Below are 72089 nucleotides of genomic sequence, written 5' to 3'. Positions count from 1 at the left end.
CAGACTGACAACCCCCACCATGGATGAGGATGTAGGCAGCCACATGCTGGAGTCCAGTTATTCCACCACTTCTGCACTCAGACAACACACCAGCTGCAGAGTGTGGAATCTGGCTTTTTGAGTGACTGCTGGAGGAATTGGATGGTAAAGCCAGAAATGTGAAGGTTTTTATTCTTTTTGAGACAAATTTCTACGAATGGAGACTTAGAAGACTGAGGTTGCCAGGCACTTAAATTCCTCTCCTCCCTCCCTTGAATGGATGACTCTGGAGCACTGTTTCTCCACACAGCCTGTCCTGAAATATCCAGTGTGGCGGAGTAATGTAACTGCAGAGTGACCTGCTTGGTTCCTGGGACTTTGTGACAAACGATGGCCAGTGTAGTTATGCGTCACCTTGCGTAGCTTCCCATCCTTCCCTGTTTAATTTCTTTTTTTCCTCACTCTTGCTGCCTTGCTTTTGCATCTCCCAAATACTCCCAAATACATAATCACTTAATCCTTGCCTCAGGCTCTATTTTTGAGGGAACCTAGGCTAGAATCTTGACATACTTGCCAACTGGGAAATGAAACCTAAAAACAAACAAAAAAATCCCCTGTTAATTAGAGGCAAACATTGATAAGGAATCTTGGAGCTGATTCTGAGCTTAATATCATCTAATCAATAGCATGATCTGACATTACATATGTTGAGTTTAGAGGACTCATCATCACTCTTTATTTATGAAATCTAAGATTAGAAAGTGTATCTGTCAATTTCTTCTTTTCAGTCTGTGTTATAACCCTCTAAGAAATAGTGTGTAATACTTAGAACTGTCCCACTGAGGGGTGAGGAAGCTGGAATTTTATCCACCAATTCCCATTCCCACTGAAGGTTACTGCTGGCATTACCTCCCAGGCACTTTTGGCCTGCCATTCAGGAGGGCCAAGTCCACTGTCTCAGACAGAGAATACTCTTAGTGAGTTGTAGGAATCAAGTGTTTATAGATGCTGTGTGAAGGTGACTCCAGGGTAGACTGAGGAATATGATCAAGCATTGACAGTATCTGCTGCTGATATATAGCCAAGAAAGATCTGGAAATCAGTGCTCTAGACCAGTGTTTTCCAAGCTTTTCTGACCATTATCCACAATTAGAAATACAGTTTTACATTGTGACTCAGTACACGTGTGTGTATGCTGTATACATACATACATATAACTTAAAAAAGTATCATAAAATAATACTCTTTCTAAGTAGTGCGCACTCTAATATTATTCTATATCATTATACTTTTTTAAAGCAAATGTTGCAATTCCCAAAATTGATTTCATGACTCTCTATTAGTTTCTCAAAGTATGGGCTGCTGCAGTGACATGTTAAGGAACCAGAGCCAGAAAGTGAATGAACTATGTCACTGTGTACTAAAGTCATCAAGCACTGAATTCAGCTGACTTTTTTTCATAGCAAGACATTCTCAATGAAGGAAGCAGTACGTTGACTGATATTTTGGCACAGGCTCCTTTTCTAGCCAGAGACCAGTAACAACTCATGGATCCACACTTTGAATACAACTGCCCTAGACCATACTTGAATGGGGTTTTTTTTAATGGCTTTTTTTAAGTGTGAAAAAGTTTTTCTAGCACTTGCCCTTCTCTGTTAGGAGATCCCTAGTCCTCCAAAGCCATTTTCAGTGATTTCTTGGGGCCCCTAAGGGACATCTCTGATGATGTCATCAAACCACATTTACAGAGGGTCCCTACCCTCTCTTTAGTGCTGAAAGCTAGAAGCAAGGGTGAGCACCACTGCTCACCCACTCTGCTTACCCCTGCAAGAAGAACCACTTGACTCATACACCCAGATTCCCCACTCCTGCTATCACACAGCCTATTGGGAAATGAGATTCAAGTTCAACTTCTGGGGACTAGGAAAAGAAGGAAAACTGAGTCCCTCTTTCCAGGTTGCAGATGAGTTCTGTGAAACTAGTATCTCCCAGGGCAGCAGTCTTCAAACTGGAACACCCTAGGGAAGTGGCTCTCATCCAGAGGCAATTTTGCCCCCAAGGAACGTTTGGCAATGTCTGGAGACATTTTTGGTTGTCACAACTGGGGTGTGGGGGTTGTTACCAGCGTTTAGTAAGCAGAGATCAAGGATGTTGCTAAATATCCTACAGGGCACTGGACAGCCCCCACAACAAAGAATTAAATGACCCAAATGTCAATAGTGCTGAGATGGAGAAAACCTGCCCTAAGGGTGCAGGTTGTCTTCCCAGGGTGGAGCAGACGCAGGCTCTTTAAGCTGATTGGTTCCATATCTTCAGTTTCCATTTGTACTCTTTCCTAAATTTGGTCTGCCACAGGCTTCCAATTCTTTCCCACCCCCCTTTCACAATTATCCATCTCCCAGATCCCAAATATACATCCCTGGCTTTTAAAAATGTAAAGGCACCTAACAAGGGACAATTTGAAAAAGTGTGGCTCTCTCCTGTGGGGAGGAACTGTAAGGCAGCTCCCTGAGTGCAAAGTAAAGGAGCTGCATGAAAATATTAAAGCAGCCGCGCCTTGTTTCCTGCAGGTGACAAACTCTTGCAAGTCTCTAAGCCCTGTGAACCCATCTATAGGTCTCAACATTAGAATCTTCAAGTAAGGTAAATTGACCACAGGGAGACATATGAATGCTTTTATATGAATTGATAAAAGAAGGCAGACTTCTTCAGACTGAAACTTCTATCTGGCTCATTGGTTTGACAATGGGACTGGTTTTGCCATTTAGATTACATAGGCAGATATTTCCATAAACTAATTGGTTAAATCTGCAGGCCAGCATACAATATATAATATGTCAGAAATGACATCCTTTCTGAGCCTTTAGATTTATAATAGAAAAACCTACATGTTAATTTAGCAATATGAGATGATCATGAAAGAAGTCAGAATAGTGGCTACCTATGGGTAGGTATCAGCAGGGAGACACACGGGAGCCTGTTAAGGTACTGGAAATGTTCTACACCTTGATCTTGGTGGCAGTAATGTGAGTGTATAAATATGGAAAGTTTACTGAGAAGTACACTTAACATTTGTATACCTTATAAAATTTATATTTTAATAAAAGCAAAAAATAGTAAAAGGGTTTTTCAACATTCTTTTGTGAAAGTATTCAAGTAAAAAATCTGAAGAGCACTGCTTCAGGAGACTGGGGGAAAAAGTCTTCCTGGCCTTGAGTCTTCGCTTTCCTGAAGCCATGGCCCAAAACCTAAGTCTCTCTCATCTTCTGTCCTCATGACCTCTTCTTAACATGTCTCACTGTCCTCTCAAACCCTTCCACCAAGCCCCCCAAATCATACAGGTCCTCTGTGATCAGTACACTGCCTACATCCTGAACCACCTCCTCAAGCATTTCCCTCCACCTTTAACTAAAACCTGCCTCCTTTCCCCGATTCCCCCAGGACACCATTCTTTCAAACTGCACAAACTTCAGGGTCAAGAGGTGAGGCCCATGTCCCTGCTCCTCTGAAGGGAAGCCAGAGTTTTCCACTCTCTGAGAACCCCAGCACTCACTCACGCTACATTCACTAACGCGCACTCTCATTTGCTGACTACCTGGCCACTACCTTTTACACCCCATCTTCTCCAGCCTGATCCCTGGTATTTTCTTGGTTACATTTATGCTTGAAGAACAGAAGATTTAAATTTTGATGAAGTCCAATGTATCCATTTTTTTCTTTTGTGGTTGTATGTAATTTTTTGTAGCCTACGAAATTTTTGCCTATGTTTTCAAAGATTTTCTCCAATATCTTTTTTTCAAGCTATGTTATAGCTTTAACATTTAGTTCTATGATCTATTTTGAGTTAATTTTTATGTATGGTGGGAGTTAGGGGTCGAAGTTCATTTTTTTTACATTAAGATACATGGTTGCCCCAGCACCATTTGTTGAAAAGCTTTCTCCATTGAAATAATTTGGCCCCTTTGTCAAAAATCATCTGAACCAAGTAATATATATATTTATATTTATGTATATTACATTATATATACACTGCCTATTTTGGGCTCCATATTTTGTTTCATTATTCTATATATCCTTAAGAAAATTCCACACTATCTTGATGACTTAGTAGATTTATAATAAATCTTGCTATCAGATAGCATAGTCCCTTCACCTTTGTCCCTTTTGAAAATTATTTTGGCTATTCAACATCCTTTGTTATTTCCATATGAATTTTAGAATGAGTTCATCAATTTCTTAAAAAATGTCTGCCAGTATTTTGATTGAGTCTGTGTTGAATCTATAGGTCAATTTGGCATCTAAACAACAGTGAGACTTCCATTCCTCAAACATGACATATCTATTTTTTTAGGTTTTATTTACTTTCTATCAGCAGTGTTTTATAGTTTTCAGTGTACAGGTTTTACACACCTTTTCTTAAGCTTGTCTCTAAGTATTTTCTGTATTTTAAGTGACATTTAAAAAATTTCATTTTACTCTTGCTAGTATATAGAAATTTAATTAAATTTTGTATACTGATCTTGTATCCCATAACTTTGCTAACTTACTTGTTTTTTTAGTAGCTTTTCTGGAGACTCCTTGGGATTTCCTATGTTCACAAACATGTCACCTGCAAATACAGTTTTACTTCTGCCTTTCTGATCCATATATCTTGTTCTTTTTCTTGCTCTATTGCAATGTTTAGGACTTTCAGGAAAATGTTGAATAAAAGTGTTGAACAAGGAACATACCCTTCCTTGTTCCTGATATTCCTGGGGGAAAGCATCTCATCTCTTACCGTAGTGTTGGTTTTGAAATATATTCACAATTTCTCTGATAATCTTCCTTTCAAAGAGTGGAGCCAAATTCTCCTCCCTTTGAATGTGGACCATAGCTAGTAACTTCTAATGAATAGATTCTAGTGGAAATTACTATATATGACTTCCAAAAGACCAGGTCAACAATGGCATTGTGTCTTTCTTCCTTGGGTGTTGGATTTTCTCAAATACCTTTTCTCCACAGATTGAACGATCATATGGTTTTTCACCTTTATCCTAGCAATATGGTAATTTCAGTGTTTACCCAACCTTTGATTCCTAGAATAAACTTGATTATTGTGGTACAATTATACAAGGAATATTGTCAAACAGTCAAAGGCATGAACAACTGATACATATAATAACATGGATGAATCTCAAAAAACCATTTGGTTCCATTTAGCATTAAATTTACAAAATGGCAAAACTAATGTAACGATGGAAAAAAATTAGTGTTCCCCTGAGGCCAGAAAGTGGGTGGGGATTGACAACAAAGGGCAGGAGGAAAGGGTAATGTAAGTGCTCTATATCTTCATTATGGTAGTAATTACACAGGTGTATAACTCATTGATTAGTACCCTTAAAGTGGGCGTATTTAAGTGTAAGTGAATTTCACCTCAACAGAGTTGATGTTTTAAAGTTTATACTTGAATTCTGCAAAGCTAAATAGGTTGAGAATGTATTTCCTAGTCATGCCCATCAAAAGAAAAATGATAAACAGTATGTCTAGGTTATCTTTAAACATGGTTATCTGTGTTAACAATAAAAACTAGAAATTTGGTTAATGACCATATAAAGGGAGAAAACACTGGCCTAGTTAATTGATTTAATTTATTCCTGGGTCTAAACGGTTGTTAAGTAAAGGCTTCTGCTGTGGATGGAACTATTACTGAAAGAAAATGTACTCACTGAACCTGCTTCCCTAAGATGAAATTGAAATATGCTTGAGAAATCCAAATCCAAGTCAATTTTCCAAGTCAGAAACTGTCTATTTAAGTGATCCTAAGAATAGAGGGTTAAACAGAAACATAATCCATGACTTTTATGGCTGTTTTTCCTCTTTTTTTTTTGGATAATCTTGAAATCTGTTTCACCCTGAACTAGGACTCTTCACCCTGGAACACACAGAAATGGTACAAATGTCAACAGTTGTTTCTAAATAAGCTAGCCGTGAAAGATAAGTCATTGATAAGAAGAACAATTAACATTATCAATTGTAAGTTACTGTCAGTGAAAACAGTTGCTTATTAGTTACTGCCATTCTTAATACTGACCTCCCCCCTCCCTTGTCTTTGCATTTGCAGAAAATGAAAATAATAGCGGAAATGGGACTCTGCATCTAAACTGGTGGTTGCACTGGCCATGCTGTCATCCTTGTCTCTCTCAGGTTGGAATTCCAGAATGGCTGCTGTCCCCAGATCAGCCCCTTTTGGACCCCTCAACTTGTCAGTCCAGAAACTAGAGCAAAAAAAAAAAGAAAAGGGCTACAGTTGCTGTCAGTCACATTCAATTTTCCTCTTTCTCTACTCTTATTTTGGGAGTAGAATCTGAGAACCCCACTATCTGCTACCTCTGCCCCTTAGTGGGGGAGGCCAAAGTCCAATTCTACCAGTGGGATGGAAAATGCCTTTTACAGGAAACCCAGAAGGTCCCTGAAATCAAGAAAGTGCAGGACATCTAAGGTCAGTGAGCCCAGGGGGAGCCAGGAGCCAACAACAAGAACTAGGGGACATAATGAAAAAGACAGATGATAACAAGCATTAATGAGGATGTGGAAAAATAGGAATCCTCATACACTGCTAGTGGGAGTATAAAATGATGCAGCTGCTTTGAAAAACAATGTGCAGCAACTCAATAGGTAAGCATAGAGTTACCACATGACCCAGCAATTCTACTCCTAGGTGTATACCCAAGAGAAATGAAATCATGTCTACAAAACAACTTATAAACAAATGTCATTGCAGGATGACTCATAACCACCAAAAAGTGGAAACAACCCAGGTGTTCACCAACTAAAGAAAGAATAAGCAAAAAGATAGTATATTCATGCAATGGAATATTATTTAGCAATAAAAAGGGATAAAGCTCTGATGCATGCTATAACATGGATGAGCCTCGAAAACACTATGTTGCATGAAAGAACCAGACACAGAGGACCATATATTGTACAATTCCATTTATAGAAAATGTCCAGAGTAGTCAAATCCATCAAGACAGAAAGCTTTAGTTGCCTAGAGCTGGTGAGAAGAGATAGGGGAGGAGGTGACACATGAAAGGATTGGGGAATGATAGCTAAGCAGTGTAGAGTTTCTTTTTAAGGTGATGAAAATGTTCTAAAATTGACTGTGGTAATGGTTGCCTAACTCTGTGACTATGCTAAAAGCCATTGAATTGGACACTTTAAATTGGTAAATTGTATGGTCTGTGAATTAAATTTCAATACAGCTATTACAAGAAAAGAAAGGAATCAGGGAACCAGAGCAGGAATGGAAAACCTTGAAGTCAGCAGAAGGGAGGTGTTGAGAGAGAATAAGTAGGCAGGTGGTCCGAGGCAGTTCCTCAGTTCCTGGGCTATCTTGTGCGCAGCCCTTGCTTGTGGACTGTTTGCTGCAACATGAGGCAATGACAGGATGAGCCGAATTTAAAGGGCCAGGGATGGGCTAGACCTCTACCGTACAGGAAGCTACTGCTGTCATGACAAAAGACTTCTATAGTTGCTATTCAAGAACTCCAAAGAGGCTGCTTCTGCATTCAGGTTTATTTAGGGGGCAGGTGATACCACCATGTAGATTTGTTTATTTAGGTCCTAAGGGTTGGAAAGTTGAGTCTTATAGTCAGTTCAAGACTCTTTATACTCATTGATCCCATGTAAGGCCTTTTTGTATTCTTTTTTACCCCCATATCCAACCCAAGCAAATGTTCTAATGGGCTAATGAACATCTTTTAGTTTGTATGTATACACGGTATATTGACTGTTACTGCTTTGTTTTGTCTGCATGTATTCTTAGATTAAATATTATCATATTGTATATCTCATTTTGTTTCCTCTTTCTCACTCTGCACATTGATTTTTTTAGACCCACCCATGTTGTTAGGTGTATATCCACTTTGTTTCTGACTGCTCACTGTTGTGTGTCCACTACATATTACCTGTTTATTCTCCCCATGATTGACACACAGGCTGCCTTCCTCTCCTTGCACCCCCAGTAAAGTGTGGTATCCTCACAGACCTCCAGCCAGACAGAATGTAATTGACCCAAGGCCCCAGCCGCTGTTCTTAGAAATCTATCTCTGTATTTCACCCAAGGTCATGCTTCCTATGGGCTACTCACAGCAGGTGATTAAATGCAACAGGGACACTAAGGCAGGCCCTTACCTGTGAGATGCACTTCCTCTCACAGCTGATTTTGGCTTGAGGACTTCCAGGTGGACTTGAGGAATCTTCCTTAGGCTACATGGCAGTCTAAGACACTTTCAGCAATCTCCCTTCTCTCTCTCTCTCCTTCACTTGAGATCAGACTTGCATCAGGGTGTGATAGTCCCCCCAGTCCTCCCAGTTTTCTCCCCTAATAAAATCTTTTTACATTTAATCAGTTTAATCCATGTCTTGGCAACTGTTTCTTGGAAGACCCAGGCTAACCCATGATGCTATATGGAACATCCTAGAACGTGTCCCCTAATAAAATTGTGTAAAGATTTCTTGGGGATATACATCTAGGAGGGAAATTGTTGGGTCATTGGGTGGGGCCAGATTGCTCCCTGGAGAGGCTGCTCCTATCTCGGTTCTTCCTAGCCACACATGGGGTTTCCATATCTTCCCATCCTGCCTCCTTGTGGCATTACCCAGCTAATGCCCACTCATCTAACAGGCATAGAGTGGTATCTCTTTGTGGTTTCACATTTCTTTTCTCTGATCACTAAAATTATTGATCATTTCTTCAAATGCTTATTAGTCTTTGGGGATTCCTCTTCTGCAACTGCCTGCTATATACTTTGCCCATTTTTATGTTGAGGTTGATTTCTTTTCCTTTTTGGTTACAGGAATTACTTGTATATTCTAGAGATTGAATCTTTTGTTGGTTTTAGTCATTGTAAACATCTCCTAATTTATTACCTAGTAACCTTGTCCACGAGTCCTTGATTGAACAGAAATCTTCATTTGGCTGTATTCAAGAGCAACTTTGGTGGGGAAGGTGATTTATATATAACATTATGGGTAAAAGCTTGAACTACGGCCAGACACCCCTAAACTTTATTCCTGGTTCACCATCTCCTACATGTGTACATCTAGACAAGTACCTCTCCAATTTTCAACTTTCCATCTCTAAAATTGGGGTAATACGTGAGAATCCCACTTATCTGAAGCAAGGTGATCTGTGACAATTGATTTAAAATGGAGAAACATAAAATGCCATATATATGTCAAACATTTTCTTTTAACTTAAAACATACATTTAAGTAAATATGCATTTATTTGTACATCTTCATGTAGAACATAGACCTTTTCTTTAGCTAACTATAGTTTATATCTTTTTTCTTGCCTAATCCAGAGCCAATATGCATTGACAACAATTTTCAGTTTGGCATTCTTTAAGGTATAGCAAGAACTAATATCTTCTAGATCTTTATACTTTTTTCTACCTCATTACAATTATTCTTATCCATATCTAATTGAACAGAGAGGGTTTTTTAAAATTATATCTTTCCAAAGCATTCCACTTAATTTTCTTAGGAAGAATTCTTCGCACTCATATTTAATCAGTGTATGTATTATTTAATCAAATTACACAATTATAACAAGAACAATAGGCACAAACAGGTTTGAGAACAAAGACAATTTGTTTTCGTAAGCATATGACTCAACATGTGGGAGCAGAAACACACAGGCAAACCAGAGTCCTTGGTAAATATTCACGTGCCCTTGGGATTGTCCTTGTGGGTCATGGACAAAACAGAGAGCCTTGGAGAATCTGAAGAACTGTTTTTGTAGGGTCTGCTTAGGAGTTTCCCTTATACCTACCTTTTGGCTGGTTGTGCCAAACAGTGCACCTGGCACGTTGTAAGTGTCTAGTAATTGTTAAGCATTATTAATGCTAGACCAGAGGTTCTGAGCCCTGGGCAGTCTGTCCCTTCCTACCCCCTACTTCTACCCTGAGAATATTTGGCAGTATCTGGAGGCACTTTTGGTTGTCTCAACTGGAGGGGTGGTACTAGTATCTTGTGGGCAAAGGCCAGATATGACACTAAACATGCTACCCCTACAACAAAATCCAAAGTGCCCCAGGGTGGATCTCTGCACTAGCCTGTGTATTTCAAGAGAATAGGAGCCACATAGGTGCTTATTCACAGTTGTGTCTCTAGCACATAGCACATCTCATGGTTCATAGTAAACATTCAGTAAGTATGTGTTGACACATGCACACAAACCGATTAAATGAGTGAAGGGCCTTTGAGATGAGTAAGGGCAGATTCTGAATCAGGCCCCAAGGCTTCAAAGCGGCATAAACAGGCCCCTTCCCAGAAATTTAATCCAGACCACTGTGCCTGATCCAATCCCCGTATATTATAGCTGACCCACTGCAATGGGTTTGATCCTGATCTGCTTATACTGTTTTTGCCTGTCATACTTACACACTAAGAATTTTTAAAAATTCTTTTGGTAGTTGATTTCTGGCCTGATACCTGAACTATGCTCCAACCCTGCAATTCAACTTTGGTCCACTTCTCTGGAGAGCCCAGCCCTCCATCCAGCCCCTAATGCTCAGCTACTCACCCTTCTTTCTGCCTGGCACTTGAGCACTCACTTGACCTGACCAGAAGAGATTAGACAAAGGGAGGACATGGTTGTTAGAGCTGATTAGAGAAAGGCCCTGAGTGGCGAGAACAGAAGAGGCCCACCCAGGGAAGCAGGAGAGCTAGGTCCTCACCCTGACTCTACCACTTATCAGCAATATCTTGGGTAAAAGGTTGTGTTTACTTTGTTCTTAACCTCAGTTTTATTATCCATAGAATGAAAATGATAATGCTTTTCAACCTATTTCACAACATGGTTTGTAATAAAATTATAATATAAAGGCAATTTTCAGAAAAGTTTATAAATAACCTGCAGTAAATGTCTTTGGTAACAACGTCAAAGAAACAAACTTCTTTATATGTGTGTGTGTGAAAAGGCAGCCTGATGAATAAGGAGAACATATTTGCAAATCATAAATCTGGTAAGGGACTAATATCCAAAATACATAAAGAACTTATACAACTTAATATCAAAAAATCAAACAATCCAGTTAAAAAATGGGCAGAGGGCTAGAATGGACATTTTTCCAAAGAAGATATACAGATGGCCAACAGGCACATGAAAAGATGCTCAACATCACTGATCATCAGGAAAATGCAAATCAAAACTGCAGTGAGATACCATCTCACACATATCAGACTGACTAGTAACAAAAAGATAAAAAATTTCAAGGGTTGGCGAGGATGTGGAGAAAAGGAAGCCTTCATACACTGTTAGAGGGAATGTAAATTGGTGCAGCCACTATGGGAAACAGTATGGAGTTTTCTCAAAAAATTAAAAATAGAACTACCAAGAATATATTCATAAACAACATATCTGACAAGGGGTTAACATCCAAAATATATAAAGAACTGACATGCCTCAACACCCAAAAAAGCAAATAACCCTATTCAGAAATAGGCGGAGGATATGAACAGACACTTCTCCAAAGAAGAAATTCAGATGGCCAACAGGCACATAAAAAGATGCTCCACATCACTAATTATCAGGGAAATGTAAATTAAAACCACAATGAGATATCACCTTACACCAGTTAGGATGGCCAACATTGAAAAGACTAGGAACAACAAATGCTGGCAAGGATGTGGAGAAAGGGGAACTATCCTACACTGCTGTTGGGAATGTAAACTAGTTCAACCATTGTGGAAAGCAGTATGGAAGTTCCTCAAAAAACTAAAAATAGAAATACCATTTGACCCAGAAATTCCACTCCTAGGAATTTACCCAAAGAAAACAAGATCCCAGATTCAAAAACACATATGCACCCCTATGTTTATCACAGCACTATTTACAATAGTCAAGATATGAAAGCAACCTAAGTATCCATCAGTAGATGAATGGATAAAGAAGAGGTGGTACATATATACAATGGAATACTATTTAGCCATGAGAAGAAAACAAAACCTACCATTTGCAACAACATGGATGGAGCTAGAGGGTATTATGCTCAGTGAAATAAGACAGGCGAAGACAAATACCAAATGATTTCCCTCATTTGTGGAGTATAACAACAAAACAAAACTGAAGGAACAAAACAACAGCAGACTCACAGACTCCAAGAAGGGACTAGCAGTTACCAAAGGGGAGGGGTGGGGGAGGTTGGTAGGGAGGGAGGGAGGGAGAAGGAATTGATGGGTATTATGATTGGCACACATGGTGTGTGCAGGATCACAAGGAAGACAGTGTAGCACACAGAAGACAAGTAGCAGCTCTGTGGCATCTTATTACGCTGATGGACAGTGACTGCAATGGGGTGTGGGGGGGACTTGATAATATGGGTAAATGTAGTAACCACAATGTTTTTCATGCAAAACCTTAATAAAAAATTTAAAAATATAAAACTACCACAGGATCCCACAGTTCCACTTCTGGGTATTTATCCGAAGAAAATGAAAACACCAATCTAAAGAGATATATGCACCTCTATGTTCATTGCAGCATTATTTATAATAACCAAGATATGGAGGCAACCTAAGTGCTCACTGATAGATGAATGGTTAAAGAAGATATGATATATCTGTGTGTGTGTATATATACATTAAATTAAATATATATAAAATGTAATATTACTTAGTCATTAAAAATGAAATCTTGCCATTTGGGACAACATGGATGAACATAGAGGATATTACGCTATGTGAAATAAGTCAGACAAAGACAAACGCCATATGATTTCACCTATATGTGAAATCTAAAAACAAAAAAACAAAAAAACAAAACAGAAACAGACTCATAGATACAGGAAACTTGGTTACCAGAGTGGGGAGTGGAAGGGGGTGGGCAAAATTGGTGAAGGGTCTTAAGAGGTACAAACTTTCAGTTATAAAAGAAATGAATCACAGGGATGTAATGTCAGCATAGGAAATATAGACTTATCATGGGGGTCCTTTCATAGCATATAAAAATATCAAATCACTATGATATACACCTAAAATGAAGAGGATATTTTATGATAATTATACTTCAATTAAAAAACAAACAGATAACTAGTACATTCCACAGACTGGACCAGGACACAGCCCAATACTCTTTCCACTAGGGTACCCTACTAGTAAGCAGGTCCTTTGAAGACAATTGAAAATGATTTTGAAAAAAATACAAAATAATCATAAAGGGGTTTAGCATAAAATGAAACTGCACAGCATATACCCTAAGGACACTTTCATGGTCATGTTCCACAATGTAAATTTGGAAATAGTAAAAACTACACAGCTAGTTGTCTTCGCTTTGAAATATTTCACTTAGAGAGGATGGCACGTGACCTTGAAATTTCTCTGATCGTTCAAGTTTGGCTATTCTTTTTGTGGCATGGATCCACTGAACAGCAAATGCCATGACTTTTAATTCACGCGTGACTGTCGCCTGTGTCACTCCGTGGGATTCAGCCAGGGCCAGCAATAGTCACGGATGGATGCAAGGGGAGGAGGTAGCAGGCCTGGGCCATATCTCTCTGTCCCGAGGGGTCAAACTCAAGGAAGAGAGGGGGGACCAAGCAGCTGCAGTTACAGGGAATTCCGGTTTTGTGAGGCACAACCTGAGAGCATGGGAGACACCTGAGCAGCCCAGCAGGTGTGTGAGGCCCAGGGGTGGCCATTCATGGTGGATCACATCCAGGACACCAAGCCGGGAGCCTGTCAGCCCTGGGGATATTTGCAGTTCTGATCCCTGGGAGCTGAACTGGCAAGGCCAAAGGAGGCACCTTTCCTGCGGAGACAGGCACACCTGCCTGGTTACTGAAAAGAGGCTCAAAGACAGAAGCCCAGATTCAAGAAATGAGGCCTGGGAGAGAAGAGAATTGAGGAACAAGGTAGGTGCTGCTCGAGAACCTCTCTGTGGCTGGGTCATAGCTCAGTATACCAGAAAGGCTGCTCTGTGGGGAGAGAAAAGTGAAGAAAACAGGCTCCAGACTGGGCGAAAGGGTGATGGGCTAACACCTGTCAGGAGGTTGGGGATCCCTGATTGTTCCTGTTGCCCATTTGAGCACAGTGGCAGACAGTGGGGTCTGGGCTCCAGAACATTTCCTTCCCATGTGCTGCTCTCCCAAGTCATACCACAGAGCTATTACTGAAAAGATAAAGGAAGACTTTGGAAACTTTCTGGGTTGAGATCTTAAGTATTTACAGTATTCTCTGCAATTGATTGTTAGTTGACTTCTCTTGCTACCTGGTGCCACCTTGCACCTGCCACCAGTCCACAGAGTTCTTCCTATGTGGCCAGCCCCAGCCTCCTAAACCTGCGAGCAACCTCCTTAAACAAAGGCCATCAGAGGTGTCTAAATGGGAGAGGTGATGTGGCAAAAGAAATGAGGGAAAGAAGGGGACCAGTTCTAATTAAGGTCTGAGTTGGAGGGACACGGAAAAGGAAATGGTGTAAAGAGAAAATGCAGGTGGCCCTCTGAAACGTTTTGTCCTAGGATTGAATCACCCCTGAGTATGAACCTTTTCAATGCTAATACCCAAAGACATAAATAAATGAATGAACGGCTACAAAGGAATAAATAAATGAGTGAATGGCCAAGCAAACAAACCAGTGAATGAATTAGAGAATCAGTGGACTAGTAAATGAATGAATCGTGAGCATAGAAAAATGAGGTGCAGCCATCATTCTACAGATATGTGCATGAATGTGTGTGTGTGTGTGTGTGTGTGCGCATGTGTGTGTATGAAGAGGGAAGAGTTCAAAGTGTTGATGGGTGTAATAGGTACACAAAGGACTACTCTGGGGACTAGTGACAAACTAAGGAGAGTGGCAAGCCCCAAAGTACCTCAGAAGCTCTCATCTCTAGGCTGGTGACAGACCTGTGTGGCAGCTGCACCCTCGGAGCTACAGCTGTCATGTTTGACTTTCCCTTCCCCCATTCAACCATGGGGTGCCGAGGGGCCCACTTCAAGATGCTCCATTCAACCAACCCTTTCTCTGTTTACTCCCCAACACTAGAGAAGAAACAGGATTACTCACAAAGTATATAACTAATGCTTTAATGCAAATGAAATCCTCTGCCTCTGAAAGACCAGCTACCAGCATTAGCTAAAATAATACTTTACCCATGCACTGTGAGCAAAGTGGTGAAACTATGGCTACACAGAGTGGGGTGACCTCCAGCCTGATTTTCTCTAGCCAATCTATAGATAGTGTGTCCTAAGGACCTATTGTGGCTGACTTTTTCAGAGTGAATATCAAGTTCTCAACCGATAGAGGCAGTAAGTAACAGGATCACATAGGGACCTTTGTCAAACATCTCATGCCGCAGGCATCCCAGCCCTGATTCTGGCATTCCCTGCCTGCAACAGAAGCTACCAGAGAGGAAGGAACTAGGTCTCATGTTGTATGCACCCAACACAATTGCCTATCTTGCAGTGTGGTCTTAATATATATTTCTTGAATAAATGGATGAATAAATGCATTTAGATGTTTTTATAATCTTAGAATTTGGAGATTCCAGGACCTTAGAGATCAACCAATCATCTTGTTTAATGGCAGAAATTAGGTTCAGAGTGGTGAAGTGACTTGTCCAATATCACACATCTAACTAATGGCTGACACATCACAGATCTAACTAATGGCTACTAAAATTGAAGGAAAATTCAGAGTGTTTAGTATAAAAATGTAAATTAACCAATAAACATAATTGTTTTCTGCAAAGAACAAAGCACCAGCTTTAGGGAAAAGATCAGATTGTCTACTTGAAAGAAAAAACATGCTAGGATCATACATCAAATGTGGGGTGAATGGGCCATGGGTTTGTCCTACCTTTCGGCTCCTGTCCCCCATTCTGAAAAGCTCTACTGCCAGTGAACCCTAAGCCTACAAAGTGCAGTAGATGGACATCATTTATCAGGGAAATATCCTTCTTTAACAGGAGAAAAGGGATGCCAGTGTCAAAGCCAATTCAGTGCTTCAAAGGAAATTCTGAGAGAGATGTTCATTAATAAGGAATGATTTGGAATCAGGAGATTCCATTTCAAGACATAAGATCTCCTCCCCACATTAAAACTTTTTCCTGAAGCAACACCAAGAGACAGGAACACGGCTACTAATTTCAGAGGAAAGGCTACTCTCTTCCACTGCCAAGAGCCAAGAGATCATTCAACACTGAAAGAGTGACTTTCTTTTCCTTGGGCCAAGGCCAAAATAAAACCACAGCCTCTGTTTGCAGGCTAAGTCTTTTCCATATATTACATTCCAAGGATCTGTACCTGAGTCTACTTGGCTTTGAGTTGCTAGGTTAAACAGATACACCACCAAGAGCAACACCTTCTATATGGCCACTCAGACACCACCTAGGGAAGATATTGATGAGGCACAATCATCTTTTTGGACTGTGCTTTTGTGGTGGAGCAGCTAGAAGGGAACACTCTGTGGGGATAGGAGGTGCGACTCTATCAGGCAAATGGCCTGGTCCGTTTGGTACCCTTTTGATAACGAGGGCACCTGATGAAACAGGGCTCAGTAAAGCACTTATGTCATCTGTCTTCAGGTTCTATCCTTCCATCCAAATGGCTTAAAACAAAATCAAGAGTTGCCATATGAAATATTTTCAAACTATGTGTGCAATCCCAATTAAAAATGTTTAGAGCAGTTGAAACACCTATACCCTGAAAACTACACAACACTTTTAAGAGAAATTAAAGAGGACACTAACGAATGGAATGCTCCTGGGTAGGAAGAATTAATATTGTCAAAATGGCCATCCTACCTAAAGCAATCTACAGATTCAATGCAATCCCTACCAAAATACCAATAGCATTCTTCAACGAACTGGAACAAATAGTTCTAAAATTCATATGGAACCATAAAAGACCCCAAATAGCCAAAGCAATCCTGAGAAGGAAGAATAAAGCAGTGGAGATCTCACTTCCCAACTTCAAGCTCTACTACAAAGCCACAGTAATCGAGACAATTTGGTACTGGCACAAGAACAGACCCACAGACCAGTGGAACAGAATAGAGAGTCCAGATATTAACCCAAACATATATGGTCAATTAATATACTATAAAGGAGCCATGGTTATACAATGGGGAATGACAGCCTCTTCAACAGCTGATGTTAACAAAACTGGACAGCTACCTATAAGAGAATGAAACTGGATCATTGTCTAACCCCATACACAAAAGTAAATTGAAAATGGATCAAAGACCTGAATGTAAGTCATGAAACTATAAAACTCTTAGAAAAAAACATAGGCAAAAATCTCTTCGATGTAAACATGAGAAACTTCTTCATGAGCATATCTCCACAGGCAAGGGAAACAAAAGCAAAAAATGAACAAGTGAGACTATATCAAGCTGAAAAGCTTCTATACAGCAAAAGACACCATCAGTAGAACAAAAAGGCATCCTACAGTATGGGAGAATATATTCATAAATGACATATCCAATAAAGGGTTGATATCCAAAATATACAAAGAGCTCACACACCTCAACAAACAAAAAGCAAATAATCCAATTAAAAAATGGGCACAGGATCTGAACAGACACTTCTCCAAAGAAGAAATTCAGATGGCCAACAGGCAAATGAAAAGATGCTCCACATCACTAATCATCAGAGAAATGCAAATTAAAACCACAATGAGATATCACCTCACACCAGTAAGTATTGCCACCATCCAAAAGACTAACAACAGCAAATATTGGTGAGGATGTGGAAAAAGGGGAACCCTCCTACACTGCTGGTGGGAATGTAAATTAGTTCAACCATTGTGGAAAGCAGTATGGAGGTTCCTCAAAAAACTCAAAATAGAAATACCATTTGACCCAGGAATTCCACTCCTAAGAATTTACCCTAGAATGCAAGAGCCCAGTTTGAAAAAGACAGATGTACCCCTGTGTTTATCACAGCACTATTTACAAAAGCCAAGATATGGAAGCAACCTAAGTGTCCAACAGTAGATGAATGGATAAAGAAGAGGTGGTACGTATACACAATGGAATATTATTCAGCCATAAGAAGAAAACAAATCCTACCATTGCAACAACATGGATGGAGCTAGAGGGTATTATGCTCAGTGAAATAAGCCAGGTGGGAAAACACAAGTATCAGATGATTTCACTCATCTATAGAGTATAAGAACAAAGAAAAAACTGAAGGAACAGAACAGCAGCAGACTCACAGAACCCAAGAATGGACTAACAGTTACCAAAGGGAAAGGGACTGGGGAGAATGGGTGGGAAGGGAGGGATAAGGGTGAAAAGGGGGCATTATGATTAGCAGACATAAAGTACGAAGGGCACAGGGAAGGCTGTACAACACAGAGAAGACAAGTAGTGATTCTATAGCATCTTACTACACTGGTGGACAGTGACTGTAATGGGGTATCTGGTGGGGACTTGATAATGGGGGGAGTATAGTAACCATACATAATATTACTCATGTACTTGTAGATTAATGATACCAAAAAATAAATGTTTAGGGCAGGGTATTTATAGCCACCATATTTCCAAAAATATCTCTTGCATATGCCAACAACCAAGCACAAAGCCTATGCTGTCTGTGACTTCAACCACTTGCACTGTTCATCTTCAAAGCCAGCTGTTGCAGGGCATTAGTCGAGAGGTCACTCAGCCTCCAAAGAGGATCATTTGACAATGGTACACAAAGTCATTCACAGATGGAATATAAGAGTCTTTGCAACTGTGTGTGGCCCACATTGTTGCATAATACCAGTGAGACCACAGAAGTGTTACCAGCAGAGCAGGACTCCTTTCTAAAATTAAAAATGCACACTACTGCCCTTTTTTGCTCTGAGATAACTGATCTGTGAAATCCACCAAGTAAGATTTAAAGACCTTCAGATGGAAAATTTGCAATATATACATTCTATGAGATTATTCTAAGATAAATAAAATCATACCTGATCCCTCATCTTTTCATCTAACCCTGGTGTTAACAGTTAAAATAATCAAATTTTAAGGAAGTTTTTTTTAACCAAGGAATTACTGATGCAAATCTAAAAACAGAAAGCTTCTTTACCACAAAAATTTCTACAGAATGTTAAGTGCAACACTTAGGTTAATATGTATCTTAGCATTTGATGGCATCTTTCCAGGCAGGCTTCAGACATAGGAAAGTGTGGAAAAACAGCATAGGGCCTATCAACCCCAGGATAGGCTTACATTTCATTTTCCAAGGAAGTTCAGTTGTAATAAACTTTCTCAAAAATTATTTAATGGTAAGGGATTTTAATTCTAAGTAATGAAACAACATTTCCTTCTTCTATTGCCGATGATACAATGATTAGAGTGGGCAAGCCCTCCCTTGATCATGCCCTCTATGAAATTAAAATATGGCTGCAGTTTTGGTCAAGACCAATGAAATCAAGCAACCCTACACTTTAAGAATGAAATGTTAAATTAGCAATTTTACTTCAATGAACTTATCTTAATAAAATTAAAATGTGAACCAAGATTAATATACAAGGATGTTCATAGTAGGATTTCATAGGAAAAAATTGAGAACAATTTTAATGTTCAATAACAGAACACTACATAATGATGGTACAGTCATTCTAAGTGATAACTGAAATGTAACAAAGTTTACATTAAATTTTAAATACTGGAAAAATTTATTTAAAAAACTAAAAAAATGATGAACTAATTCTTATGGGAAAATGTATCTTTATATACATAGAACATAGGCCAAAGAATATGTGGTATAATTATGGGTTATTTTAACTTTCTTCTTTCTTTCTATATTTCTAGAATAAATATACAGAGACTTGTATAATTTTATTTTTTAAAACATATTTGTTAAAAAAAGAATAAAAATGTCAGTGGCCCAAAGTGCTATTGGTCGGATATTTGTCATAGATACATGTAGTCCCTCTTTCCTACTTGAAAAGTCAGGACAGGCTAATGGATGAAACTGATATACCCTACATCTCAGCGACAAAACTCCGTGAGAGGTTAGTTTTCACAACTGCAGTGGTCCTATGCAGCTCTCTTGGGCAGCTCTGCTCTGAGCTGTGCCTCTGGAACCAAGACTCTGTCAATCTACTGGTTTCATTAGATCCTTTGCACTAGGTCAGTAGGTGAGGAAAAAGAGAATTTGTAAGGTTGCACAGGAGGTTTTCTTAGACAAGCCCAAATATAACTCACACTATCACCCAATTTCATAGGCTAGAACTCAGTAATACTACCAATGTCTAGCTGCAAGGAAGACTGAGAAACATTTACTCATGTGACTAGGAGGAAAAAGGAAATAATTTGGTAAGCAACTAGCCAGTTGCAGCCACACCAGCATAACTGACATGGGACAATTTCCACAGGGTAACTCTACTTTTTACAGGGAGGCACCCTTCCAAGGACTAGAAAATGAAGAAATGAAAATTAACTAACTAAAGCTAACCAAATCATGAAATATAATGAATTCTACTTATCTGAACAATGAACAAGGGAGAATTTCAAAAGAGGGCATTTTCACCTATGCCCTATGTTTCAGGATTTATTTTTTTCAACCACTGATCCAAGATCATGTTGCCAGAATGGAATGGCTTCAGGGTATCCATGACTGCAACCCAACAGATTGGTTAGATGCAGATGACTGAAGATCTGATAGCACTGAGAATGAATTGGGTTGACCTGGGTCCAATCTTCAGATACATGATTGTACTGGTACATCTGAAACTGTGTCACAATCAAACAATAATGCAGTCAAATATTTTCACCTGAATCCTAATATAAAGCACTCTCTCTAAAGAAATAGTGTATTCATAGAAAAAGATGATCTTCAGAGAATTTAGTAGAAGAAAAAGCTAAGAGTAAGAATTGAGCAGTTTATTCATCACCGTTCAGGGAGAGACATTAAATCATAATTTTGGCTAATATTCATTGAACTATGTGCCTCTTATCTTACATGTATCATCTAATTCTACAACAACTCTATGAAATAGCTTCTATTGTTACATCCTTTCAACAGATGAGGAAACAGATGGACGGGGAGTATAAGTGACCTGCTTAAGTTTCCAGTTTCTAAGTGTCAGAGTCAGGAGTAAACCAAGGTTTCTGATACCAGAAGCTGAGAGTGAGTTCACTGCATCATGTAGGATGTGGAAATCATGGTCACCCAAGAGGTGTACCCCACGGCAGGACAGGAATAATTCATCATGTTCAACCGTGGCCTGGATAAAATATTTCGCCAATGAATTGTTCAACTTTGTTGGTGTCATCTGGGAGCTTATATAAATATAGTTCCCAGGCTCCAGCCCAGCACCTACTAAATGAGAACCTCTAGGAGAAGGGCTCAAGGTTCCATATTATTACAAAGCTCCTATGGTGATTCTGATATTCAAATGCATTTGAGTATTAATACTCAGGAGTTTCCCTCCCTTGGCTCTGATTCACACCATTTAGAGATTCTATGTAAAAATTCATCCTTCTTGATGATGGGACCGGGTATCCTAGATGGGGCACATAAAATTCCACTCACAGAAAAACTTCTACTCTTTTGTAAAGTAATGGGTTTGCTTTCAGTTGTATAGATAAGTCTTTTAGAAACATGACCTATATGAGCAGATTCTCCCCAGATCTGTTCATTTCATTTTGTGGTTTGGGTAGGGTGAGCAACAGTCCTGGTTTTCCCAGAACTTTCCTGGTTTTAACACTGGAAGTCCCACATCCCAGGGGATTCCACTAGTCAAACTGCTATGATTGGTAGGGTGACCAACTCATCCTGGTTTGCCCAAGACTGACCCATGTTTTCAAATCAAGGTCCTATGTCCAAAGAACCCCTTGAGTCCCAGGCAAACTCAGTTTGTCACCCTAATTGGTCACAAATCACTCCGTCCCTATGAGGCTCCCTCTGCATTGCCTCTGGTTACTCCAGACAAATTCTCTTTTATCTTTTGCTGAAATATATCATCCCAAGACTTAATGATATCCAGAGTTTTCAGGAAATAAGGACTTCATTCCTGAATGAGGTCTCATAAATATTCAAATATACAGCATATAGGACACTGTGGAGACTGACTTGGAGAAAAGGAAATCATCACTTAGGATTTCTCAGATATGGTATGCTCTGTAATTTCCTTTCATCTTTCATAAATAGGACTGAAAAAGCAAACCAAAGGTGTGTTGCTATGAAGTTCCAAATGTTGAGAAGAAAAGATCTAAGGGCCACACCAGAAATGTGGTCACAGAAACTCCATGGTGCCTGGAGCCAGCAAAGAAACCTTAGACGTCACCAAGTGCTCTCAGTCAAGGAATGTGTCTCTGACTTGTGGTTCAGGCTTCATCCCCCATCCCTCACCCTGGCTATATTTCAAGTGAGTGACCCAAGACATTGAGTTTGCCTAATAGATTTCCATTTTGTTTCTGAAACTTTTTGTTCGTACAAGAATTGGTGAATGCTGGGTGGGTCATTCATACATTAACACATCTGAATATTCATAAACAGGGCCTGCTTAGCAAGCAGGTTCCCAAACTCTGCTTCATGAATAATTCACATGTTTGACAGCAACCTATGTTATTCAATTTATTTAAAGACTACAATCAATAAAGCATGCTGCTCCAAAACACAGCAACCAATCTTTTAACTGTAGTGTCCTTTAAAATTTCTTTCCAGATATTTCTCCATCGCATTGAACCACAAATGTAGGGTAATTACTAATAATTCTATCTTCGTTTTGCATGTCACCACAATCAACATATTGATTGCTTTTTGATTATAATAAATGGTTGGTTAAATTGAAGGTTTGCAATGAAGAATGTTAAGCTCTGATATTTATTTAATTCAGCTGCACCAATTTAGGTTCTACATGGTAATTTCATAAGAAGCTATTGAGAATCAGAGCAGTTATTTGAATCAAGTTATAAAGAGAGCGCAGTTTCCCCAGGAGGATCTGGCATTAGAGTAAATTACACCAAGTAGGGATTTGGTTTTGCCTCTTAGAACATACAAATCACTCCAGTGTTATGTTCATTTTGATATGTAAATAGAGAGGAAGAAAACTTAGGAAATTTCTTAGGTTAATTTCTTATTTTAGGATTTAAAGAAGCAAGTTTCAGAGAAAGATTAATGAAGACTTATTTACAAAAAACTTTGCCCTAGGTACATGCAAATGCTTAAACTGGCTGGAAAAAGACAAAAACAAGAATTATGGAGAAATATAACAGAATAGTCACTTTGGTGAAGTATTTGACAGATTATTAAGCTTTAGCTTATAGGCAGGAAACCCAATCAAAAGAATGAAATCTACTATGTTTCAGAGTCAGAGGAGACACCAAGTTTTTAAATAAACCCAGTTTTGTGATGAACAAAGATCAACCCAAACTAGAATGATTGGTGTTAGGAAATTCTTACTAATATTACGCAGACTGCACTTTTGTTTCCTCTTACTCTCTTTGAATGACCATCTCTCAACACCTTCCTCATTTATTTATTTAAGAAATACAGTTTGTTCTGATATAGGCCTGTGTCTCCACTTCTACCAACCAAGAGCATGATGAAGTTATACAGAGCCAGCTTCCATATTTTCTTGACTCTACAGGCATACATGTTTCCTATTGTAATGTGTCTGAAATCAAGATGTATGCTTAATATACTCTTTCCTTCTCTTCCAAACTAAAAACTGTTATTAATTGCAGGGCCTCACAACTCATATTGCCTTAGAATGAAACTATGGTACTGTCGTTGCTCATGGGCTCATCTCAACTAGAGTTCCCTTGAAAATATATTCAACCTTAGCCATGCCTGACTTCTTACAGAAACCCAACTCCCTCCTAGTCAGAAAGCCACTGTGGGGACTAAGTATTCCAGATACCCTACTTTTAGTGCAAAATGATTTACTTTCATGTCAGCATTGGACACCACTCATGAAACTTCCCCGTCATCTCATCTCTTCTCTTCTCAACTCTCTTTCTCAGCTTATTTTGTCCTCCCTTTCTCCTGCCTCAACCACTGCTTTTCCTCTCTCTCCCAGATCTGCCCATTTTGCCCTCAGAGAAACCTGTTTTCTCTATACAAAATCCACTGGATTTTCATCATAATGTGTTCCCTACATCAAATTGCCCAAAACAAAACCCAGACTTTCCCAAAGGAAACTGTTTGCCCAGCTACCCTCTGAACAGTTGCTTCTCACTCTTCTGCTCCTGTTGTATCCTGAGGTCAAGAGATAAGCTTGAAAGAAACTTCCTTAAACAAGGATGCATTCAGGCTATTATTCTTCCATTCTTGAGAAAAATCCTTTTTCCTTTAAGGCCTGTAACCTGGCTTTACTGTCCTCCTTTCCTCATCTTTCTTATTTGTTGACCTCCTTCATTATGTTCCATGATTCATTATGAACCCTGGCTTCTCATCTACCATCTGCCTTTTTCCCAACCTATCATCAATAGTTGCTTCAATGTCCACATGAGAGACCCACATATAACTCTGATAAATATTTGTGTATAAATGAATGAGTGATGTTTTTTACTAGACACTGAAGCTGTGAGCTATGTATGTACCTTGATGGCTTTGAGCAGTAGAAAGAGCACAGACTTTGAGTGGCATCTTTCTGGGAAACCTTGAGCAAGTTTTGACTTTTTGGATAACCTTGGGCAACTTTGACCTTTGGTTTTCTCATCTGTAAACTGAGAAATAGCCCCCTGAATTACTATAACTTTTTAATGAATCATTATTTAAAACACAGTGACTGTCATTTGGAAGGCACACCCTAAAACTCTAGTTTCTTAATTCTCTTCACTTGTGCAATATCTCAATTTAACTCTTCACCTAATCAACTCAGATATGCCTTCTTCATTCTCTCTCCCTTATAGCTGTTTCCTTCCTGTATATTAGAGCATCTTCCCACAACTCATCTACATAGCCACCTTCCTCTTTCTTTGATTTCTTCCAAGAGCCGATTCCTGTACCTCATTGCTGAGGCAGACACCACTAATGGTTTTTGCAGAAACTGTGGCGTCAGACACAGCATCAGATCCATAAGTTACTGCACATCTATGTGAACAAAAGATAGGGCTTGAATTCCCAGATGGGAAATGATAAATATAATTGCTGAAGTGGATACCATTAATGGTTTTTGCAGAAATTGTACAGTAAGATCCTTCATCATATGGACACATGAACTCCCAAGAGCAACCAGGATAATAAATTCTGGTGTATCAGAAGTTCTTAGCCATATCTCAGACATTAAAACACAATCTCATATAAGCATTTGATGGGGACAAAGCAAAAGCTAGGTAACAAATCCTTCTTACCCAGATGTTCTAAAAAACTGACTTAAGAGTCCTGTCCTACATGGATTGATTAAATAGCTAACTAATAAAACCTTGGAATATTTACTGGGTGCAGTCTATGTGTCGGGCACCATGAATGGTCTAGGGGTAAGCACAGTTTGGAACGGGAAGCAGCTTAGCACAGTAGTTAACAGCACGGGCTCCAGCTCCTGTCTGCCAGAGCTCAGAAGTAGGCCCCATCACTTCCAGCTTGTGTGACCTTGATCAGTTAATTGCTCTGTGCCTCAGTTTTCTTGTCTATAAACTGGGGATAATGGTAGTGCCTTCCTAATAAGGTTGGAAGGAATAAATGGATTAACACATGTTAGGGCTTACTTAGAACAGCATCTGCCACAATCTGCACTAGAATATGTTAACCACAATTATTGTAGGAACACAGAGGGGCATCCAGCCCAGGCTTGAGGACCAAAGAGGGCTTTCTGGAGGAAATGATTTCTAAACTGAGACTGGAAGGCTGAGTGCAGGTAAAATAAGGGGTGTTTTAGACAGTAGTAAACTGCACAACACAATGACTATGATCCTAGGTGGAAAACTTGTAGTTGAAAGTTGCTGGGTTATAGTGTGTGTGTATGTATTGGAAATAGGAGGGATATGGAGAGAAATAATAAAGGTGAGCAGTGTGCCACGTGTCTTCCACTCACCCTTCCTAGTTATATTCTCCTGCACCCTGCTCTTCGTCCTGAGGCTGACTTCTATGGACTCTGTCTGCGCCTCCTTTGCTTACCAGCTTCCAGCTGTTGTTTGGTCAGTGAAAAGCCCTCAAAGGCCATCAGAAGGAGGGAGGAGAGTGAGGGTGGAATGCTGCTCTTGGTTTCCTTCCTGTAGGCTCCCAATTAACCACAGCTCCTTTTAATCACCCCTCCTCTCCCACCAGTCCTCCCTGGGAATGGGGAAGAGCCCGGGGAAGGAGGTCACCGAGCCTGATACTTCCTGGATCCCTGGGTATTTCTAACACCCACTGGATGTTTGTAGCCCTATGCCAGTGTCAGCTCTGAGGAGCAATGGGAAGAAAGATCTCTATCTTTCTCTCTGAGTACTCTTTTTCCCTCAAAATATCCCAAGATAAACAGGTGTGGCTTTCCACTTTTCCCTTTCTCTAGGTTATATCCTCCTTGTTTATTGGGGCAGATGGCTTCCTGGCCTAACCATCTGATGAAAGCAGTATCTACTTAGTGCTATGACATAAACATCTATGTTCTGAATGCTCTGGAAATGGATCCATAAGGTGATTTAGCTCCAGGGATTACCTAGAACAAAATATGTTGGTAATATGCTCATGATATTTGACCTATTACATGAAGATCAGTGATAATGTGTATAGAATGCACTACATAATTCCTGGTATGTAGTAAACTCTCACCATATAATACCTATTATCACTTTGTAAGTTAGAGATGATGCAGTGATATGATCATTACTAATTCTTCAGCAGTGATTCCAAAAGGCTCTTTTCACTGCACCAGATGGCTACAGATGCACTGGGATACACTTTCTTCTTTTCCTTTTATAGTTTTTTACTGGGCATCTGGATTCTTCTGTGCAGAACTATGGTAGAAAAGAGTTCTCTCAATCCTGTTATCACCTGCCAGGCTAATCTGTTGGCTTCTCTGACTGCCAACACTCTTTTGCTCTGTCTTTGAGAGACACATCTCCAAGTAGGAACAAGTCACACACCACAGCTGTCCCTGATTCCAGCCCCGTAAAGCTCCCACCCGGGTAACTTCCACAGGGTCACGGACACCCTGAATGTTTGCCAGGAATGACAGCTGCTGACACTACCAGGCCTGGCCTCTGGGGGCACTCGGGGGTCTCTATTCACTGGAGCTGAAGTAGGTGGAGATCACAGGGATGGGCTCTTCCACACAAAACAAGTTATTGATCCTAATGTGACTAGAAAAGCCTCAGATTGCCTTCTTTGCACAACTCTCAGGGTTCGTAGGAACCTGACCCTTCTCTGTGGTGTTATCTCACTTGGATGGTAGACCAGGGTACATGAACTCTGAGCTTAAGACAGTTGGAGAATGTTACTGGGGTGAGACAGGGTAGCAAAATCTTTTCCAGAATCCTCCAGTCTTCTCTCTCTCTGTGGGCCCCCAGCACATCTTCTCTGGCCCTGGGAGGCACCAGGCACCTGCTATGCAGCAGCACTGTTCTCTGAAGAAAGAGTGTGCTCTTCTTGGTCTCTTGACTTTTCCCTTCCCTCTCCTGAACATTATGAGGGCTTCTGGACATTGAAAATCTTACCTACATTCATAATCTGTTTCTCCTCATTCTGTTAATTTTGCCTGATCTAAATCATTAGCTGGTTGGAACTGGTTCTATCTCTAATTCAGTTCAGCATCTCTCCAAATCTAGTCTGATGAGCCACTTGGGGTGTTTGTTAATAATGACCATGTCCCTCACCCCAACATACACACACATATATACACACCCTTAGATATTAGGTATAAGGTCTTTGTAAATGTTTTAGCAAATCCAACTATGTATTAAAAGGATAATGCCAAGACCAAGTGAGATTTGTTCCAGGTATGCAAGGTAGTTTCAACATTCAAAAATCAAAGAATATAATCCACCGTATCAACATGCTCAAGAAAGCAAGCATATGGTCATATCAACTGACAGAAAAAAGGGTTTGATGAAATCCAACACTTGTTCATGATAAAAACTCTTAATTTATCAGGAACAAAGGAGAACTTCCTCAACCTCATAAAAACATCTACAAAAAAACCTATAGTTAACATTACACTTTATGGTGAAAGACTAGTGCATTCCCACTAAAACTGGGAACAAAGTAAAGATGTCTGCTCTCAGCCCTCTCATTCAACATAGTACTGGAAGTTCTAGCCAGTGCAATATAGCAAGACAAGGAAATAAAAGGCATTTATGTTGGAAAGAAAGTAACTGTCCCTATTTGCATGATTGCCTACATAGAAAATTCTAAAGAATTAAAAAGAAAAATACCTCCTATAATTAATAAGCGAGCTTAGCAAGGTCTCAGGATTCAAGAACAATGACAAACATCGATAGTATTTCTTCATATTAGCAATAAACACATGGACGCTGAACTTAAAAATATAATACCATTAACAATTTTCAAAAAACCAATTAAATTTTTAGATATAAATCTTTAAAAACATGTACAGGGCATGTATACAGAAAACTATAAAATGCCGGTGAAAAATTCAAAGAAGATGTAAATAAATGGAGAGGCATACTATTTTATGGATTGGAAGATGCAACATAATAAATACGTCAGCTGTCCCCAAATTGATATACATGTTTCATGCAGTTACACTCAAAATTCCAGTAATGTATTTGTAGATATAGACAAGATTATTCTAAAATTCTGGAAAGGCAAGGCAACTAAAATAGCTGAAAAGTTTTTGAAAAGATTAAGTGGGAGGACTCAATCCACCTAATTTCACGACTCACATAGCTACAGTAGGTTATAGTGTGAGGTTATAGAGGGAGAATAGACACACAGATCAATGGAACAGAATTGAGAGTCCAGACACAGACCCACAGACCCACACAAGTATGCCAACTGATTTTTTGACAAAGTTGCGAGAGAAATTCAATGGAGGAAAAATAGCCTTTTCAGGAAATAGTGCTGGAGCAATCAACATCCAAAGACAAAAAAAAAAAAATCAACCTCAATCTCAACCTCACACCTGATATAAAAATTAACTCAAACTGGGTCACAGACTTCAATGTAAAATATAAAATTTTCAGGGAAAATAAACAAGGAAAGCTTCAGAATTCAGCACTGAGCAGAGAATTCTTAGGCTTAACACCAAAACCATGATCCATCAGAGGAAAAATTGGTGAATTAAACCTCACCAAAAATAAAACAAAATAAAAAAACTTTTGCTCTGTGCAATATCCTGTTAAAATGATGAAAAGATAAGCTACACACGAGGAGAAAATATTTGCAAAGCTGACAAATGACTAGTACCTAGAATATATAAAGAACTCTCAAAACTCAATAGTAAAAAAACAAACAATCCAATTAGAAAATGGGCAGAAGACATAGAGTCATTTCACTAAGGAAGATATACAGATGGCAAACAAGCACATGAAAAGTGTCCAGCATCATTAACCAGCAGAGAAATGCCAATCAAAATCACAGTGAGATATCACATTGCACACATCAGTTTGGCTAAAATCCAAAACACTGACAATACCAAATGTAGTCAAGGATGTGGACCCAATCACTCACACATTGCTGGTGGGAATGTAAAATGGTACAATAAAACAACCTTTTTGTTTCACCTGGAGGAAAAAACATGACATTCAGTCTTAGGGTCAAAATAAGGATTTTTTGCAAAGTACAAATGAGCGATTTTAAATGAAAACTCATACACTTATAGTTTCTGATTCTGCAAATAGTAAAGAATGAGAAAAAAGTCCCCTATCAAAACAAAAGCTCTGGACTCCATGTAATCACACACTCTTGTCTTGGCGTGAAGGTTCACAGCTAAGCTAAGGGATACCATTTCTTTATAAAATCTATTTAAGGCCAACAGGGATTTTAAAAATACACACAAGTTACCTCTGATACCAAATAGAAAGAATTAAAACCTGTAGCAGCAGCTGCTTGCTTCCCAAAATATCTTGGCAGCCTCACAGCTACAACTTTTCTGAAATCTGAGGAATTAAATTCAAGAATGGGAGCTGGGACCTAAAGAATCAAGACTTTAGAAAATCAAAGCATTAGAAAGTTGGAATCAGAAAGGAATTTTGATTGACTAGGCAAGCGATCTATGCCAAATGAATCTATGCCAAGCAAGGGGAGTAACACAGTGGAGTTGGGGAAGGGGGTGGATATGCTTGGTGTAAATGTCACTTTTAGATCCTAGCACTGAATAGCTTTTCCAGCATATTTCACGTTCAGGAGCAGATTCTGCTATCAAGCAGTTAGGCTTTCTCCCAGAGGACAAAGGGATAATGTGTATGTTTTCTTCTGTCTGTTAGAGGCAGATAGGGGCGAATGAGCAGGGACTGAACATTCCTGAATCGCCATCTGAAACATCTGAAATTGCCACTGGGCTTTTGTACTGGCCAGAGGACTCAGTCACAAACAGCAGACAAATATCTTGGGTAATTAAGCAGAATAGGAATTTACCATCAGAAAACTTGAAGAGCCTGGCTCACAAAAGGAGCAGGAAGCCAGGTGTCCAAGCAGCTGGGCCCATTGCCAAGGTCACCCCGCTTGGTTGAGGGCCATTTCTCTGCTGCCATCACTGCTATAAAATGAACATGGCCAGTGGCTCTGCTACCACTGGACCCTGTGAGTCACCACTGTTGTCACTGTCACTAGGGGAGCTGCTTCCCCCGAGAAAAGGATGCATCAGGATGAAAAGCCAGCATATCTGGGAGATCCTAACAAATTAAGACCTCCAAGTGTAGCCTATCAATTTGTGTTTTAAAATAAACACTTCCCTAGGTGACTTTAAATATCCACCTGATTTGGGAAACAATGACTTAAGTGTAGAACGTTAATCATGTAATTGCCCTGCTCAAAGACTTGTTTGTTACTACCTATGGAAAATTAAGTTCAAATTCCTTAGAGTAGCATTCAATACCCTACATTTTCTGGCCTTATATCATTTTTCCAGTTGTATGTCCCCTTGTCTCCCATGTATCCAACACACCAGTCCCACTGAACTGCCTGGATCCTTCATCTGCCCATGGCTGTACTGATGAGCCTCTTGGCTCCACTCCCATTGCTTTCTGCTGAAATACTTCATTTTTAAGGTCACTCCCACTACAAACTTCCCTTAATTATGTCTCAGCTTTCTCTGATCTCTCTTGATCATTCTCACTCTCTTTTGACACATGTTATGACTTTGATATAGATTTTGTGCAATGTTATTTATAGTAATAGATGAGAATCTTTGTGTCACATATAGCATATAGAAAAGTACCGACTCAGAGTAGATATTCAGTAAATATATAAACAAAAGCCATTTGGGGGATTTTTCCAAGTAGATTTACAAAGTACCTTAACATCGATAAACCATATTAGCGGCACGGCTGGTCTGTTTTTCAAGTGTGTAGATTATGATTCTTTAAAAGGAATGATCACACTAAGAACCCTCAACTACAGATGTTACTTAACCTATCCCTGAATTGAATACCAATAAAACTACTTCACATAGTTAGATCTCACCTTTGCCCTCAAAAGTTAAAATTAAGAATTCCTATTAGCTTACAGCAAATATTACTTAGACAAAGATCATTTTTGTCAATGGTGGCCAGGAGGTAAATACTTCATTGTCAATATATAGCAGGGAATTTTAGGCAGAAAATTCCCAACACCTGATAACTATTTTCTTAAGAGGTTAACCACAAAGAAAAGTGCTCATTTACTACATAGGTCAAAGTTTGAAGGTCTGGAGTGACTGACTGGCACAGTGCTGTACGGTTAGAAAGCAAGAAGGACTAAGTTTTGGATTTCTTTTCTGTGACCTTGTGTCAGAGGGTTACTACTGTCAAGTTATAAATGCAGTAGTGTTTGCCTTCATTTTTCTCTGTATTTTGAATATTTCCTCTACCTTTTGTTTGGAAGTTACAAAACCAAGCCAAACGAAAATGAAAATAGAAAGCAAAATAAAGCACAGAGCTTAACTCCTTTGCTTTGACCTGGTCAGCTGATCAGAGCTGCATAAATGGAGAGGTGAAGTAAGTGTGGGCTAGAACTTTATTAATGGAACTGTGGGGTGGTCAGTGAGTTTGGAGGTTCCATACAGAATTCAATCCAGATTCAGGAGGGACTCATGAAAAAAGACCCAACATAGGGTGATTTCATGACTCCATCCATTTATTTAACAAATTTTTCCTGTGTGTCTCGTATTGTAAGTCTTGATGAGTAATACATAGTCTATCTCCTCATGGAATGTAATTGCTAAGTGAAGGAGGTAGTTAGTAAATGATTGTACAAATGTATTCTGCTGTGGTGATGGCAATTACTACAAAGGAGATGTAAACAATGAAGTCAGAGATTGTGTAATGGGGGCCCAGCCCCGACTCACCTCTTGGCCTCCAGGCTTTTAGTATTTATCTCTCCTATTGTCCACACTTTGTTTAGCTCTTCCCTTTACTCACTATGTCAGTCTTGTCTATTCTAGCCCACTCTCTTCTTCAGAGCTGTGGCAAATCATTAGACCTGTGTCACTTTCATGCATCCAGAATTTGGAAAACCTAGTAGTCCTTTTCTGCATAGGAACTTACCTTAGACAGAGTCAATTAGAAGAATTATGGTCATGGATGATCCCCGATAAGATTCTTTTGATCCCTTTCATTCTGAAACTGAACCTGCATTGTCCACAGAATGTACTTTGAGAGGTTTCCATTAAATAACAGTAATCTGTGGCCCTGCTCCTCCAAGAGCCCTCTCTCTTCCCTTCAGTGGCAGTGGGAGTGTCACTACAGTCCCTCTGACAGGATACTTCCAGGGAAATGCAAATGGCCAGATTTCACTTCTGCTACACTCGCTGAGCTGGGAGCATTGCCATCGCTCAGCATATATACTCAGATCAGTATCTATAATCTTGACTAGGTATGACAATGCCCACAAACTGGAAAAGTTCTTGGTGTTTCTATTAGTTTTTCTCATTTTGTCTTAGGTTATGAACAAAGAGACCTGCTATGACCAAAAATTTTATGGTTGTGGACATCAGTCTACAGAGAAGCAAAACTGGAAGTTAAGGGATCAACGAAGTTGTACACAACCCATTTATTCATATATTCAACATGTGTTCACCCCTTCTACATACCTTGTCTGGGTTCTATGCTAAAGAGGACTCAAGGTGAGAAAGACATAGTTCCAATTTCTAGGCAATAGGTCAGATTGAGCTGACACAGAAGAATCACCCTCAAGTAATAATATTCCTGGTTAAAAAAAAAACTAACAAAAATGTTTAACACAAAGCTAAGCTTGAAAGCAAGTAAAGGAAATCCCCAGGTGCCAGAGACACAAAACAGGAGTCAGAGCCAGACCTCTCAAGAGAATAATGAAAAATCAATATAAGCCTCAGAGGCCAAGGACTGGGGTATTAGTGGTTTCATGGGGATAAGAGGTGAGAATCCAAGCTTCCCTTAAAGCCAGGGCTCACAAGGCTGCTCTGCCGATGAAATAGAAAGACACTGACTACTGCCTTGGGAAGTGTCAAAAAAACTCTTTATCTACCAAGCGAAAGTGGCGTCCATCCAAAATCAGAACCTCAAGTCTGTGCCACAAATGTGGGAGGCTCCAAATTCATGCTACCCTGTGGGAACACCAAACCAAAGATTAATCTAGAAACTTTTCCAGAACAATGCAACCTTTAGGATTCTAAAAGATGCATCACAAAATTATCTTGAAGAGATAGTCCCTCACACCACACTGAGTTAACGATTTGCTAGGAGGACTCACAGGACTTAGAATATAATCATACATGGCTAGGGCTTATTACCCTGAAAGGATACCAAGCATAATCAGCAAAGAGAAAAGGCACAAGGGTGAAGTTCAGTGAAAACCAGTTCAAATTTTCCAGGAATCCCCTCCCAGTGGAGTCACACACAGGACAACTTAATCCCCCAAGGATTTCTTACAACACATGTGAAATGTTCTCTACCAGGGAAGCTCATGAGAGACTCAGAGCCTAGGATAATAACTGAGGACTGGTTATGTAGGCATCCTCTGCCTAGCTCATACCCAAATCCCAGACTCCCAGAAAGAAAGTATAAGTCCATCATAAACTGAATTGTTTGCACAGTTTGTAAACAGAGTGAGCCACTCTGATCAGTTCTGAGAATAGTGAGCCCACTCTTGAAATCTAAGTAAGTGGTATGGAACCACAAAAGGACCTTAGGAATTCCCACTACCCACACAAAAAAGGTAACTACGTGATGTGATGGATGCGTTAAACAAGTTGATTGTGGGATTCATTTCACAATGTATACTTTTATCAAAGCATCGCATTGTACACTTTAAATATATTACAATATTTTTTGTCAACTACACCTACCTAAAGCTGGGCAGAAAGCAAAGACAAAGAAACAAACAACACAAAAATCTGTTTCTGTCACTTACAACCAAAAATCTTGACTTATATAAGAACTCTGTAACATCAATATTTTGGCTTCTCAGCTTCCAAAACTGAGAAATGAATTTCTCTTAAGCCACCCAGTCTGTAGCATTTTGTTATGGGAGCCAGAGTAGAGAAAGACAAATTGTGACAAATGTGTTACACTAATATAATATATTAATAATAGGGAAACTGGGGTGGTGGAGTGATAGAATGTATGGAAACCCTCTCTGCACTTTCCACTCAGTTTTTCTGTAAGCCCAAAACTGCTTAAGAAACAAATTCCATATTTTTTTTTAACGCAGAAAATGTCCAGCTGGCTATAAAAGCAAGATTCACTATTTAGGGCTGTCTTGCCTGAGGGTTTCAGCCCCAGGCAAGTTCACTATGATTAAGTGAGGCTGAGAAATACAATGGAATTGTTCTTCAGGTAAAAGGGTTTACATCCATCTTTGTGCTTATGGTGGTAGGATGAACACTAGAATCACATCTGCATCCAGCTGTCTGCAGGTCCATAATCCACCTCTTCTCTGCCTCCACCCAGAGCACTGGGCAGAGCTCTTTTTATAGTGACTCAGTCAATAATAGCTTATTGCCTTCCAGTATGGAAGCAGTAGCCTAGCAGTAGGCCAATTACATCAACTAGTTTAGGGTGGGATGAGGATCCTGGCCATAGGAACTTCCATTTTCCCAAGTGCCTACAAGAAATGCATATTAAATATAAAGACACAAAAGGTTAAAAGTTAAAGGACAGAAAAGATATGCCAGGCTAATGGTAATCAAATTAAAGCTGGAGAACCTATACTAATATCAGACAAAGAAGGTTTCAAAGCAAAAAATCTTGCCAAGGACATAGAAAGTCTGTTCATAATGATAAAGAGTCCGTCTACCACAAGAACATAACACTCTTAAACATTTAGGCATGTAATAGCAGAGCTTCATATAAATATGAAGCAAAGACTGATAGAACTGTAAGGAATAATAATAAACCCATAATCATAGTCAGAGGTTTCAACAGCCTTCTCTCAATAATTAATAGAAGAAATAAAAGTCAGTAAGGCTATCTAAGACTTGAACAATGCTATCAACTACCATGACCCAAATGATGTTTATAGAACATGCCACCCAAAAACAGCAGAAAACATATTCTTTCCAAATGCATATACAATATTTACCAAGATACATCATATTGTGGAGCAGAAAACAAGTCTTGATAAATTTTAAATATTCATGTCATAAAAAGTATGTTCTCTGGCCATTGTGGATTAAATGAAAAATCAACAACAGAAAGATCTTTGGGAAATCTCCATATAATTGGAAACTAAAAAACACATTTTTAAATAAATAATGGGACAAAAAAATAATCAACTTGGAAACTAGAGAGTATTTTGAAATGCATGCAAATGAAAACACAGCATATCAAGTTGTATAAGATGCCTCAGTGGTAGGGTGGAAATGGCCCACAAATAGGTCCATGTTGTAATCTCTAGAGCCTGTGAATGTACCTTAAATGGCAGAAGGGACTCTGCAGATGTGTTTAAATTAAGAATTTTGAGATAGGGAGATTATCTTGAATTATTGGGGTGGGGGGCATTGTAATCACAGTAATCCTTGTAAGAGGAACTGAGGAGGAGCCAGAAGAAGAGAAGAGGGCAATGTGAGAGCAGAAGCAGAGACTGGAGTGATGCACTTTGAAGATGCAGGGAAGGGGTCACAAGCCAAGTAACAGAGGCAGCACTAGAAGCTGAAAAAAGCAAAGGAAATCAAGTCTCACCTCAGAGATTCCAGAAGGAACCAGCCCTATCAACATCTTGACTTCAGCTCAGTTCATCTGAATTTAGACTTGTAACCTCCAATCTTTTAAGAGAACAATTCTGTGTTGTTTTAAGCCATTAAGTGTGTGGTTATTTGTTACAAAGGTAACAGGAATCTGATAAAGCCCTTAAGACAATACTTAGAAAGTTATGGCACTAAATGTTGCAGTTTTTGCCCTATGAAACTAGAAAAAAGAAGCAAATTGAATCCAAAGTAGCAGAAGAAATGAAGTGATAAAAATCAGAGTAGAAATCAATGAAATAGAAAACAGAAAAACAATAGAGAAAAATCAGTGAAACTAAAAGCTAGAAATTCTTTAAGTCAATAAAATTGATAAACCTTTAGCTAGACTGATCAGAAGCAGAAAAAAAAGACAGGAATTACCAAATCAGGAATGAAAGAAGGGCTATCTCTATAGATTCAACAGGTATTAAAAGAATAATAAGGAAATATTATGAATAACTTTGTGCCAATAAATTCAAATTTATGAATTTGATGATAAAATGAACAGATTTCACCAACTATCAAATAACTCAAATCATCCTATATCTATTAAAGAAATTGAATTTGTAATTAAATACACTTATCCAAAGAAAACTACAAGGCCAATGTCTACCAAGTTGTACCTAATTTTTTAGGGAAGAAATAATGCCAATTCTAGACAAACTCTTCCAGAAAACCAAAGAGGATGGAATACTTCCAAACTCATTCTATGAATTCATTCTGTGAGTCTAGCATAACCCTGATACCAAAATCAGATGGATACAAGAAATCTACTGACCAATATCCCTTATAAACATAGGTGCAAAATTTCCTAACAAAATTTTTAGTGTGAATTGTATCCAACAACATACAGAAATGATAATACATTGTAGTTACACGGGCTTATCCCAAGAATATGAGATTGGCTTACCATTTAAATATTAATCAACATAATTAAACAGAGGAATTTTTAGCTTAAAAAATAAAACAATCTGGGATGAGAAAAAATATTGCTGACCCATGTGAAGAATTTTGAAGAAGTTGAAAAATGCTCATTTTCTCCTCATTTAGTCAACATAGAAGGCCTCAGTGTCACAAGATATTGGATTCAGGAGGGATCTTAGAGAAATGAAATACAGTCCAGTTTCTTTATTTTATAGATGAGGAAATGAATCCAAGTAAAGGGACTTGCCTTAGGTTACACAGCTCGCAGAGCTAAGAATAAAATGTGAGTCCTCTGAAAGTTCCTAAAGCTTTTTTTCCTCTATCTAGCTCTCCTAAACCCTTGGATAATTGCTCACCTAAATCAGCCTATGAAAATATGGAATAAGGTAATACCTATGAGACTCTGAATTCCTTCATGGCCATGTGGATAGTCCAGAACTAGAAGGGAACACCATTACCTCTACCTTCATATTTTCAGTCCCCAAACCCTGCTAAACAGACAATACTTGAAGGGCAGTAATGCGCTGCTGGCTATCCTGAGTCTAGGCAACTTGAAACTATTGCTTCTGATGTGAATTCCTTACAGGTACAGTCAGTTCTACTGTAATGCTTATCTTGAAAACACAAATTTGTTCCAATGTGATTAACATATTTGGAAACAATATGAGCATGATGCGAATTTGTCTTTGCCTGTGTGAGATCTTATGAGTGAGAAATACTAGATGAAAGCCTACAACTGCACCCAGTTGAACAAAGCTACCTGGAAATACACAAAATGTTTGTATACGCACACACTCATGCACATACACACCTCAAATATCATATCTACCAGCTACTTCAGTTCACTGTGTGTTATGAATCATATGCATCCACATCTGGTGTTACAATTTTTCCTCTGATTTGAGATAACTTACCTTCTTGCCACTTTGCAATGTATCACAAGCTGCAACCCTTCAAACACCCACTTCCTCAGACAAATTTCAGATCTTTTTAAGGTAAAGAGCCATATTTACTGTATTGTTTAAAATTTTCCTTTTTTAAAAAAGTTGAACATAGTCATGGTTTATTAACTGACCTTATTATAAAAATAATCATGGGATGCACCTTAGTACAGCCTTCAAACAAGCCTGTTGCTCTGGTATTCCCTGTTCCAACATCTCCACCTTGTACAAAATGTGTAGTTTCTTTAATTCATTCCACCTCATGGAGAAGATAATTTGAAGGACTACAGGAAGCTGTTTGCTTCTTTGAAGCATTTTCCAACAGTATAGATCTCATAAATGAGATCCTCCACATAGATGATGCTCCACTGACCAAGACATTGAGCGATCAAACTGTTACCTGTCAGGACAATTAGCTACTTATTGATAAGTTTTGCCATTACCATGCTTGTAGATCAACTCACTGATTTCAGGTTCAGGTACCCCCATATGGTATATGGCTCCACAATCTTCAGCATGTGAACTGAAGCCTTGTTGAGCTTAACAAAGGTGCCATCGAAAAGTTGACAAAGGAGATGAAGTTGCCACACCTTTTGGGGAGCGCTTCAGCTCACACAATGGATGCTGAAGACAAATGCCCATTTGGGTCTACAGTTACATAGACATTGCCCACTTTTCTTATCATCCCCACCAGTTGAATCTTATTTCTGTACATCTGCCTATTTTCCTTATGATGCTGCTTAACTTCTTCATAGATTAGCTTCTCCCTTGCCTTTTGAAGTATTTTGGGGGAGCAAACTTCTTTCTCAGGTGCTTTAGTCTGCAATAGTTTATTGCAGTATTGTGCAGGACATGGAGATCTTTATGACGGCATATGTCACATCACAGTTGAACTATATAAGAATTGTGGGATAGACCCTTGAAAGATTAATCTTGGTCCAATGTACATCTGTGCATGTGTATGCACACACACACACACACACACACACACACACAGCCTTATTTGAATACTACTAGGCAGGTGTCTGTATATAAGTTTGTTTCAGGATTGAAGGGGAAGAAAGTATCTTTTTCAGAGTCAGCCCACACAGTTGTTCTTAGTTGCAGGATATGAGCTCCTTGTTCCTTCTTGGATGGGATGGAGACCATTAGCACTGGTCAACCAGCAAGGAAAAGCATTAAATCAGCTCACACATAATGAATCAGGCTTAGCAATGACACACGTTCTTGTCATCTTAGGTGTTGGAAACATTATAAGCTAAGGCATGTTCCATCATGGCTTGAATCAGAATCAAGTGGGGAACTAAATAGAATGAAGATTCCTTAGCCCCACTCCAGATCTGCCAAATCAAAACCTCTAGGATCAGGACCAAGGAATCAGCGTTTTGACAGGCACTTAGTTATCCTCAGGCACCTAATCTTTGAGAACCGCTTGACTAGACTGTCTACCTGAATTGCAGCAAAACACACAAGGTAGAGTTGTGTTCCTGAGTGCTTGCTATGCAGCTGTACTACTTTTACTTAAAATAACTGGTTCTCACTGTGTTTTATATATCATTATAGTCCAATGATAGTGGCTTCTGTCCAATTTTAGAACATTATTGTTAAGGATTTGTCATGGCAGCCACATGTTCACCTGTCATGAGGAACAAACAGTTGATAGAAAGGAAAGTGCCAGAGAGGGGATTGATGTATTAGAGAGTGTTGTTCTGTAGCTGGTTCATTATGTTCATATCCCATCTATATGTCAAGATTTTTTCAGAACAATTTTTTTTTTGGAACTTTGAATTAAATTCCCTGGTGTGTTCTGAAACAAAAACAGGACATTTGTAGCTTCCTAACGAATACTTTATTTCTTCTATAATCTAATCACTGATCGACTGGCACTAAGTTCTGTATTTGTATACAAGATGGACTGGGAACAAAACAGCAGTTAAAAACTGCAGAGATATTCTTCCAAGTGGTAAAGATACCTCAAGACAAATGCTGGGCATAGAAGCCACAGGGCATAAATATGCAAAGAAGTAAAAAGCTAACCTTTTCAAGCAATAAGGCTTCCCTCTCACTTACCAACTTCACATTTCCCTGTATGGCTCCGGAAGATGACTGGTTAGCCAGAGACGGGTAAGATTCCTCAAGGGAGGAACAACCTAAGACAGGCACAGTCGCAGGGGGGCCATCAGGTGAGAAATTGGGGATCAACAGAGGTGAGGCTTAGAACCTCACCCCCCCTGTTCTGAGAGAAATCTTCTGCATACGTGGATGTTTTATTGCCCTGGTCTAGCTTGGATTAACACATAGTCTACAGGCACACACCTGATCATCTACATTTGCTCTCTTACAACACTAAACTATGTTTTCTACCTTTATCTTGTATCTACCTACCACTTCAGCATTTTATTAAAAATAATAATAATAAAGAGAGAAATGTGGTATCCACATATAAATCAAGTATAAAAACCAAATGAGTATTCATATTTGAACTGACTGTTTATAGTTCATAATGCATGAGCAAAACCGAAGGTTTCTTTGATGGCTGCCCTTGTACTGTTCACTATGTAACTTATTCACTATGTAAGAATTTATTCTCCATGTAAGAACTTGTTTGTTATGCCTCAGAAGATTGGAGACTGACGAAAATTAGGCTTGGGGTGGATTAATGATTGTGCACTGAGCATTGACTCCCCTATACAGAATTTTATTGTCGTTAACAACCATTTGATCAATAAATATGAGAGATGCCCTCACAAAAAAAAAAAAAAAAGGACAGACTTCCAATGGTAAAATAAATAAGTAACCGGGATGTAATGTATAGCATAAGGAATATAGTCAAGATATTGTAACAGCTTGGTAGGGTGATAGCTGGAACCTAGAATTATGTATATAAATGTTCTACCACTGTGTTGTACACTTGAAACTAATGTAATGTAATACTGTGCGTCAACTACCCTTCAATAAAAAATAATTATTTAAAAAAAAAAAACTGCAGAGATAGGGAGAGAAGCCAAGATGGCAGTGTGAGTAGGGCAGCGGAAATCTCCTCCCAAAAACCATATATATTTTTGAAAATACAACAAATACAACTTTTCCTAAAAGAGAGGCCAGAAGATACAGTACAACAGCCAGGCTACATCTACATCTGCGAGAACTCAGCACCTCACAAAGGGGGTAAAATACAAGCCGCGGCCCAGTGGGACCCAAGCGCTCCCCCCATCCCAGCCCACCGACAGGAGGAGAGGAGTCAGAGCAGGAAGGGAGAGTGAGCCCAGGACTGCTAAATACCCAGCCCTAGTCATCCGCATGGGGAGCACAGACACACAGTGCATGGTGTGCTGGATATTAAGGAAACAGAACAGTGAAACATGGAAGTGGGTCCCCCACAGCTGGCGCCCCTGGGATAAAAGAAAAGTGAGTGCTTTTTGAAAGTCTTAAAGGGACAGGGGCTTCACAGCTGGATGGAACCATCCTGGCATACTCAGCCCAGCAGCTGGGAATTATGGAGAACTCCAGGCACCCTAACTCCCTGGGAGGCAACGCAGCTCTGAAGCCCCTCATGGTGATAAACAGCCTCCATCCATTCCCCCTCCAGCATGGCCCCGCCACAGCAAGAGAGCAGCCTGAGAGCAGCCACGCCCACAGCAGCCACCAAGAGCCTCCTGTGCAGCCACCCAGGCCAGACTCAGAGGCCCCACTAGAGCACAGCTGCCCGGCACAGACAGAGGAAGCTGTGACAGGGCATGAAGTGTTGCCGTACTCACAGGAGAGCACACCCAGCATGCCTGCCACTCCCCACAGGGCTCCAGGCTGCCCCAAAGGATGCCCCACCCATGGTGGCTCAGGAAATAAAACCAGAAGCTGCTCCCCATGTGTGGGTAACAGGCACAGGCAGCGGAGAAGGGCAAGGTGCAGGAAGGGACGTTGTTCTCCCAGCTGACACATGCGCCAACTACCTACGACTACCTCTATCACCATGAAAAGGCAGAAGAATTTGATCCAGTCCAGAATTACCCAGTCAACCCCCGAGAGGGAGCCTGGGGAGATAGATTTAACCAATATTCCTGAAAAAGAATTCACAATAAAGGTCATAACCATGCTGATGGACCTGAAGAGTAATATGCAAGAGCTAAAGGATCAAGTTAGGAGGGAGAATACAAAAATAAAACAATCTCTGGAAGGACTTAAGAGCAGACTGGATGAGGTGCAAGAGGCCGTTAATGGAATAGAAATCAGAGAACAGGAATACAGAGAAGCTGACACAGAGAGAGAAAAAAGGATCTCCAGGAATGAAAGAATATTAAGAGAACTGTGTGACCAATCCAAATGGAACAATATTCACATTATAGGGGTATGAGAAGAAGAAGAGAGAGGAAAAGGGATAGAAAGTGTCTTTGAAGAAATAATTGCTGAAAACTTCCTCAAACTGGGGGAGGAAATAGTCTCTCAGACCATGGAAGCCTACAGATCTCTCAACACAAGGGACCCAAGGAGTACAACACCAAGACACATAATAATTAGAATGGCAAAGATCAAGGACAAGGACAGAGTATTAAAGGCAGCCAGAGAGAGAAAAAAGGTCACCTACAGAGGAAAACCCATCAGGCTTTCATCAGACTTCTCAACAGAAACCTTACAGGCCAAAAGAGAATGGCGTGATATATTTAATGCAATGAAACAGAAAGGCCTTGAACCAAGAATACTGTATCCAGCACGATTATCATTTAAATATGAAGGAGGGATTAAACAAATCCCAGACAAGCAAAAGTTGAGGGAATTTGCCGCCCACAAACCACCTCTACAGGATATTTTAAAGGGACTGCTCTAGATGGAAGCACTTCTAAGGCTAAATAGATGTCACCAGAGAAAATAAAATCACAGAAAAGAAAGCAGACCAACCAAATACTAACTAAAGGCAAAAAATAAAACCAACTACTCACAAAAGCAGTCAAAGGAAGCACAAAAGAGTACAGAATAAAACACCTAACAAATAAAGAATGGAGGAGGAGGAATAAGAAGGAAGAGAAATAAAGAATCATCAGACTGTGTTTATAATAGCTTGATAAGCAAGTTAGGTTGGGTGGTTGTATAGTAGAGAGGCTACCCTTGAACCTTTGGTAACCACAGATCTAAAGACTGCAATGGCGATAAGTACATATCTTTCAATAATCACCCTAAATGTAATGGACTGCATGCACCAATCAAAAGACACCGAGTAACAGAATGGATAAAAAAGCAAGACCCATCTATATGCTGCTTAGAAGAGACTCACCTCAAACCCAAAGACATACACAGACTAAAAGTCAAGGGATGGAAAAAGATATTTCAGGCAAACAATAGGGAGAAAAAAGCAGGTGTTGCAGTACTAGTATCAGATAAAATAGACTTCAAAACAAAGAAAGTAACAAGAGATAAAGAAGGACATTACACAATGATAAAGGGGTCAGTCCAACAAGAGGATATAACCATTATAAATATATATGCACCCAATACAGGAGCACCAACATATGTGAAACAAATACTAACAGAATTAAAGGAGGAAGTAGAATGCAATGCATTCATTTTGGGAGACTTCAACACACCACTCACTGCAAAGAACAGATCCACCAGACAGAAAATAAGTAAAGACACAGACACACTGAACAACACACTAGAACAGATGAACCTAATAGACATCTACAGAACTCTACACCCAAAAGCAACAGGATACACATTCTTCTCAAGTGCACATGGAACATTTTCCAGAAAAGACCACATACTAGGCCACAAAAAGAGCCTCAGTAAATTCCAAAAGATTGATATTGTACCAACCAACTTCTCAGACCAAAAAGGCATAAAAGTAGAAATAAATTGAACAAAGAAAACAAAAAGGCACACAAACACATGGAGGCTTAACAACATGCTCCTAAATAATCAATGGATCAATGACCAAATTAAAATAGAGATCAAGCAATATATGGAGACAAATTATAACAACAGCACAAAGCTCCAGCTTCTGTGGGACACAGCAAAAGCAGTTCTAAGAGGAAAGTATATAGCAATCCAGGCCTATTTAAAGAAGGAAGAATAATCCCAAATGAATAGTCTAAAGTCACAATTATTGAAATTGGAAAAAGAAGAAAAAATGAGGCCCAAAGTCAGCAGAAGGAGGGACATAATAAAGATCAGAGAAGAAATAAATAAAATTGAGAAGAATAAAACAATAGAAAAAAAATCAATGAAACCAAGAGCTGGTTCTTAGACAAAATAAACAAAATAGATAAGCCTCTAGCCAGACTTATTAAGAGAAAAAGAGAATCTACACACATCAACAGAATCAGAAACAAGAAAGGAAAAATCACGACAGACCACACAGAAATACAAAGAATAATTACAGAATACTATGAGAATCTATATGCTAACAAGCTGGAAAACCTAGGAGAAATGGACGACTTCCTAGAAAAACACAACCTTCCAAGACTGACCAAGGAAGAAACAGAAAATCTAAACATACCAATTACCAGCAACGAAATTGAAGTGGTAATCAGAAAACTATCCAAGAACAAAACCCCCGGGCCAGATGGATTTACCTTAGAATTTTATCAGACATACAGAGAAAACATAATACCCATCCTCCTTAAAGTTTTCCAAAAAATAGAAGAGAGCATCCTTCCAAACTCATTCTATGAAGCCAGCGTCACTCTAATATCAAAAGCAGGCAAAGACACGACAAAAAAAGAAAATTACAGAACAATATCCCTGATGAACATAAATACAAAAAGACTCAACAAAATATTAGCAAACCGAATTCAAAAATACATCAAGAGGATCATACACCATGACCAAGTGGGATTCATCTCAAGGATGCAAGGATGGTACAACATTAGAAAATCCATCAACATCAGCCACCACATCAACAAAAAGAAGGACAAAAACCACATGATCATCTCTATAGATGCTGAAAAAGCATTCAACAAAATTCAACATCCATTCATGATAAAAACTCTCAACAAAATGGGTATAGAGGGCAAGTATCTCAACATAATAAAGGCCATATATGACAAACCCACAGCCAACATACTTAACAGCAAGAAGCTGAAAGCCTTTCCTCTAAGATCGTGAACAAGACAGGGATGCCCACTCTCCCCACTGTTATTCAACATAGTACTGGAGGTCCTAGCCATGGCAATCAGACAAAACAAAAAAAATACAAGGCATCCATATTGGTAAAGGAGAAGTCAAACTGTCACTATTTGCAGATGACATGATATTGTACATAAAAAACCCTAAGGACTCCACTCCAAAACTGCTAGAACTAATATCTGAATTCAGCAAAGTTGCAGGATACAAAATTAATACACAGATATCTGTTGCTTTCCTATACACTAACGATGAACTAATAGAAAGAGAAATCAGGAAAACAATTCCATTTACAATTGCATCAAAAAGAATAAAATACCTAGTAATAAACCTAACCAAGGAAGTGAAAGACTATACCCTGAAAACTACAAGACACTCTTAAGAGAAATTAAAGAGGACACTAACAAATGGAAACTCATCCCATGCTCTTGGCTAGGAAGAATTAATATTGTCAAAATGGCCATCCTACCTAAAGCAATCTACAGAATCAATGCAGTCCCTATCAAAATACCAACAACATTCTTCAACGAACTGGAACAAATACTTTTAAAATTCACATGGAACCGCAAAAGACTCCGAATAGCCAAAGCAATCCTGAGAAGGAAGAATGAAGTTGGGGGGATCTCGCTCCCCAACTTCAAGCTCTACTACAAAGCCACAGTAATCAAGACAATTTGGTACTGGCACAAGAACAGAGCCACAGACCAGTGGAACAGAATAGAGACTCCAAACATTAACCCAAACATATATGGCCAATTAATATACAATAAAGGAGCCATGGACATACAATGGGGAAATGACAGTCTCTTCAACAGCTGGTGTTGGCAAAACTGGACAGCTACATGTAGGAGAATGAAACTGGATCATTGTCTAACCCCATACACAAAAGTAAATTCGAAATGGATCCAAGACCTGAATGTAAGTCATGAAACCATAAAACTTAGAAAAAAACATAGGCAAAAATCTCTTGGTCATAAACATGAGCAACTTCTTCATGAACATATCTCCCTGGGCAAGGGAAACAAAAGCAAAAATGAGCACATGGGACTATGTCAAGCTGAAAAGCTTCTGTACAGCAAAGAATACCACCAATAGAACAAAAAGGCATCCTACAGTATGGGAGAATATATTTGAAAATGACACATCCGATAAAGGCTTGACGTCCAGAATATATAAGGAGCTCACATGCCTCAACAAACAAAAAACAAATAACCCAATTAAAAAATGGGCAGAGAAGCTGAACAGACAGTTCTCCAAAGAAGAAATTCAGATGGTCAACAGACACATGAAAAGATGCTCCACATAGCTAGTCATCAGAGAAATGCAAATTAAAACCGCAATGAGATATCACCTCACATCAGTAAGGATCGCCACTATCCAAAAGACAAATAACAACAAATGTTGGCAAGGTTGTGGAGAAAGGGGAACCCTCCTACACTGCTGGTGGAAATGTAAATTAGTTCAACTATTGTGGAAAGCAGTATGGAGGTTCCTCAAAAAGCTCAAAATAGAAATACCATTTGACCCAGGAATTCCACTTCTAGGAATTTACCCTAAGAACTCAGCACTCCAGTTTGAAAAAGACATATGCACCCCTATGTTTATCACAGCACTATTTACAATAGCCAAGAAATGGAAGCAGTCTAAGTGTCCAACAGTAGATGAATGGATAAAGCAGAGGTGGTACATATACGGAATGGAATATTATTCAGCCATAAGAAGAAAACAAATCCTACCATTTGCAACAACATGGATGGAGCTAGAGGGTATTATGCTCAGTGAAATAAGCCAGGCAGAGAAGACAAGTACCAAATGATTTCACTAATCTGTGGAGTATAAGAACAAAGAAAAAACTGAAGGAACAAAACAGCAGCACACTCACAGAACCCAAGAATGGACTAACAATTACCAAAGGGAAAGGGACTGGGGACGATGGGTGGGAAGGGAGGGATAGGCAGGGGGGAAAGAAAGGGGGCACTATGATCAGTATGTATAATGTGGGGGCGGAGGCACGGGGAGGGCTGTGCAACACAGAAAACAAGTAGTGGTTCTACAGCATCTTACTACGCTGATGGACAGTGATTGTAATGGGGTTTGTGGCGGGGACTTGGTGATGGTGGGAGTCTAGTAAACATAATGTTCCTCATGTAATTGTAGATTAAGGATACCAAAATAAAAAAGTTTAAAAATTAAAATAAAAAAACTGCAGAGATAATATGAGTGCATGAAAGGAATATAATTATTCTTCTGGAGAAGTTAACCACTATTATGACATACTATACAGTAATGTCTTGTAATCATCAGCAAGTATTAATGAGATATTTAACATCTTTCACCTTGGAAAGTGAGCATTTTATTATGATTCAAGTCACAAGCAAAAGAATGAAAGATCTTAACTCTCTCCTTAAGAGTTCCAAATACATATTACAAAATCACTCTGGTACTTAATATGCTGGAAGGGAAAAAGCAAGTTCTATCTTTTAGTGTGTGTCAGAGGACATTGTAATAAAGATGTGATTTTGAAGTAAACAATGAAGAAAATGGACATGAAAGTGCAGAATTAGAATGGGTTTGATTTGTGCCTCTTGAAATTATTAAAACAAAAACCCAAGAAGGAATTTCTTACACATGCTTTGTAAAATAGCAGCATGTGTTAGAGAATCAATGTGATAATTAACTAAGTGCTAGAAACCTCCATTCCCAGAAGTTGTACTGACAATTCAGCTTGTCCACCTTTTTCTAAGCAAGACTTTATTTACTTGTTCAAGAATCCTCACATTCTATGGCATCACAAGTGTAAAGCTTGGTGAAGTACTTTGGCATAAAATGGCATGATATCTACAATTTACTTTCAAAGGATATCAATAGAAACAATGTCCAGACAAAGAAAAGCAGATATGGCAAAATATTAATCATTGATGAGTCAAGGAAGAAAGTATATGAGTGTTCATTGAACTCTTCTTTCAACTTTTCTGAATATTTGAAAATGTCCATAATATAAATCTGGCACGGGAAAAAAAGGAATGCACAATTTAGCCACGTAAGGTCAATGAAAATATTTTGTCACTCCAGAAACCCCTGAAATCATACCCAAGCCTATGAGTACAATTTAGTGTGTAATTCTGGTTTTATAGCTTAGCGTGGCACTCCTCTAAAATTACGGCTGAAGAAGAAGGAAGTGAAACCCGAAACTGCCCTACCCACTGTAATTCTTTTGATAACTGAGGATATTCCCCCCCAGAAGTATGACTTGTATGTTAAATGTTACAGTGGTTTCCTACCTTTAGGCCCATTCTCTAAGATTATTCCCCTTTCTATGGTTGACTAGAAACTGAATGGTCAGAGTGTGGAGATCAAAATGAGAAGCTTCTGCAGAGAACAGGTTTTACGTAAGTCTTCAAGCTAATGAGATTGTGAAATAGGAAAAGGTTTCTAAATAGTCTTGAGCCTGTGAGTAACATTTTGTTTATCACAACGCATGACAAGGTAGATTTATTCACAGAACCAGGATTTTCTCTTGAAAAAGTCACAGATGTTCATATGTTGTACATATTTGTATTTTTTGTATGTTATGTATATCTCTGTTTCAAGAAATTGAAGAAACCAATTCATCTCAGATTCTCTTTTCCTAGCTCCCTGTCATTATCTTTCTTCTCCAATTCCCATTATTCCTATCTCAGCCTTTCACACCTGAAGTGTGGCTCTGGGCAAAGGACCACATCTCATCTGCAGAATGAGGAAGAGTTGAAAGCCCCTCACAGTCCTCCTGGACCCATAACAATTCAGTCTCATTTTCGTTTGCTAGTGAATTGTCTTGTTTACCCGCCTCACCTTCTGACTTCTCCAAATAAGAATTTAAATCCCCTCTGTCTCTGTCTCTGTCTCTGTCTCTGTCTCTGTCTCTGTCTCTGTCTGTCTCTTTTTCTTTCTTTTTCCTACCAGCTTCCATTTCTGTAATAGCAACAAGTGATTACTTTTTAAGTTTCTAATATTAGCCTTCAGGCTACCTGACCTATTAACCCTTTCACAGCTGGCTCCCCTCTGCACCTGTTGGACCCATTATAGGTCTACATTCCATTGAAACCAAAAGATTCTCAAGACATTCTTAGTAAATGCTGATTTCCATTCTCCTAGGAATGCAAGTTCATGGCAGGTGATGAGTCTAATGTGGTTAGCTGGACCTGATTACTTTCTCTGCTGAACCTCTTAGGAATAGTCCTATGACTTCCTGGTTACCAGGTTTTTCCACCTAGTTCCAGATGCATGGGTAAAGGTATAGCCAGATAGACACAGAAACACCTGTACATAGTCTCCTAAAGCATCTTCAGGATGACAGGTATTGTGGGTGCTCATCTGCTGCTGCTATTATTAGAAGCACTTCCTACTGACTAGGCTGTTATGGAGGAAGAAGTAGATCAAGATTTACAGTCTGAGTGGTAAACACATGTCCCAGGCCTTTGGGGGAAGGCTGGATGGCATTCAGTTTTACTCAGCACCACACCTCAAATGCTCAGCAGGGCAGCCTGTATTGAGGGCACTTACCTTTTAAGCAGCAGCAAGGCAATTTATATGTTTGAATGATTCATTCAAATTGACCTTCCACCGCAGCCCAGCTAACCTCAGGAAATGGGTGGCCTGGCAGCATAATGCCACGGGAAAAAGCACTGGAGGGGAAGCAAGGGACCACAGATGGCCACCTACTGAGCAGATGTATCATTATCTCCCTCTGTGCCTCTTTTTCCCCATGAAGTTCAAGGAAAAGAACACCTGCCTCCTACTTGCCTTGTGTGGTTGTTTTGAGGGTTGTGGGTAAGGCAGGCTGAGAGTTCAGGACCCTGACAGTTGCTAGAATGCAAAATAAATGAAATGCCAAATCACAGTGGACACTTTGAATAGAGATGTGCTGTTTATGTCTTTTTTTAATGCACTGTCTTTACATGATGTTCTGAATAGTAACCAGATAGCCATTAGATACAAAGTACTCAACTAAGCTGCGATGTGACCGCCCTTCAAGTAGAGCCCTGGAGGTCAGGACCGAGGAAGAAATTCATGCAGGAGATTGTCTTCTTCTAGGAACTTTATGTTTCCAGAGCATGAGAGGAACAGAACATCCCCTCATGTTCCAGCAGAGACAACTGATGGCAGCCTGCTTGAATTGGGCCGGGAGCAGTGTGCATCGCCAGCCGTTCCCTGTAGATCTGACTCACAGACCCAACCAGCACTCAAAAGAAGAGAGAGCAGTCCTGAGGGCCACAGGCAGCCACAAGTGGGATGTCTCTGGATAGATCTTGCCTCCCCAGAGGATAACACAGAATAAACCAATAATAAATAGAAGCCTATGGGAAAATACCAAGAACAAGAAAAGGGACATCATCCTCAGACTCAGATAATTCACAGGCCTTTGAAAAGCTTCCCTACAGTAATCAGAAAACATGTTTGGAAAGTTTACCTCCTCAGAAGAGTGCAAAGTAACTGACCTTTTTGAAACAGATTCAGAAACAGGTAGGATGGATTGAGATGGAAAGTCAGTGGGATGAAAGGAAAAGGGAGGTGGGTGAGATGAGCTCTGAAATAGCAGAACTAAAATCCATTCTGGAGACAACGAAGAACAGAATTGGTAATGTGGCACCAACTTTCTTGAGGGCAGTTTAGCAACAATGTATTAATATCTTATACCTGTTATAAGAGATAACATGGCCCAACAATTCTATTTCTAAAATATTTAATCCAAGGAAATAGTGCAAATTTGAAAAGGTGTAAATACAGATGTTAATGAAAGTTTTTTATAGTAGAAAAATAAATATCCACTGTGATATAATTAGTCATAAGAAATAAATATTTGGTCATTCATATGACCAAATATGTATTTCCCAGGTATGTTTGGTCTTCACCCACAGTTCCTGGAAACACTGCAGAGTCTTAAAGGTGAGATAGGTGTCTTGTCATGTTAGTGAGAGACTTTTGGACCCCCACCCACGGGAAGGGGCTGGGGGCTGAATCAGCCAATGGCCAATGATTTAGTCAGTCAGGAAATGAAGCCCTCACAAAACCCCCTGAGAAGAGCTCATCTCACTCCCTGATCTGCTCTTCCTGCCCTGCTGGCTTGGACCCTGCTTCTTGGTCGGAGACAGCATCCATGCTTGGGGAGCCAGGACGGCTCCACACGCCACCGAGCCAGGCCCCAGGCTCCACGAGGACAGAAGCTCCTTTATTTGGTGCCTTGCCCCATGTCTCTCTTCATCTGGCTGTTAACTTGTATCCTTTATGGTATCCCTTATTAAACTAGTAAATGTAAGTGTTTTCCTGAGTTCTCTGAGCAGCTCTAACAAATTAATCAAACCCAAGGGGAGGTCGTGGGAACCTTCAATTTATAACCCGGTAGGTCAGAAGCACAGGGAACTGCCTGGGGCTTGTGACCAGTGCCTGGAGTGGAGAGTGGAGGACAGTTTTGCAGGACAGAGTCCTTAACCTGGGGAATCTGGTGCTCTCTTCGGGCAGATAGCTTCAGAATTGAGTTCTTGGACCCCTGCTGGTGTTCAAGAATTGCTTGATGTTAGTATGTGTGGGAAGACCCCCTCCCACATACTTACACACATGGCAATCAGGTCTGGGAACCCAAATGGAGTTATACTTGTATTACTGCTGTGTATAATATTGTTATTACTATACATAAATGTAGGGAAAAAATACACCATTGCATCTGGTGTCAGACGAGTGGGAATCACATCCAGCAAAAGGAAATTACTTAAGTTATGGTATTGATATATCCTAATATTAAAATGAACATAGTATTAATAATATTAAACTACTATTGAACATAATGATATCAATATTTAGTTCAGAAAGATACTTAACAGATGCTATGCTATTAAGTAAAGAAAAATAAAGCAGTTTATAAAATAATATGGAGTAAAATCTTAGTTTGGTTTTTTAAAAAGTATATATGTAAGATGCATAGAAACAAAGTCTAGAAAGGTAGTACTGTTAACTTCTGCTTACAAACCACCTTAAAACTTAGTGGTTTAAAATGACAATCATTTCTTTAGCTCATACTTTTGCAAAGGAACAACCAGGCTGAGTTCATTTGCACGGTTCCTCTGGTATCAGGATCCTCTTGCATTTGTGGACAGCAGCCAGTTGGCTGACCCCTGGCTCGTTGGGTGGCCTCCGCTGGGACAGCTCATCTCTGCTCTTCCCCATCTCTCATTCCAAAGAAAACTAACCTGGGTTTGGTCACACAGTGATCTCAACATAGGGTTCTTAGAGCAAGAATGAATCCTGAGCTGAGAATTGGCTGTTCTGCCACATTCTATTGGCCAAAGTAAATAACAAGGCCAGCTCCAGTTCAAGGCGAGGGAAAACAGACTCTACCTCTTGATATAGGAGCTGCCAAGTCACGTTGCAAAGGGATGTAGATGCTGGGAAGGGAATAATAATGGCAATTTTTACATACAACCCACCAAGGATATACTAACATGTTAGTGGTACATATTTAGTAAATGTCATTACAGGTAATTTTTACCTTATTCTTTGTGTTTTTCTATTCTAGCAACATTTTATACACAAAGCATGTACTCTTTTTGTTTCCCAAATCAAGTTGCTATTCTCATCTTAAAATTTTCCTCAAAGTTTCTAATGGCATTGCAAAGTGATCATGATATAACCTTGAGTAAAAACATGATAGGAAATAATAAAATATACAGAAAAATATCTGTAATGTGGATTTGAGGAAAATGACACTGCAAGGTCCACATTCTCCAATGCAATTTAGTAAAAACCTTGTATTTTAGAGTTGCTGGGCTTTGCTCAGCTCATATGAAAACGTCTGCCATGTTGGTTTCTCCTATCTACGTGCAATGGGTTAGGAGTCCAAGTGCAGGAATGACTGACTGACACTCTGACCTCCAACCACAAGCCCAGATGTGCATGAGGAAGAGAGGCTCCTCGGGCACACAGCTGAAGGAGGCACCCCTTGTTCACACCCACCTGCACTTGCATGGCCCTGAAGGTGAACGCCTCCTCAAATGTTGCACCAAGGCACCTCTCTGGCCTCATCCTAGAGCCGGGCCCACCTTAGAAAACTAGTCTCCCCTTCTTGACCGGAATAGAAATATTCTCTAATTACGGCTCTCATGCAACAGGTACTGGCAGTATCATAGCCCAGTTTCCTAGAGCCTGAGGCTGAGGGTTTATGTGGGAGTGCTTTATCATGGAAGCAGGAGGGAAGCCCAAGGGCAGTGAAGAAGGGCAGGAAACTCACCAATACAAAGATGTAGAGACCCAGGGCAGGCTACCCCAAAAGGTGCCCCTTTGGCATGTTAACTACTTTAAATTGAAACAACTGGAGAAACAGCAGAGGATGGAGGGATGCTCTGAACCCCCTCTGTCCCCCTTCCCTTGAAACCAAGAAATAAATCTCCCATGGGAAAGTTACCCGGCAGCTGGAACATAGAAAGCATCCTTGTCGCCAGAGATGGAGAACTTAGAGTAGGGAAGGTGCATAAACAAATCTTTTTACTTTTTTTTCTAACTTACTACCTCAGCCCAAATGCTGTTTAGAATTCCTTACCGACTGAAGCTTCCAAACCTAAAGTTTCTTTGTCCTGTCAATTCCTCACAGATTTATGTTTCTTTGTCTATAATGTATAACAGCTGCCCATCCTAGTCATTTCTTTAAGTCTCAATTGTGTTATGGGGCCTCCATACACACAGAATTAAACTTTAGTTTTTTTCCCCCTGTTAATCTGTTTTATGTCAATTTAATTCTCAGACCAATAGAAGAACCTTGAGGGGATAGAAGAAAATTCCTACTCCCCAAGAAAGAGGATTTACCAAGCTGACCACCAACAAGTACAACTGATGACTCAAAACCAAGAGTCTGCACACACCCCAGAAACCACATAGCTGGTATCTAAGCATCTTGGGGAAGGAGAGCAAAAAAAGGGAAGAATCTATGCCTAGCTTCCCACCTCTCGTTTCTCCCTCTGAGACCTGAGTTTCCCCCACGCTGCCGGGGTGCACTAGAGAAGTACTCTTAGATCCAGACAAGAAGTATCTCTGCCTGGACTTCACACTTAAGACTTGCCGTCTATACCACAAACCCTGCATTTCATAAACACATCCACACACACAAATATTGGACTGTGTGTTTGCCTCTCGGGAGTTTCCCACAAGCCCTGGCACAGCCAGGGTTCTGACCCTGGGTCTGCTCCTGTTCAGGCCCCTGGGGGAATGCTTCTTCACATGGCTGGCCCTATATCCTCAGAACAAAAGGCAAGTCTGTCAAACTGGCGTGACGATTTGTGGGTGTGATGTTCTGCTGCCAACACTGGAGGCCAACACCTTTTTGGATTTCAGGGCAGATTTGAGCAGTACAAGAACTTAGGTTAGAAAAAAGATGAATTTGTGGACTGGTCAAATCCTTCTTAGTAAGCAGGAAGGCAATAGATTCTTTCATAGCGCAGTCCCTCCCAAAGGGCTGAGCATTCTTGCTTTCCTTGGGGTTCCAGTTCATGGCTCTGGAGGGCTGACAAATTAATGTTGTATTCACAACAGTTGCATATAGTGGCACAGGAACATATTATCACATTAAGCAAGTTGTTTTACTCTTAAATTTGTACTGTCTCTCAAATCCTAAGCCACCTTTTATATTTTTGCCTTGTAAGGCCATTGATGATCTCTGCAGACAACATTTCTACTCTCTGTCAACAGGAGACACTATGGGAAGAGGGCCTTGCTCCTATGTCCTGTTTGGCTGCTGTTCCTCTCAGCATCATCTCCGCAGCTGCCCTTCAGCTGGTTGCGTCCAGCTTTTCACAGTAGTCCCAAAACCAGACTCATGGCATCCACCAGCCTGGCAAGTCTCTACCCTACTTCTACAGTGCCCTCTGCCAAGCTTCTAGCTGCTTCTTTGTCCTCCCAGCCTCTTCATGTTACCTTCACAACCCCTTTTCAGTTTTTCAGTCCTCTGATACCTGTTTAACCAATTCCTTAGGTTTTTGCTGTTAAAACAACCAGTGTGATTTCTGTTTTCCTAACTGGTCTGACTGATACAATAGGTTCTGGATGTAGTAAGCATGAAGCAGAACAATTCATTACATTGAAAATAGATGGACACTGAGTGCTGGAATTGTGAATGGTTTTATTTTTATATACTTACTTAGTAAGATTTAATTAAAGTTTGAAAACTTAAAGTACAATTTTATTTAAATACTTTGAGTTTAAATTTTTATATTAATGAATTATCATTTGTATTGGGCCTTATACTTTTAATAAATAAGCTTGAATATTTTAAAAGAAGAAATACCTTTTTTATTGAAGTATAGCTGATACACATAATTGGTTTCAACACACAACACAGTGGTTCAACACTGACCCACATTATTAAATCCTCATGCCAACTAGTGCAGTTACTATCTAGAAATACCATCTTTTAAAAGCATAATGTGTTAGGATTTGAGAAAGAGATTTATTTCAAGGAATTGGCTACCGCAGTTGTCAGAACTAGCAAGTCTGAAATCTTTAGCCCAGACCAGCAAGGCTGGAAGCTTTCGGGCATGAATTGATGTTGTGTTCTTGAGGCAGAATTACTTCTGCAAAACCTCGGTTTTTGCTCTTGAGGCCTTTCAACTAATTGGATGAGATCTACTCACATTATTGAGGGTAATCTTAACTTAAAGCCTCCTGATTGTAGGTGTTAACACATATACAAAATACTTCCACAGCAACACCTGGAATAGTGTGATTGAATAACTGGGTCGTACAGTCTAGCTGAGTTGGCATATAAAACTAACCAGCACTTTTATATATAAGATATATGAAAGCGATTTTATATAAGCTACCTAAAAAGTTTTTATTAAAAAATTTTTAAACTAATTTATATTTTTGTAAATATATTTAAAATTTGTGTACCATGAATATTGTGAATTTGACTTAGAAATGAAAAATATAAAAACAGAGTTCAGAAAAATAAGACAACAGACCTTCCCAGACCAAATTGCTGACCTGCTGGTTAAACCTTCCCCTTTTGACACCCACTCTCTGTCCCCACAGGCCCACCCCTAACATCTGCAGGGCCTGGGGCAAGACTACAAATGGAGCCTACTTATATTTTCATTTTTTAATCAATAATTAAAATCACCGTTTCTTGAAGTTGCAGAAATTTCATCTATGTGTTCAAGTTGTGTGTTTGATGAGAATAATTTTCTTGCTCATTTTCATTGTCTTTGATAAGCAATTAAATCTTGTTAAACATAGAATCTGTAATGTAATATCCTGTTTGCTAATTTTATGATGGTCACACAGAGCTGAAGGCTGCTCATTTTCCTTATTTTCAGGTTTTGAAAATTTAAGCTGACCACCTTTTTCCAAGATGTAAAATCTTGAATATCTTTGTTAAACATGCTCTAACTTGGCAATGTCTCTGAAATATGTTGCAACCAGGGTATAAAACTGTTTATATCTATTGATATTTTTAAAGAGTTGTCTTATAAAAAGCTTCTTAACAACTTACTAATGAAAATATTTTCATTTATTGGCTTATTTGGTATGCCAAATTGATGGTAGGCCAAAAATGATACCTTGTTTTTATTTCAGTTTTTGGTAAGGTGAAATTGGTTCCCAAGTGTGTACTTGAACTAACACTATATATGGTAAGGTATAAAACTATTTGTAGTTCCTGACCAAACAATTCTATTTGTTCATTTATTCTAAAGAAACAATTCATACTAGATATAAAAATGTTTTTTCTGGTATTATTATAATGCTGCAAAACTGGAACCAATGTTCAGTCAATGGGAACTTATTATTAAAGTATAAGAAATATAAGTTTGTGCAGCCACTGAAAATGGCTGCTATATAAGGCTATATGCCACCATGGGGTGGCAGGGCAGGAGGAAGGGGTAGGTAAACTCATAAGTTAAAACAGAAAAAAGCAAGATACTAATTATTTGTATGCTTTGAGTACAAGATTTTTTTAATGCATTAAAAAGACTAGAAGGAAATTCATCAAAATGCCTATAATGGTTATATTAGGGCCACAAGATTACAAATACTGTTTTCTTCTTCAATTGCCTTAAAAATTTTTCCATCGAGGGGTTATATAATTTTTTTTGGAAAGAAAATGGATTCCTTAAACTCCTCTAAAACTTCTGAACTCATTGAAAATCTTTATTATTCAGAGCTAAATGAAATATTCAACTTTTGACTTCCTTTGGCTCACCTTACTGCACGATTTACTGTAAAAGTAGAAACCATCTGAAGAGGACTCCAGTTCTCTTTCATCACCTCCAAATGTCTTTCTGTATAAGATTGTCCTTTCCTGTCATCTTAAAGAAGTGCCCTGCCTATTTTCTAAAAGTAAATCTTCCGATTGTGTCCTTGGTTTGAATTCCTTCTTTCTCTCAACATCGTGCCTCATCGGTCATGGCCACTCTCTGGTGGATTCGCCTCTTCTTTCCCTGGATCCTCCCCTGACCGCTAATGATGTTGAGGATCTCTTCATGTGCTCACTGACTGTTTGTGTATCTTCTTTAGAGAAATTTCTATTTAAGTCCTTTGCCCTTCTTTTGAGTTGTTTGTATTTTAATATTTAAATTGTAAGATTTCTTTATATACTCTGGCTACAAGTCTCTTTCAAATATATGATCTGCAAATATTCTTTCTCATTCTGTGGATTGTCTTTTGACTCCTTTTCACTTTCTTGAGGTATCATTCACAGCACAAAAGTTTTTAATTTGGATGAAATTCAGTTTAGTCCAACGAAATCTATTTTTGTTTTTGTTCCATGTGCTGGGTGTTAAATCTCAGAAAGCTTTGCCTCATCCAAATTCATGAAAATGTATTCCTATGTTTTCTTCTAAGAACTGTATAGTTTTAGCTGTTATATTTGGATGATCCATTTTTAATTAAGTTTTTGTATGGTGTAATAGTAACTTCATTCTTTTGCATGTGGTTATCCAGCTGTTTTGCTGTTTGTTGAAAAGATTGTTTTTTCCCATTGAATCATTTTGGCACCTTGTCAAAAATCAATTGACCATAAATGTAAAGGGGATGTTTTTGGACTCTCAGTTCTATTCCATTGTTCTATATGTTTACCCTTAGACCAGTGCCACACTGTCTTGATTACATGTAGCTGTGTAGCAAGTTTTAAAATCTAGAACTGTGAATTGTCTCCATGCCACTTTTGATCTTGGGCAAGTGACTTAATCTTCTCTTTTCAGTTTTTTTATTGGGTTAAATGATGGTAAAAGAGGTACCTCCTTGAGAATATAAAAATAAGTCCCACACTCCAGAAAAAAAACTGATTGTTTTGTAGCCATGGATATAGTGAGTCACCATTATCAGATTTCAACCAATTAAATCAATCAAAGGCAACTTGCCTCAGGAAACACACTTCTGGAAGCCAGTCAACCTGTGCCAGCCCCTCACTTCTGAAGGCCAGCCAGTCATGAACATTCTCACTCCATATGATGCTATAGAAAAGGGATTCCATTGTCAATTATTGAGAAGGTGAACATGCTTCATTTCCTTTCTAAAAGTTCATGGTACCTCTGTCACAAGTCCAGTTTCCTAGGAAACACTGGAATGGAGATTTGTGTGCAGGTGGTTTACTTGGGGGAAGCACGACTGGGCAGAAGTTTTGCTGCAATATACTGACCATAGAGTCCTCAGCTGTTCCGCGGGGAGCTTTGGAACTAGAATGGTCGTATACAGTTGTTATGCATTGAGGCAAGAGGGGTCAGGCTTCTCAGGTCTTGGATACAGGCTGTGCGAGGGATGAGTGGGAGTAACCACGGGCAATTCACCTCCCCTCTGCCAGGGCATCTCTCAGGGAGGAATGGAGCTTTGATCCCTCAGACGGGAGAATGAGCATTTCAGTTATGAATGGGGAAACCTGGGCTGGGAAGCACACCAAAGAACCTACTACAGCTCAGCTGTTCTGACGCCAATTCTCTCACATCAGTTGAGCGTCCCACAGTTAGATTCAATTCTGATATTAATGACCTGGAGTTAGCAAAGACCCCACAAGTTGAAGTCCTTTTCAAGATGGCCCCCACTTCAGACACCAGCTGCAGGTCTCAGGGACTGCCCACACTTCTGTCCGCCTGCCTGTGGATTTGGGGATTCGCACCATCCTCTCAGTTTCAATAATTCACTAGAATGACTCACAGAACTCACTAAACAGTATGTTTATGATTGCAGTTTTATTATAAAGGATACAACTCAGAAAGAGCCCAATAGAAGAGATACGTTGGCTAGGTCACACACATAAGGAGGGACACAGAGCTTGCATGCCCTCTTCTCGTGGAATGTGTTGGGTGGCATGTCACCCACTGTGGATAAAGTGAAGGTTCCTATGGCTGGGATTCTCACCTGTCCCTGGTCGACTTGCTCACTACACACGTGTGGGCAATACGGTGTTATTGACTCTATATAAAGAGCTCTGCCCAGTGCTCTGGGCTGCACAGCTGCAGGAGAGCAGAGACTGGAGTGGTGGCAGTGCCGAGGACAGAACTGAGATGGCTGTGGGGGCAGAGGGGCCCAGAGGCAGAGAGCGGCTCACTGCATGCAGACTCACTCTGAGTGGACGGGATTCTAGTGACTCACCTGCCACCGTGGGAATAAAGTTGGGTAGAAACCCTTTCACCCCAAGGAAGTTCCATTGTCATTTTCAGTCTCATTGAATCCATAGTGAACTTGCCCAGGGCTGAGACCCATTGGCAAGACACCCACTCTTCCAGTTCCTAGGACGTCAGTGTGTTCATTGACCAAGAAGCTCTCCACAGAGTCCCAAGTCCAGAATTTTTTATTGGGGTTTCATTACATAAGCATGATGGATTAAATCATTGGCCATGTGATCAAACTCAATCTCCAGGACCCCACCCCTCCTTGGAGGTCGGTTGCTGAAATTCCAAACCCTCTACCTATATGTTTGGTGGTTCTGATGATCAGCCCCCATCCGGAGGCTTTCCACGCCACCACCCCAAGTCATGTCATCACTGTCACAAAGACCCTTCTGTCACCCAGGAAATTGCAAGGTTTTATGAAGCTCTGTATCAGGAACCAGGGACAAAGACCAGATATTCCTTATTATACCACAGCTCATTAGCATATCAATAATTCTGGAATAATCTGCAATTTTTAAAAATGACTTAATTTTGCTTTACCTGGTAGTACCTCAGTTTACTTGACCACAAAGCCCCATTTTATGAACCCTACTCTTTCCCCTACACCACACCTATTAGCACCACTAGGAAACACACTTCGGGGAACACTACTCAAACCCTTATTTCTCTGAGCTCCAATGTTGCACCCCCAAATGCTTGCTGGAAGGACCAACTTATCATTTGTAGGGCTAGAACAAAACTAAAGTGTGGAATTCCTGTTTCAAAAATTATTAAGAACAGCAGCAGCAAAGCACAGAGCAAGTCGTGGGGCCCCTCGGAGCACAGCCCTGTGTGACTGCACAGTTCACAGGCCCACAACCAGCCCTGCCCGAGGGACTCTCTGCTGTGTGTGCTATCTCAGTGAACTGGCAGCATTAAGTACTTGTTTCCCCTGTTGTCATTCTTGACTTTTCCTCCCCCTCACCTCTCATAACCAATAAATCACCAAGTCTTAAATTCTCCCACTTAAATAACTCTCCAACTTGTCCACACTTCTTCTTCCCCACCGCCAGCCTCCCTGATGCAGGCTGTGGTCACTCCTCTCCGAGGAGATGGCCCCAGCCTCCCACCATCCACACGGCCTCCTCTCTCACTCCCGACTAAGGCAGCCAGGACACTCTTTCTGAAAATGCAGATCTTATTATGATCCTCTCCCCTTCTCCCCAGCTTACATCCCATTGACACCCCTTGCTTTTAGGATAAAGTTCAAACACCTGTACACAACTTATAAGCCCTTTCTGATGTGGTCCTTGCTTACTTTTCAATTCTCAACTCAGAAACACTGTTTGCTTCCTCGTGGCTATTCTTCTCCTTGTTTGTACCCTAAGCCAGGACCTCAGGAATAGAGCCAGACTTCATAAGAATCCCAGGACAGGTCCACAGGAAGGTCTCACGTGGAAAAACAGGACAGCTGTTGAGCTGGACTCGAATCCACTGAGGCCCAGTTCAAGAGCTGCATCTGCTGCAGAGCCCTCTCTCCTGGGGGGCTATGTGGTGGGGCAGCACCACGTAGTGGCTAAAAGCAGGGGCTCTGGAGCCAGACTGCCAAGATACTTAATTCTTTTCGACCTCAGTTTCTTTATCTGTAAAAATGAGAGTAATAAAAACGTCTGCATTAAACCACGGATTTAATGAGTTTGTCTATGTAAAGCACTTAAGATGTCTGCTGGCAAGCAGTAACACCTATATAAGCATTACTGAAAGAGCTCAAATTCCTATCTGCTTCTCTCTCCCATCAACCAATTACCCAGTAGCCTTTCTCATGTTCATGGCTTCTGCTGATTGATGGCTTGGCTTGCTCATGGCTACCACTCCCTCATGGCATCTGCATACTATTTTCTCAATTTGCCAACTGCTCAGCTGTCTCTTGAAACTCTCCAAACTCCCTACAAGAGAGAATCCGACTGGCAGAAAATCCCCGTAACCCCTCGGGGACAACCCACCGCAGTCGGTGAGGCGGGAGCATCACAAGGGGCTGCTCCCCTCCGCGGGACTCGGGGCGGATCCTCGCACAGGGGCGTATGGAGAGAGCCTGCACTAACAGGATGTACGTATGCTAAAATTCATGATTTATGAAAATATATATGCTAAATTAAAAAAATACCAATATGCTATATGAAACATAAAATAGAAATGATTTGACGTAATGTGATGTGTGTCCTTGCCAATTCATAAATTCATTCCAGATCTAAATACTGCACTGGGCTCTCTCCAAGTCACCCTCTCCTTCACTGCACGGCATTGGGGCCTCTGTTATAAATCAGGTAACCACGTATGACTGGGTCTGTTTCTGGACTCTGTGTTCTATTCCACTGAACTTGAAGCTCTGCGCTGTCTCTGGCTGGTATCTGTGCCTGGTCCCCTAAAGCTGATTCTTACCTCATCTTCTTTTTCAAAAATTTTGTGTTCATTTATTCCTATTGAAAAGCCATGCATTACCTTCATTTTATTTATTAATTTATTCATTTTTATATTTCAAGTCACAAGTTACATTTACTTCTGTGAAAATAATGCCTGTGTTTTGGGGTTTTAAAAAATTCTAGAAATAGTTTCAGAAATACAATAAATTTCCAGCGTAAAGAGCAAAGAAGTATACCCATACTACTGCTGACTACAGTTATTCCTGTAATTTTCCATATTTTTAAAAATAACTATCTTATCTGGTATTATGTACTCAAAGAGTAACTTGAAAAAGAGAATTGTACACACAGGTAAAAATCTCACTGGAAACAGCATGCTGGCATTGGATCTATCAGAGGTGCAGCTGCACTAACAGGATGTACGTATGCTTTTTTTATGCCATATGATAAAATTCATGATTTATGAAAATATATATGCTAAATTAAAAAAATACCAATATGCTATATAAAACATAAAATAGAAATGATTTGACATAATGTGATGTGTGTCCTTGCCAATTCATAAATTCATTCCAGATCTAAATACTCAGGGATGCTTAAAAAGCATATTTAGCACTGCTTTGTGTTTCTTCCCTATAATTTTCTGCCCAAAATCTTACTATGGAAAATTTCAAAAATATAGAAAGTTGAAAGGATTGTCCAATGATCACCCATATGAACATGGTTTATTTATGCATTCTCCTGTTGATGGACACTTGGGCCATTTCCAATTTGGGGCTTTTATGAGTAAAACTCCTATAAATAGTCTAGACAATTCTCTTTGTAGACATATGATTTTATTTCACTTTCTTACTAGTGCCTTTGATGAACAGAAGTTTTTAATTTTGATAAAATCCAATTTGTTAACTTTTCTTTTTTCTGGTTAATTCATTTGTGTCCCAGTTATGAATTTTTTGCCTTCCTCAATTCCATGAATAGATTATCTTACATTTTTTTCTAGGAGTATTATAGTTTTACCATTCATATTTAGATCTATGATTTAATCTCAAATTAAATTTTGAGCTTGTTATAAGAGAGCATGTTACTAGGGTCTTTTTATTCCACATAAATATTAAATTTTTCCAATACCATTCATTGTAAAAAGTCACCCTCTCCTCCACTGCATGGCATTGGTGCCTCTGTTGTAAATCAGGTAACCATATATGACTGGGTCTGTTTCTGGACTCTGTATTCTATTCCATTGAACTATTTGTCTGCCCTTATGCCAATAGTACACTGTCTTAATTACCTTTTTAGACAGTTTTAGGTAAATTTTTGACATCTGGTAGGTAGTCCTTCAATCCATTCTTCTTCAAGATTGACTGTTATAGATCTTCTGCTTTTTAAAAATAAATTTTTAATCAGCTTGTGAATTTCTATTAAAAAACTGCTGAGATTTTTTTATGGGATTTCATTAAATCTAAAAATCAACTTGGGGAGAATTGACATCTCAACAATATTAAATCTTCCAATCCCTAAAACAGTATGTCTCCCTACCTAATCAGGTCTTCTTTAATTTCTCCTGACAATGTTTTGTAGTTTTCATTGCAGAAGTCTTACATATCTTTGACTTCATTCCTGGATGTCTGATGTTATTCTGTGCTATTGCAAATGGCAGTTTTGACATTTTTATTTTCTAGATGATCGTTGCTAACTTGTGAAAATACATTTTTCCTAATGACCTTGTATCCAGGAACTATTGCTAAACTCAACTTATTGTTCTATGAATTTATCTGTAGACGCAATTGGATTTTCTAAGTATATAATCAAATCACCTGTGAAAAAAGAGACTTTTACTTCTGCCTTCCCAATTGCAGGCTTTTAATTTCTTTTTGTTGTTTTATTGCACTGGCTAGGATTTCTAGTCCAATGTGAGTAGAAGTGGTAAGAGTAGGTTTTGTCTTAATCCCAGTTTAGGGTCGGAACATTCACTAGTTCGCCATTAAAGGGACATTGACAGTTGTTACTGTTGTTTGGTATGTGTGCCTTACCACACTGATGAAATTCCCTTTCTAAATTGCTAGGAATGATATAAGACTTTCTTTGATATTCATATCTCTTCTCTCACACTGAAAATACTGGTTCCTAATAATATTAACAAAATTACTTATTTTTTTACTTAACCATATCACAGACATGAAACAGTTTCAATATTATAATATCAACAGCAATACCAAAGTTGCTGCTAAGTGCAAGATTAGTATTTTTTCTTTTTTTACTGTTATGATATGTCTCACTAAGGATAAACAGAGTCCTATGTTCTGAAAACAGTTAAAATAAATCTTTCCTCCTCATGTTTGCATCACCAATCTGATACACAGAGTGACTGGTTTCATTTTGCTTTTAATTTTAGGGTCTTTTTTTTTTCAGGTCAACAATCATGTTATGTGGAAATAAAGATAATTTTGCCTCTCCCTTTTCAATTTTTAACCTTCTGGTTGTTTTCTCCTGAGTGCTAGTGTAGGCTAACATCTACTACAGTTCATTTGTTGTGGAGTTGGCGATTATTCTTACCTGGTTCCTACCTCAAGCAGGCATGTGTACAGTATTTCCCCAGGAAGTTAGATCCTGCTCTAGAGGTGACTATGCATATCTTGTAAACTGCTCCCTCTTCTATATTCTTATAAGTACAACCTAAATCTGACCTTCATTACCTCTTTCTGGGTCTCAATCTTCCCTTTCCACTCCATGGTTGATGAGTTGTTCAAATCACTTCTGTGATTTTGCTACTTCTGTGCATATTCTGTAAAATGCAAACAATTTTGCTTGTCAAACAAAGCCTTCTGAGTGAGGAACAGTTGGTAAAAGTACTAACAAGACATGAAAGGACTGGGATTGGGCTCAGGGGAGAGCACAGTTAGGAGAGACAAGGGAATCCAGAGTCATATAACGCTCTGTATAGCAGGAGGCATCAGCTCTCCCATGGCATGAGTTGGAGAATAGGAATCCAGAATTAAGACTGTTACGGCCAGAGAACAGAAACAAAGCTGGGAAATTCAATCCTTGTTTGAGAGGAAAGGACCTCTTTGAAAACCTGAAGTCCTTTCCTACTAATATTAATAAAGTACAATTACCTGGCTCCAATTTATCTTTCCAATCGTCTTTCACACTATTATCCTTGACAAACTCAGCCAAACTTAACAAGTTTCTGTACCATTTCTGCACTAGGGATTTCTATTTAGGGTCATTTTTCCTCTAATACTTTCAATTCATCCTCTGTAGCCAAACATGTGCTGACCACAGACACCAAGCCCCCAACAGGACGCATGTACAGCACAAGAGATTTGACCATGTTCTCCACTCCACCTATTCTTTCTTCTCAGTAAGCATCTCTTGATCCCTTACTTCTAAACATAACCTCTGACTTCTCTGAATTTCCATACAATGTTACCTGTACCTCTCTTAGGACACCTTGATTCTTACCTTCTGCTGTGGTTATTAAAGTATTCACTTATCCTCTGAAAAAACTGCAAGTTCCTGAAGTAACTCAGCCTGATCCATCTTTGGATTCCAGTAACTTCTACAGTAACGACCTGAACCATGGGAACAAATAATCAGGCATGACTGTGGTCTGATCATTATAGAGAACACTGGGCTCCATTCCTCTTGTGCTTAACTTTTATTAATACAACCTAAGGTTGTATTTGCTTTTTCTTAGTGGTGAACTATTAGATAATACAAGCTTAAAATCAACAAAACCCTTACCTTTATTTTTAAAGAAGTTTTTTTGTGTTCTAGGTGTCCCTCAACTTCTATTCGTGAGGTTGATCTTCAAAATTTGAATGTAGACTTATTAGTCCATGCCAAGTTTTCTTTTGAGAATCTGTCATGTAACCCATGGAGATTGTGATTCTATCACCAAACTGTAATCCATTCCACCAGTTTTTAGTCATCTACATATTTGATATTATCACTTCTAGGTCTTCATCAAGGCAGCTAATAAAAGTAGGAATAATACATGAATCCTCACAAAACTAAAAAAAAAAACCCTCCAAGCCCACATGGGTTGATTTAATAAGAGATGTTTGGCCTGTTATTAAATTAGCTAAGAATCTAATCCACATAAGCGATTGTATTATTTTCACATTACACTTCCAATCATACCATGATAGCCCTTATCAGGTGTCTCATTAAACCAAGAAATAACTATCAATAGCTTTCATCTCTTCTACCAGTCTCTTGAAAGGAGCAGAATGCGGTTAGTTTGGCAGGCTTGCTCCTGATGAACCCAAGCTGGCACCTGCTGCCATATAAAAGGGTTCTGACTTGTTTAATAAAGCCCAGCTCTTGCCTCCCTTGGCTCTCCGCATGTCGGCGGGAAGGTGTCACTCCTACAGAAATAAACAACCTGGTGACTCACTCACAGGAGGGTGGTTACTCTTCTTGACAGCTAATCACAGCCTGGCATCATGCAGGTAGAGTAAATCAAACTGACATTAGTCATCCTCTTTGACTGCCTGTTGCTGAGGAATGTGGGAAGAGTAGAGACTCCCCCGAGCTTCCCAGCACCCATATACAGTCCCCAGAGCTCCAGAGCCAAGACCAGCCTTTAAATAACCCATTGTACCCTCCTCATTACCTTTAGTGTTCACTTTCTAATCACCAGGTCTTATTCGGAGAATGTCCACTACTGACTGCATAATATTCATTCCTAACGATGTTTCTAAAATACAGGCATAGCTTTTGATAAAATTTTTTCTCTGCCATAAATTATTTTGGTAAATAGTATCCAATACATACTTGATTTGGGGCTCTGTTTCTTGCTTGAACTAAATCCATTAGTTTTGGGAGAGATTTTAAAATTTCAATATGGATACCAATTTTCTTTATTCAGGTTTACAGGTAATTTTTGAAAACATAGCTTAATAGAATTTGTGTACTTCCTGGATCTCAGCTCTCCTTCTAGGCAGAATTCATAATTCTGTTAATTAATTTGTGCATATTAAAGGAATCTTTTGACTCAGGACACTGTTGTACATTACAATAAATTCCTAGAATTCTAGTTTGAATTGGATCCCATCCTTGCTATCTGTACTTTCTGTAAGGAAATGTAATGCAAAAGAATTCTATTTAACAACAAGTTTGGGGGTGGGGCACAAGATGGGGTAGAACAAAAACTGTAAGTAAAAACGAGTTTCTCTTAGGACAATTTCCAGTATAAAATGGCATTCAGCTAGCAGATCCTGACATAACCTTTTCAACTTCCAATTGAAATACTTAAGAAGGAAGAAAATGAATACCAAAATCAAAATACATGACAATTAACCTATAGGCAGAAAGAAGCAAGGGGAAAATGCCACTGAGTCAGATGGAGTTTTCTAGAAAAGTTTGATCAACTGTTTTACCTTCCTGTGCCACTGGGGCAAATGGCAAACTTGCAGGCAAGAAGTTACTACAAGAAGTCCTTCCTCTTGTCCTGAATGAAGAAACCGAAGACTGTAACAATGGGAAGTCTTAGACAGCCACCTTCCCCCATTTGGAAGCTGGGCTTTGAGGAAGCCAGAATGGCCTCTCCCAATCCTCCCTTCCTTCTCTTTCTAAAAACATTTTAACTTCTGTGATAGAAACTAGGCAGGAACTGGGTTAATACTGGAGGTGTTGTGGTCCCCTGAGTAAACACCATAGAGACATCACAACAGAAAGAGCTGTGAAAATAGAGGGACTTAGCAATTGTAATGTTTCACAGATCCCACGGATCAGAAGGTGATAGAGGCAGTGGGGACAGAAGAAGATACCATCTCAGGCCAGCAGTCTCACTAGATGAAAACTTGTGGGGGCTGGGAATTGGGCTAGGAGCTGCACATCAGATCAGCTACATATTTGAGAAGCAAACTGCCAAACAAATCCAAAAGCAATAGTGTGCTGGGAAACAGACTCTGACACTCCCCCCTCCACACACACAAAAAAAGCATGAATTTTGTGAGTATTTGCCAATTTCCATGGTGTAAATACTCCCACCACGGTGGATGTCAGCTATCAACATAACCGAACCACAAGTTGTGAAAAGAAGCATACAACCTCGAGTTGGTATAAGCTGGATCCATCACATTTCCTGGTAAACACTACATGAGAATGAAACTCTCTTCATTCTAGAATGAGTAGAGAGAAGCCTGTGAGAAAAATGCATCATATCGACAGAGGAAGGTGAAGAACAGTAATAATAGCTAGCAGGAATTGAGCACTTATTATCCTAAGTGCTTTATGCTATACAGGGAACATCTCATTTAATCCTCATGGCAACTCTATGTAGTAACCTTTACAATTACCTTTTAAAACAACAACCTGAAGTTTCAGGAGGTTGAGTAATTTGCCCTGCTCACTCAGCTGTTACATAGCAGATCCAGTCTTTGAATGGCTGAATGCTAAAGCCCATATACTTAGGCTCTAAATGAAGCACAAAAATAAGTCCACAGTAAATGTCTTGATATCTTGACTCATAATATTATGATAAGCCATTCATCTTCCTTTTAAATTGTTGTCATTTTCACTTTTTTCTCTTTTGAACTAATGAGAGGTTTATGTTTAAGACCTCTCCGTTGTTCTTTCCTAATTTAGAATGAGAGGTCTCGGGGGGTTGAGGGGGGTGTTTGTGTGTGTGTGGTGGGATGGGGCGGGGGGGGGGTTGGCGTTCAGAGACTAGAGGACCAGGGCCCTTGAATTCCTCTCCAGGATTCCCGAATGCAATGGATAAAAATCAGAGGCTGGGACTGATACTCCCAAATAAAAGCAGCTTGTCATCTATAAACCTTCTGTTGTTCTCCTAAATTCATGCCAGAAAGTCTGTCTCTTGTTATTTCTCATCAGAGTTAACACCCATAGGGATAAGTTATCCAATGCTTTAGCTTCATGGTGGCTTGATCTGTACAATGACCTTTATTCCATAATAACTACCTCCTCCCATAGGCACACCTGGGAACCTTTGCACATCTATGTGCTCCACCTCTGATATATTGAATTCTAGTGAATTGCTCACTGACCACAACCTTCTAGCTCTCTCACATCTTACTCATCCCCTTGACCTTTGATCTAGCTGAGCTCCCCACAGATTGCCTCCTGTGTTTCCCCCTAACTTTCGTACCCTTCCCATAGCCTCAGATGAGAATGCTCGCTGCACTTCACAAGTGTATCCATTTGGAGGTACACCACACACCTGGGATATCAGGCTACTGCACAGCCCACAGTCCATACACCTTTTAGCAGGAACTTCAGTATCTCCTTCTTGAAGTTTCCACATTCCCTCTGAATTGTCTAAAAGCCCTAGGCATTTTCACAGCCAAAAGAGGGTCAGTCTGCTTTCCACACCTCCATAGTGATGGCTCTGGAGACTGATTAGAACCCAATTCCATGACCTCTTGCTGGCACACATATTACTGACACTTAACCCTAGAAGATCCAACATGTTGGATCATGACCCCCTTCTGCCAGCTCCCTTGATGATCCTGCAGGGGCTGTCTGGAGGCTTCAGGAAAGGGCGTCCCCCTCACCCAGTACTGATCTTCTCCAAGCCTCCTCCATGCTCAGGATATATACATACATCCCCAAGTATTTTGGTTCAGTCTTGATTAAATTGAATTTCAGATTGTACCAGAGGTGCCACGTGTCTCAATAATAGGAAACTTGGGTGTATGAGATGCTGACACAGACATTTTAAGGTTACTAAACACTGAGCTGACCATTGTAGCTTGTTGTACAAATAAAGATTAAAAAATGGGCTTTATTAAGCAATCAGACATTTTGAGGACACTAAAAATGTAAACATTAGCCAGGTTGGGGTGAAGGTCCCTTCTTGACAGATTTATATTTCTTATCATGATGAAATTTATTCCTGGCTGGTGTGAATTTAAGAAGTTCACCAGTTACATCTTGATGTTTAATTACCATATTTTATTGTTATATTACTCTTAATTTTGAGACAAATGATGCTTGTTTTATTTGCAAACGTTTTAAGAAATTTTATTTTCTCATTGTTTGTCAAGGAAGGTCAATGTGAATTTATTCATCAACATTGTAACTGATCTTATTGCAGTTAATTCAACAAGTGTAAAATCATTGTCAGAGTTAGGAAAAAATATATCTATTTTCTTCATTTCATGTGTTGTGATCATAAAATAAATTGTGATTATATCAGAATCTTCTGTTTTTTAGTATTTATTGTGAAAAAATATCAACCTATAAAAAAGAGTGAATACAATGAAACCCCATGTACCCATCATCCAGATTCAATGATCATAAAGAAGTTTCCACAGTCAGTGAAATGCTTTTAAACTCCAATGCATAAATTTAGCTGTATATAAAGCAGTGCAAGCCAGTCCCCCAAGCAGCTACCTATCAGGTCCAAGGGCACTGACAGTTCAGACATCTACCCCCTTGAAAAGACAGAGCTATTCTCTCCCCAGGGCACACTTCAGGGTGGGTATTTATACTTTCAATTTAATTTTTTTAATAGTTCGTTGTTTATGTGGGTTTCTTAAAATTATTATTATATACGTACTGCAATCCATCCAAAACTAGATGAGAGTTATTATTTTCTTTTCTAAACTTCTCGATCTCTTTTTTTCTCATAGTTATCATGATTGATATGATATGATTACTTTGTATTATTTAACACTTTTCTTCATATCCACGCAATTATGTGCAAACATACGGTGTCAGTTGTTAAGCCTTTGTCTTTCAGTTCCAACCTCCCTCCCGTTTTGTGACAGGATTGTGACTCTGCAAACCACCTTTCTCCTTTGTTCTCGGGTTTCCTCTTAGGATCCTGGTTTGCTTCCGGTTTGCTAAGGGACCCCATGAGCAATGCTTCTTCACTCCTGTGGCCCAGGCAGTATCTGAGTCAGGGGTGTAGTTCTTCCAATTGTAGAACCAGATTCATCACACCCCCTAATTTTAAGTTCTCCAAGCTCTCTTCTAGTTATCTAGTTAGCAAATTGATACCTATTTGTATATTTACTCATTATCTTATATTTAATTTTCTCCATTTTATAAAACTGATACGATCTTTTTCTTCTAACTAGACACTGACTGACACAGATACATATTTGGAATTTTTCTTCTTATTTATGTATGCATTTGTTTACAGTAAATATAAACATGGGATAATACCATGCCTGTTACTTTGGAACTCACATTTTTCATTTAACTTTATATGGACATCTTTCCAGATCAATATATAGAACTCTAATTCTTCTCAGTAACAGCGTAATATTCTGTTATATGAACAGACTGTAATTTATTCAACCATTCTGTTGATGGACATACAAGTACTAATTTTTGCTATTATGACAAAATGCTACCATAAACATCCTTGTTTATATATCCTTCTGCACTAACACATTTGTTTCTTTTAAAAAATTACTGAAAATGGGATTGCTGTGTCAAAGAACAAGGTATGTATATAGACTGTACCGTCTACATGATATTGTCAGTAATTTGGATTTATGCCATTTGACAAATATGTTACTAAATCTATTATTTTCTTCATTTATTTGTCTATGCTATCATCTGCCATAAAAAGTTTATTTTTATGTATTTACCTTTTCTGTTGTTGCTTTCAGGTTTCCAGGCTTGGTTAAGGTTCCCATGCCCTTAGATGGCTTATGTAGACTCCTACATTTTCTTACAAGATTGTTCTTATTTTATTGTTTGCAATTATGCAACCAGAATTTATTTTTGATCCAATCAGAATTTATTTTTTAATATTATAAGATACAGGATTAATTTCAGTTTCTCCCTAATTGCACCAACACTATTTATTACATAATTCAGCCTTATCTCATTGTATTGAATTATCACTTTTGCCATGTATTAAATTTTCATTACACTGTATCTATTTCTAAATATTTCTCTTTTGTTCCTTTC

At 39.4% G+C, this 72089-nt stretch overlaps 1 pseudogene; it reads right to left on the bottom strand.

Moving 5' to 3' along the window:
- Positions 1-38217: 38217 nt before the first annotated feature.
- LOC118919951 (60S ribosomal protein L7-like) lies at positions 38218-51304 on the bottom strand (annotated as a pseudogene).
- Positions 51305-72089: the final 20785 nt, after the last annotated feature.

The sequence above is a fragment of the Manis pentadactyla genome, chromosome 2 (genome assembly GCF_030020395.1).
Source record: "Manis pentadactyla isolate mManPen7 chromosome 2, mManPen7.hap1, whole genome shotgun sequence".
NCBI classification, from domain to species: domain Eukaryota; kingdom Metazoa; phylum Chordata; class Mammalia; order Pholidota; family Manidae; genus Manis; species Manis pentadactyla.
The sequence above is the reverse complement of the archived record's forward strand: the minus strand, read 5'-3'. Positions and strand labels throughout refer to the sequence as shown.